The 72,089-nt window shown below is 36.3% G+C and overlaps 1 long non-coding RNA gene across 1 annotated transcript; it reads right to left on the bottom strand.

Moving 5' to 3' along the window:
- Nucleotides 1–15,329: 15,329 nt before the first annotated feature.
- Nucleotides 15,330–64,242, bottom strand: LOC132504416 (uncharacterized). The gene is made up of 3 exons (XR_009534878.1): nt 64,219–64,242; nt 40,645–40,721; nt 15,330–15,378 (listed from the first exon to the last, which is right to left on the bottom strand). It is a non-coding gene; the product is annotated as an uncharacterized LOC132504416 (long non-coding RNA).
- Between the last annotated feature and the right edge of the window lie 7,847 nt (nt 64,243–72,089).

The following is a 72,089-nucleotide window of genomic DNA, read 5'->3' as shown; positions in this document are numbered from 1 at the left end:
TTCCTTAATCAGTAGCTGAAAATGTTGAACCTTTTCACAGTGATCTTAAAATTGAGCTTATTAGAATAGGTTTTAATAACTTACCTTTTTTTTTGGTGGTATGCGGGCCTCTCACTGTTGTGGCCTCTCCCGTTGCGGAGCACAGGCTCCAGGCGCGCAGGCTCAGCGGCCATGGCTCATGGGTCCAGCTGCTCCGTGGCATGTGGGATCTTCCCGGACCGGGGCACGAACCCGTGTCCCCTGCATCAGCAGGCGGACTCTCAACCACTGCGCCACGAGGGAAGCCCCATAACTTACCATTTTTAAATAATTTGTGTGTGTGGTGGTGTGGGCAGCCCTATGAGTTTTATGACTGATGGTAAGAATTTAACTTGTCTTAAATGCATTCTTACTCTACTGTGAAATTTCTCTTCTATTTCACTTGATGGAAATATACTTATTGAGATTATAAAACCTAAGTAGCACAGAAAGGAATTTCTAATCTTTTTTTTCTTGCCTCCCTTTCACTTATTTTTTACACACTTAAAATATTTTAAGAAAAATAAGTATAAAGAAAATATGATCCTACTCTATTTTTAATGCATTTCTGAGAGGTACTGCTATTTTCCTCTTCTATCATAACACACACTGGGATCACGGTATTTAATTTCTCTGATCTCTCTGCTGTTTCAGTTTAGCATCACAGCTCCACATTGTGTTGGCTGAAGATCATTTGATCTTTTATTTTTTTCCATATTCACCCCTTCCACATTGTCCCATTTCTAAGTCTGTTGGCTGAAGATCATTTGATCTTTTATTTTTTTTCCATATTCACCGCTTCCACATTGTCCCATTTCTAAGTCATAAGTATTGAATTATTATTAACACTTTCAAGCTGTTTTTTAAAACAATAGGCATGGTGATTTGAGGGCTTTCTATCTTTGGAGAGAAAAGAAAAAAGCTAACTAGAAAATACAACTCTGTATCTCCAGGACCATATATAGAGAGTTAATGTAAGCAGTGAGTTAGTGAGAACTTGTGAACAAAGGAATAAGAGAAAAAAAAATGTAAAGATACCATGATTTTTTTTATTATGGGAACTATTTCAGTGTCCATAAATTGTATAGTACTTAATGGGAATGAAATAATTCACTTGGGACCATGTACATTTACCTGAAGAGAACAAAATATCCTTTACTGCAAGGTATCTGTGTGTCCAGCTGGAAAGCTCGAAGGAAAGAGGAGGTTACTTCTTGCTTATATACCAGTCTGGATTGGGTGCTGCTGGTTGAGAGAGTCTTCTCCATCTGGTCATTCAGGGACCCAGGCCCGTGGTGTGCAGTTGCCTTCAACTGGTTATTTCTAAGCCTTCTAGGGTCCTCAGAGTTCCAGCCTGCACAAGGCAGGAAAAGAGCTTGGCGGAAGGTGTTTGAGAAGTTGTGCGGGTTTTGTCTGGAAGTAATGATGTTCCCATTGTTGAAAACATAGTTACAAGGATGTTGATGCTTACATGCAAGGAAACCTGGGTGATGTGGTCTAGCCACGCACTTGGAAAGGGGAAAAAATTCTTACGTAGAGAGCTGGCCGTCTCCAGAGATGTTTCTGAGAGTACCTTATTAGCCTCTTTAATCATCTTCTTACATAACTAAAAGAATAAACCTGTTTAAAGAACAAAAAAGGTGCCAAATCACAATCAATACATTTTGTCTATATAGTTTTGCTATGTCTCTCTTTAGAGATTCACTGAATGAGTGAATATTGTGTTTTTAATATGTACTTTTTTGTTTATTTTGCCCAGAGACAAAGTAGTATAATTATGTTTCTTGAGTTTATGTCTTTTCTTCTTAATTCAATTATCAAGCCTTTGGAGGCAAGAGGATATTTTTCCTCTTTATATGCGTAATGGCAAAGATTGAGGCATGCAGTAATAATCTCTAAATGTAACTGAATTATTCAGAGCTTCTTATTTTATTTTTCAAAGAGAAAATCAAACTTAGGGCTATTTATAATCCTTCAGTGTGCTTATGAACTTAAGTGACATCTGCTGATATTAGAAGTTACCTTTAATCAGGGTGGGGTTCCATGATTAAAACACTAATTGTTGCTGATACACTGCTAATCAAGGATTAAATTACAATTCAGCAGAACAAATTTAGTCATCAAAAGAAACAGAAATGCCTGCAACATAAAAAGGAGACTATACCATTCAGCTGAACAGTTTATTTTGTAGCTTCATAATGGGTCCTTTGATCAGGTCTAGGGCAGAGATTCCCGTTCACTCTGCATCATGGCACACAGAGATAACGATAATGTAAAAGGCAAGGTTTTTCATGTCCACTTAAGTTTGGCCTAGCTGCTCTGTCGTGTGCATACCTAGTATTTTAGGAGTCTAGATGGGCATTTCTTGTGTTGACAACAATTCCAATTTCTTACCATTGAGATGCTGAATAGATACCATGACAGAAATGTTTGGGTGCTATGTCGTAATTTTAGGAAAGAAAAGAAAAAATCTTATACTGACATACATGTCTTGTTTTTGTTGAATAGGTGATAGTAATGGAGAAACATACTCAAAATTCTCCAGCCGTTGCTATACAGTAAACAGTAAAATTAAATAGTAAGTTTAAAATTTAACCTAAACTTGTTGAGACTCATTGTCACAGATGGCACGATTACCTTGTAAAGTTGTTTTCCTGTCTTAGCATGACTTATTTGATAGAGACCCAGGCATAATAAAGATTAGAAAAAGTTTTCTGTGCTGTTGGCTCAGCAGAAATGGAGAGGTGATTTGTCATTATAAACCATATTGTTGATATTCAGAAAATTTTTTTTCCTTACTGAGAATATGAGTTGCCTAATGGTAGCATCTGTTGTTGGCCCAGTAGGCAGGCAATGGGCTGGAAGTGATGCCAGCTTGGATGCATGAACCCCTGGCAGCTCTTGAGTGGAGAGCTGGCCCAGGCACCCTCAGGGGGTTAATAGTTCAGGCTCTCCAGGACCAGAACATGAAAACAGTGGATTTCTTGTGTGTGTGTGTGTGTGTGTGTGTATGTAGCTTGTGGGATGCATGGACAGCAGGCGCAGCTGTTCAGAAGCTACAAAGTACCTGCTGCCATGAACTTCATGATGGTTTATAAGGAGGGAGTTACTGAAAGATTTGAGCATTGCTCTATGTCACTTCAGGTCTCAGAAAGGGACTCCATTTATTTACTGACAGTAATGATACCAACAATTCCTGAAATTCAGTAAATTATATAACAAATATTAGAATGAATTATTTACATTAAAATGTATGCCTAACAAGCAATTTTGTAATGTATCTTTTTGTTTATATTGAGACTAAAAGAGAGCATATTTACTCATATGTTAATCTATTTTAGCATGCAAGGTGATAAATATAACATTGTCCCTTTGTATAAGCATGTGTAGATGAAATAGGATTATTCTATTCACATAAATATGACCATCGTTTTGTAAATTAAAATACCGCCTGTTTACCTCATGAATCAAAAAGTACAGGCTTAATTAATTTTTGTTAGTCCTGTGTGATGTTCCATTGTATAGCGTTGTGTATTTAGTCATTTCTCTATTGAAAAATATTTTTCAATTTTTAAACAATTGTTGCTTGCTTTTTGTCACCTTCAATATAATCAGTTTTCAATATACACTCTTAAGCTTATATTTTATATTCTAGCATTTTTATATCTTTTGGAAAGTTTTCCCAAATAGAATTTCCTGATTATTTTCTGTTTTTGCACATCCTTGTCAAGACTAGTTATCAATTTGTGTTTTGTTTTCTTTTTTAATTTTGGCAAGCTGGTAAGTAAAATTATAATATCACTGTTACTTTAATTAACGTTTCTGTATTATCTAATGGAGTTAAACCTATATTCGTATAGGTATTATCTATATAAATCAACTCTTCTGAGAGTTTCCTCGTCATGGGCTTTTTTAAAAAATTTCATTTTAGCCCTTTTTAAAAAAAATAAATTTATTTTTTTATTTATTTTTGACTGCGTTGGGTCTTCATTGCTGCCCACGGGCTTTCTCTAGTTGTGGAGAGCGGGGGCTACTCTTCGTTACTTTATTTTATACAAACTATTTCTAAAGAATAATGTATACCATTTACTAGTTTAATGTATTACATATCTATTTTTTCTTTTGCTTTGTTTATGGTATATTTCTCCATGCAAATATATTATGTGTAATTTGTAGTTAAACTACTATTCCCCTTTATGACAACTCTATTCTCTGAATAGCTTAGAAACCCCCAGCCCCCCAATGTTATAGAAATATTCTCCTAAACATTTTTTGTTACTTATTTTAAAGATGTTTATATCTAATCTACAATTGACATGAAACTTATTTTTCTATATTTTTACAAGGTGAAGGGCTAATTTTCTTATTTCTCTTTGAGCAGCTACTCTTAACCACATCCTATATTTAATAACTTTTTATGTACCAAACTGAAATGATACCTTATCTTACACAATGCTATATACTATATTTGGATCATTTCCTAGACTCTCTATCCTGTTCAACTAATCCATCCATTTTTTTCTTAATACCATATCATTTAATACAGTCACTCATATTATAATTTAGTATCCTTTAAAGTAAGCACTTTCCATTTTTATTTTAATTTAAATTATCTTATAATATTCTGATTAGAATTATAATAAGTTTACATGAACATTTAAATAATTAAATCATGACTGATTTCTCTGTTAAGGACCTCTTACTTTATATTCATTCAATAAGATTTGATAACTATCTTTGTCTTCATATATATCCTATACTTTTCCGATTTAATTTATTCAGGGATATTTTACACATATTTTTCCATTTTTATTAAAATGTAATTTCCATTTGAAATTCAAAAAGATTCTTGCTAATGTATTAAAACTGTTGATTTCTGTATATGCAGCTAGTCTTCAGCCACATTAAAAATATCTAGTTCATCATGTTTGCAGAGAAGTCTTTTCTAAATTTATAATCATAGGGTCTTCCCTGGTGGCACAGTGGTTGAGAGTCCACCTGCCGATGCAGGGGACACGAGTTCGTGCCCTGGTCCGGGAAGATCCCACATGCCGTGGAGCTGCTAGGCCCATGAGCCATCGCCACTGAGCCTACACATCTAGAGCCTGTGCTCTGCAACGGGAGAGGCCACAATAGTGAGAGGCCTGTGTACCCCAAAAAGAAAAAAAAAATTATAATCATAAAATGCAGTTAAATTTATTTTGCTAAACATTAATTTTCTTACCTTATTGCAACTGGCTAGAACCCCCAAAATAATACCAAAAATCTCTGGTGAGTTTTATTCTTGATTTTACTGAACCTGGATTTAGCAATTTATTATTTGGTATGCTATCTTTTGGAGAACTTTAGCTAATATTCTTTATAATATTTCATTGTTTTATCTATATTCTGATGCTACTGAGTTTTTAAGCTGGGAATAACTTGTATTTTTTTCTCTTCTATTGGTGTAAATATATTGAATAAACATTAGTATGTTTATAGATAATATTGTTACATGTGAAGTTTAGAAGTTACATGGATACTGCATGTATAGAATACTAATGTAAAGAAAGCACTAAGATGAGCAGGAATTTATATACAATTTAAAACAAAGATGTTTTGATTTTATCTCAGAATGATAAATCTCAAACAATTTAAGTTCTATAAAGCTTTTAGCCTTGTCAGATGGTCTATGTGTTGAGGAACAAAAGTACTTAGTTTGGAGTTATTTAAAACATTAAAAGCCACTATACGATTTAAAATAAATAAAGGTTTATAACCTCATCCCACAAAATAACTTTTAGGTTTTAAGTAATTTTACGAATTATTCTAGCTTCAACAAGTATTAGAAGATTCTCCATTATATTAAAGAATGTTGGAGAATTTTGTTAAGATTCTTAAACTTTGTTTCAGATTTGCTTCAAATTCTGAAAAGGTATTTTTGCATCAAATCTTCTTAAAAGGAATTCAATATTGCTGTCTCACTCTCTGTGACAAAATATTCATATATATATGTACATTAATATATTTTTTAAGTTTTAATTACCAACTCCACATTCTTTTAAAACTTTTAGTTTAAAACTTAAGTACTATGGAAGAATTTTCTCAGCAGAATGGAGATTTTCTCCATTAGTTATTTGACACCCAGTGTTCTGTCCTGTTTCAAAAATCCTTTCTTGAATTTTATATAACTCTTTTAAAAAATGAAGCTTCTAAAAGGCTACATTTTAAGACATTCTTCAATACAGCAGACATATATTAAAGTGTGAGCAATTTCTTTGAAAAAAATCAGACTCATTCAAACCATTCTGGTGATTCAAATGGATTGATACTCAGAGAATATAACTGTGTGGAGGATGTAGAATAGTTTTTGAACCAGTTATAAATATTTATAAATGAATTGTGAGGGAGATCTTTACGAAGAAAATGAAATGTGTTGCCATTGGCTAAATACCATTTTCTTTGTTAATTATAAATATTGAGGGTTCTGTAGGTTCATTCATGTTTAACCTAATCCCTGGATAAGCAAAATATATGACAAATCGTAGTTCTGAAATATTGAAAACACTGTGACATTTTTATTTTCCCTTAAGCATGAATTGTACATTAATAGGTAATTTTAAGAAAGAAATAATACAATTAAGCATTTAAATCATCTTTTCCTAAATCACGTTTGGAATTTGGAATTAAAAAAACAAAAACGAGCAAAACCAAAATCATGGTTAGTCATGTTGTTGAAGTTTGCAATTACCCAAAGCAAAGAATTGTTTACTTTAAATCTTAACCTCCACATCCTGGTAGGCAGAGCAAAGTCAGTGTCTCACAGTCTGTCTTCACATTATTTTGTCTTTGCTCCCAAAAATCTTAACTCTGATTATGTGCTGTAGAAATAAAACAGATATAAAATCAGTTCAAAAACAACGCCCCAAGCCAGTGAAAACAAGTGGAACATTTTTTTTTCAGAGAGAACATTTAAAATGTTGCACTAAATCAACTAAATAATGTAAAGATAATAGCATATTGCTACTCTCATTTGCTACTCTAATTGTTCCACATTTATGGAGTTCTGCCCTGGGTAGTTTTAATAGCAGTTGTTAACCACTGTCATTAATCAGCAACCTTATTACAGTTCAAAATGGAATTGTAATTGAAACACTTGAACAAGTTAAAATTGACAATAAACTTACAGTCGGATAGGATTTGCTTAATGAACTTGCTGTAATAAAATTTTAATTGTTGTTGAGCATTTACAGGATATATTGCCTAAAAGTTTTAAAATTTATAATTAACCCATAACAATTCAAGGGAGTAAGTTCATACCAGAAAGCAAAAGGCAAGTTACAATTAAACATAACGTTATTCCTAATTTTATGGAAATAGTAATGATTTTCCTCTTCCTGCAGTCTTCTACTCTTCTATTTTTTTTCTTCTTTTCTTGATAGGTGAATTTTTTTTTTTTTTTTTTTTTTTTTGCTGCCTGTGAGATGTAATTTGTGTGGCAAGAAGAAATCTTGCTTAACTCCACATATCTTATTCACTGGCCACAATGTCTGAATATTTATGAGAATACATTATATCCAAATTTTTAGATCTTAGAGTCAAATGTATGGGATCTGTTTCTCCACACACCACATTCATGTTTAATACCTGTGGGCACCAGTATCTGTATCTATAAAATAGCAATGGCTATCTGTTTGTTGTGAGAATCAGAGTAGATGGTAAACATATAATAAATGTTACTTTATTATTATTTAAAGTTTGGAATTTCCACTTAAGTGATCTCATTTAATCTTTAAAATAAATTAAATCCGAGTAGGTATTTTCAGGTGATTGTCAAGAAACTAGCTGATTAACTGAATAGGACCCATATTAGGTACCTGGTGACCTAGCAGGATTGAGATGTAAGTTGTGAATAAAAAACCCAATCTTTAGAGTATGAAACACAAGGTCTGACCATGCAGAGCACTGCAGAATTATTCTTGGTTAGCAGGGTGGAAAGTGAGGTTTGTAGTCCACAAAAGAATATAGAGTTGGGGGCTTCCCTGGTGGCGCAGTGTTTGAGAGTCCGCCTGCCGATGCAGGGGACGCGGGTTCGTGCCCTGGTCTGGGAAGATCCCACATGCCGCGGAGCGGCTGGGGCCGTGAGTCATGGCCGCTGAGCCTGCGCCTCCGGAGCCTGTGCTCCGCAACGGGAGAGGCCACAACAGTGAGAGGCCCGCGTACCGCAAAAAAAAAAAAAAAAAGAATATAGAGTTGCTGAAAGTGAATCCAAAATGTCTGAAAAGAAGGTAGATATTGAAAGCTGTTCATTCATTCCTTATTTAGCAATGTCCCCCACCCCTTTCCTAGAAACTCAGCTGACTTTAAAAATGTGGGAAACATGCCTTGTTTGCCTGAGGGAAGAAAGTTTAAACAGATAAGCTTTTGATCAAATATTTATGATTATGTTTCTTAAATATCTTTCTGAAACTCTCCATAGTCTAGAAAATAGACTTCACTAGAACACTGTACTTAATATGTCATTTTTCTTTTTAATTTACAAAAGTATTACATGAACCATTTTCTTTAAAGTTGTTTCAAGCAATGTTTAGTCACCTACATGCAGTAAATGCAATTGATTCTCTTTACAGAGATATACACTCCTCCTACTTCTGTGCCCCTTTCCAGATAAAACTCCTAACAGTTTGTTCGAGAGAACTTCCTTGTCTCTTGGGAAGCTCTCTCTACCTCTGATTTTGCTTACATCGTTATAAATAAATAATATGTAAACAAATACTTGGTAATACATTTTGTAAACAAATTTGCTGAGTTTGGTGATTTGACCCTCTCCTTTAAATATATATCTTGGGAAGCTTTCATGTCAATACAGTATTTTTTTAATGTGATATATGTGTGTGTGTGTGTGTGAGTATTTATATATAATGCTCTGTAACATAATTTATTTAAGCACTCCCATAAAGATGGCACTAAGTTTGCTTCCATTTTTCAGGTGCTGCTCATCCACATCCTTACCTTTGAGCATAAGCATAAGCCTTTCTGTAGTGTATACTTCAGAAGCAAAATTACTCATCTTAATGGTGTTTATATCATAATTCTGACAGTTGTAGCCATATTCTCTAAAAAAGTAATTAACAGTCCACAACCCCATGAAAGTATATCATTATGTATTTCACTAACAATGGATATTATTCATGTATTTTAATATTTGCCAATCCAATAGAAAATTATTTTAATTGATGCTTCAGTTTGTGTTTTCTCAATTATTAGTGATCTGAAGCATATTTTTACACTTGATTATTTGTATTTTTATATTTTGTGCAATACTATTAAAACCTGAATTATATTGTTTTGTCTTTTTATTGATATTTAGCCTTTTTTATGTATCTACATATATTCTGAAAATCTTTTTCTTTATATGCTATGATTTTTATGTCTTTAACAGGAAAAGTTCTTCAACTTGATGATTATGAAAACACTGTCCAATAATTTTTATTTTCATAAACTTAAACCTTTTTTCTTTTTTTTTCTTTCTTTTTGCGGTACGCGGGCCTCTCACTGTTGTGGCCTCTCCCGTTGCGGAGCACTAGCTCCGGATGCGCAGGCTCAGCGGCCATGGCTCACAGGCCCAGCCGCTCCGCGGCATGTGGGATCTTCCCAGACCGGGTCACGAGCCCGTGTCCCCTGCATCGGCAGGCGGACTTTCAACCACTGCACCACCAGGGAAGCCCCCTTTTAAATATAGGCATTTAATCCATCTAGAAATTATATCTTTGGTTGCTGAAGATAGAGAGTACATTATTAGCCAGTTGTCTGAGATACAATTATTGAATATATCATTTTATCAGTAAAATGAAAGGACATTTCATCACATACTAAGAATCCTATGGACCCTATGTTGTGTCATATTGATTTACTTAAATATTTATGAACAAAACAATGTTTTAATTAGGAAAGATTTGTGGTTACCTCATAGGTAACAACTCATTCATTTTGTTCAAAGTTTTCATAGTTATTCATGCTCATTATATCTTCCCAGTGAATTTTAGTATAAGCTGAGTTATTCATAAAATATTTTTGGCTTGTTTATTTTGGTTAGCTTATTTTGAGAAAACTGACTTCTTTACATTAAGAATCTTCCCATCCAGAAACATACATGTCTCTCCATTTGGTTACATTGTCTCTCATGCATTTCGATAGCATTTAATATATAATTCCCATGGGTATGACAGCTCTTATGAGGTATCTTCCAAAGTACTTGAGTGATCTGTGTGCTCTAGTAAGTCTTTCCTTGTTTGTTGGTTCTTTCAGTTGTCTATATTTGCACCTCACTTTATGGTGTTTGATTTTTCTCAAAAAATGTGACAGATTTTGGATGTTTGCTCATCTTTTCATTTTACTCTGCATGAAAATCATGATGTTCTATTAAATGAAGTGTCCATAATTTGGTTACTTGGTATCAGATATCTCTTTTATTACTGAAAATATTTATTTGGACATAGATTTTAAATCTTCTTAAAGTGTGTCTTAATGGATAGCTTCATTTTACTTTCATCTGTTTTCTATTCATTTCAATTTTGAATCACATATGATCAAGCACTTTTCATTTACTTTGGAGCTCCTAAAAATACTATAGACAATTTATTATTTTCTCAGGAATAAGTATATTTTTAGAAAGAAGCTCTTTATATTTAATGCTATTTTTGTCTCTTTTGTACTTTGCAGATTCTTTTAGGCTTCATATTCCTGTTGATTATTTTGAAGTGCTGCAAATACGTTTCAGCTTACACTTTCTCATAAATATTGTGGGTGGCTTTTATTTAGATTACTTCAGTTTTTACAGCTGGTATAAGAATCTTATTCCTTTGAGCTGAGATATGAGGATACATTAAATGAATTTTTATTGTCAGTTTAAACAATTAGTATCAAGAAGAGGACTAACCTGGATTCATGAGATATTTTGTAAAGCAATTTTCTCTACATTGAAACTTCATGAGCAGAGGCAGATGTTTCCATATTTGATTATTTTAATGTCTCTTCTATATTCAAAGTATAGGCTAAGATTTTGAGATTCCATTTCTGCTTCTTTTATTGCAGATTCAGGAAAGTGACTAGTTCTCTTAAGATGTACCCCTCTCACAGCAAATGTACGTCTGTGTAAGGGTGGATGTGAGACAGCAGTTGGAAGCTGCATAGATGGGAATTTGCCAAAAAGTTTTATCTTTGGTGGACTTAGCAACACCCCTACAGAGCACATCTGCTGCTGTTTTACAAAGTTAACATGATCACAAATGTGCTTTGTTTATCCTAAAGTCTTGTCTTCATCTGTCACATCTAAAAGTAAGTCAGAATGCTCAGCTTTTCAGGAAAGTAGTGTCCTTGATTGGAATAAAGTCACGTGCCAGGACTACATTGTTTAGCGCTTAGCCCTGCTGTTCATTGGCTTAATATTTGTTGTGTTTATGGTTAATTTTTCATTCTTGGTAAGTACCTTGGAAGTTTTCTGATCCACATAAAATTGTCTTCAAGTGGATTCAGGCTATATTTCCTAAGATTCACCTTTTCCTCTACCCCAGCTCTCCAAATAGCAGTCGTTTAAGTTATTTTGCATCAGTTTACTTATTTCCATAGCACACACTTAGGTGTACACACATTCTTTCTTGATTAACACTACCTGATCCCATCTATAATATATTTAGAATATATCAATATGTGTGTGTGTGTGTGTGTGTGTGTATTCACATATAGAACAAGATTAAATACAGGGAGATCATGTTAAAAGGACAATAAGTCAACAATGAGATATTGAGTACCTTTTACATACTATGTGCACAGTAAAATAAAGAAGGAAAGAAGGGAGGGAGGGAGGAGAAAGAAAGAAAGAGAGAAAGAAAAAGAAGAAAGAAAGAAAGGGAGAAAAATAAAACAAGAGAGAGAGGGAGGGAGGCAGGGAGTAAGAAAGCGTGTAAAGACATAGATATATAGGTATATAGGCAGATAGAGAAATAGTTGATATCAGGCTGACTGCAAATGGGTATGAAGGATCTTTTAAAGTGATAGAAATGAACAGAATAATTCATTTTGGTGGTATTTTGCACAGCTCTGTAAAGTAGCAAAATAAGCTTAGTGTATAATTTAAATGGGTGACTTTTATGGTATGCAAATTATTTCTTAATAAATCTGTTATTAAAAGATCACTTGAAATCTTGCAATAAATATATTAAAAATTAATAAATCTATTCAGTAAACAGAACTTTATTGAGTACACACCTCACACCAAGCATTGTGATAACGATTTTAGACTTGATCAGGAATAAAAGTGGTTATTAAAAGTTTTCAGTCCAGGGCTTCTCTGGTGGCACAGTGGTTGAGAGTCTGCCTGCTGATGCAGGGGACACAGGTTCTTGCCCCGGTCCGGGAAGATCCCACGTGCCGCGGAGCGGCTGGGCCCGTGAGCCACGGCCGCTGAGCCTGCGCTCTGCAACGGGAGAGGCCACAACAGTGAGAGGCCCACATACCGCAAAAAAAAAAAATCAGTCCAGTAGAAGCCTACTATTGAGCCTGTCAAAGGTTTTCCTCATTTCTTTTAGCAATTTGTCTTAATCTAGTACTTCCATTTATCTTTTTCCATCTCACTGGTGAAATCCTTCATATGGTCAGAAAGTTTTGCACCTTTTCCACTAGTGCCTTAACCTATTAGTCACAGTTATTTTAAATTCCCTGGCTGACAGTTCCAGCATCTGGGTCATATCTGAGTCAGGTCCTATTGAATTTTTGTCTATTGATACTAGATTTTTTTTTTTCTCCTTGATTTTTTGTCTTTCTGAAAAAGTTTGGCTGAAACACAGATAGTGTGTCTATTTATTCCTTGAAATGAACCTGTATTTTCTTTGCTATGCTTTTGAAGAGTATGAGAGTGGGGATTTGCGTCCATCTCATCAGGAGTTGAGCTGGGTTTGAGTTCTGTTGTTATAATGGCTTCCTACAATGAATCACTGGCTTCAAATTCTTCTAGCATTACCTTGCCCATAGGGTGGGGTCTAATTATCACAGGATTTTTCTTATTGTCCCCTTCACTCTCAGGGTTAGGCTAGTCCTTTGTGTCGGCAGCTCGAGAGGGTCTTTCTTTAACCTCTGACCCCTCTCCTGCAGTAGGGTGCTGTTGCCTGTTTCTGCTTCTAGTCTGGTGGAGGTGGGCAAAGAGGCAGTCTGTTGTCATGGTTCAGCCTCAGGCTTAGGAGGGTCCTGAGTCTCGAAAGAGGGACTTTTTCAGTAATCCTGACCTTCCCTGGTGCTTGGGTATCTCTATGTGCTCAATATGTTGTCCTTTTCTCCACTCAGGGGTAGAGATTATTTTCTTCCTATTCTCTGCTCTATTCCTGGGAGTGATGTTTCTCTTCCCCATGAAAATTAAGACTTTTGACCCATATGCAAGAAGAATACAAATGAGATGTATTACTTTTTTCACTATGGTGTCTATTCTTTTCTTCTAGATTTTCCCATTTGAGAAGCTTTCTCCAATCTTTTATTGTGAATATTCTGTCAGCGTCCGTGAATAGGTGCCAATACCACTTTTGCCCGCAGTTTGCTGAGGTTCTATACTCTCATGGTCACCTACACTCAGCTTTTTGGAATTTGTTTTTAAAAATTAGCTGAATTATTACTTGTTGCTTAAATAATAGTCCCTCTCCCTCCCAAGTTCATCTCCATGTGAATCAGTGTTTATGTCTCCAGAGAGATGGAAAAAAAAATAAATGTAAAGGAATAAAAAGATAGTAAACAATGTCAGTAAACTGAAGTCTATTCAGCAAAGAATGATGAGGATAAAAAGATAACTAAAAATCAAGGTATAAAAGAAACCACAAATTAACTGGGGATGTGTGATATGTGAGAAAATAATTTCAAGAGATGATAGAGAACTCATGTGAATGTAAGGGTACATTTTGCCCTTGTAGTTCAATGGAACAGAACAAAATATATAAATTTGAAATTGTGAGAATATATATTTTAATTAAATATAAAGAACATTTTTCTAAAAGTGAATTGCACAGTAATTCAAAGGAATGTTTTAGAATTTCATCACAGCATATTAATCAAGATTGGAAAAGTGCTTGTTACTGTTAACCTATGGAAAGGAAAGCAGGACTTGAATTTGCTGAGACAATTTTCAAACAAAATAAAAAGTATTAAAGTCTTTATGATTACATGACCAATTAATAGTCTGTGTGTCTCTAATAAAACACTATTTTTTAATAGACCTTATTATATTGTGCAAGTATATTAAAGATAGAGCCTTATCTCCTAAGACAAATCATCTGTGAGTAGTGTTTTTTCCTGTCATTTTAATATACTAGAAGCACAGTGGAATTTCCTGCTGTGGTTTCTTGCAATGCAATTTTAGGATAACCTTTGGTCACCGGAACATCCATCAAAAATAGGACAGACAGTAATTTCTCTCAACTCCAACTCATTAAGTCATCAGTTCTGACTACTCGGATTCTTAAAAAATAGTTTTCTAATGAACATTATATTGACCATGATAGAATATTTATGTAATTACTATTTAATCTAACATGTCACTCATAATTTTCTGTAGCATAATCTATTCTTCTCTTGAATAATGCAACACTTTGAAAACTAAAGATTCAACTAAATACTATGATTCAGGACATTATTTACCCTTGAATCTTTTTAGTCAGTGACTGACAGACTCTAGCCCTATGCAATTCAGCATGTACTCTCACAGTGACTTCTGTATTATAAAATCAATATTTTCTATTCAGAATAAGAGTGGTTAACAAAGTTTAGCTTGAACAAATTCTCAAATCATACTAGGTAAATTTACTGATAATTTATGGAAGCGCAAATAGCAAACCTAAGTATTCTAGAGCAATGTAAACAATGTGTTAAATTTCCCTTGTAAAATGGACATAGTGCAGATAAAGGACAGAAATCCAGGACATTTGGGTTTAACAAACATAGGCTCATTAAGTTTTACTATCAGAAGTTTATTGACATCCAGGATAATTTTGCCAAAATAAATAACACATTCAATTGCCCAAATAGGGGTGAAATGACAAATAGTGCCTACATCGGTTCTGGAAATTTTCTTGTGTCAATGTATAATTAGAATTTTTTAAATGGTTACTTATACTAAAAGAGGAGTATCTGAAGTAGCAATCACATACTATAGCCAGACATAGAAATCATAAAACAATTTAAGTCTAAACAATTAACTGCATACAGATACTTTATGATTTTGTGGGGGGAAGAGTTGGGTAGATTGTTTTTACATTCTAAGTTTTTGTATGTGATTAAAAAAAAAAGAAACTTACTAGAATGATGCTAAGATGGTTCACGGAATCCAAGCAAGAGCTGACAAACCTGAATAGGGCAAAGGTGAAACCCAAGGTCACATCTTTCATTTTACTAATGGGAGTCAATGCACCTCCCCTATTGGACAGGTATCTGGTGTTAACAGGATGTTAACATCTTACGACTCATGACTCAATGTGGATCAGCTTGAAACAATAACCCAGAGCTGACCACCCTGTGTAGAAGGAGAGCAGTCACAAGAGTCAAGGAACTCGGCATAGATACAGATAATATCAATAGATCCTGAGATGGATCAATTGATTGAAAGATTTTTATTAATGTAAATTTTTATAGAAAGAAGTGCCTAAATACAAGTAATGTATACATAATTTTATACATATTATCATTAATTAAATATTATTAAAGTGAATACCAGTAATCCACCATGCAGGTAAGAGATTTGATTGTGGCTAGATTCTCCTTTTATTATTGGGGTGTTAAACAGAATCCAAAATAAAGGCCATGCTTTGAATAGACCTCTAGACTATACACTCACAACCAGGTAACTGAAACATAAACTCTCTTGGTTTCCCTGAAATGCTGACTCTGACATTAACCAAAACTTAAGCTTTCTTCATGTCACCGTGACCTTCCAGCTTCCTAGTCAATCCAATACAGACAAGTAAGCTGAGTGCTGCCACCCTAAAAGGAACATAAGTTTCTAGTAACCAAACACAAAACTATGTACTCCCTCATTCATGTCTGTAAACTGAGCAGTAACTGCTAAGAGCTAAGCTTCGTAACCACTTTTGGTTTTGAAATCCCCCTGTTTGGGAACAATCTTGTTTCTCGCTCAACAGAATATTCATGTCAAGTGAAGCTCTCTGGATTTTCCTTAGAGAGAGGCAACCCTATCCTTAACTGCTTACATAGAGGTTTGCTTGATTTTCCTTTTTTAATTTGCTTCACCGACTACGCATATAACACTAAACAATATACATGTCTGCAGTTTTCATTTTTCTTTTTCTCATCATATGTTCCTCGGTTCATCAGTATTGGTGTAATAGCTATAGTTCTTTATAATTACTTTTTCCTGTGGCTTTACTAATTTTCACTCCAGCAGAGATATTCTTGTTGCTCTATATCCTGACCAACACTAGATATTATTGGACTTCTTCCTTTTCAACTATTTTCCCTTCTTTTTGCAGAAATGTTAAAATCAAACCCAGGTTTGTTTGAATTAACTATTTCCCTCAGGGCAAAGCAGTTTCAGAATCCCGGTCCCTCACTTAGCCCTTTTGATTCTCATTCTCCATTGTATTTTTGTTTTCTTTCTTAGCTTAATAGTTTCTTAGTATTTTGTCAATTCTTCAATGATTTTAAGTACCTGATATTTCGGAACACCCACTGTCAGGTTTTTTAAATTGTATTCATTTGAGGGTTCAGCCGAATTAGTTACCTTGCCATTGCTAGGAATAGAAGTCTGGGCCTTTGTTTTTCACCTTTGAACTTGATATAATTGTCAAGTCATATAAGTAACTGTATACTTTTTTTGAATCTTCTATTTCATATGTATGGCAAGTGTCTTATAAATCCCTCCTACATTATTTTTTGTAAGAGCCTTGTTGGGATACAATTCACACACCATAAAATTCACCAATTTAAAGCAGGTAATTCAATTGTTTTTATATATTCATAGAATTGTGCCATTTTTACCACTATTTCAAATATTTGAGAATATTTTCATCAAACCCCTCCCCCCATATTTTTAAATCTTCATGGCCATTTACAATCCTAATTCCCCTCTGCCCTTAGCCCCTGGCAACCACTAATATAACTGCTATTTCTACAGATTTGCCTATACTGGATATTTAATATAAAAGGAATAATACATTATGTGATCTTTTGTTACTGGTTTCTTTCATTTTGCAAAATGACTTCAAGATTTATCCGTGTTGTAGCATGTGTCAGTACTTCTTTTTACTGCTGAGTAATACTTCAGTGTATGGCTGTAACATGTTGCATTTAAACATTCATCAGTTGATGGCCATTGTCTTTCCCCCACTGTTTGGGTATTTTAAATAATGGTGCTATAAATATCATGCACTAGATTCTTAACACATTCTGACATTGTTTCTTAAACTCTGATACCATAGAAGTCTATAGACGTTTACAATTTAATATTCGATAATTTCCCTTTCTTAGGCACTCTTTGAACCAAAAATACTCTTTCACATCTTTACATTTCCAAACACATAATTTTCCAGGCAAATGATGTGATTTTAGTAACTGTTTAAAAATGCTCTATTAAGATAAGTTGCCCTCTCTTACTGTCTGCTACACTCTTTTTCTTTCTTCGTGTTTTTTAATTTAATTTTATTTAGTTTTTATACTGCAGGTTCTTATTACTCATCAATTTTATACACATCAGTTTATACATGTCAACCCCAATCGCCCAATTCATCACACCACCACCCCCCACCCTCCCACAGCTTTCCCCCCTTGGTGTCCATACATTTGCTCCCTACATCTGTGTCTCTATTTATGCCCTGAAAACCAGTTCATCTGTACCATTTTTCTAGGTTCCACATATATGTGTTAATATACGGTATTTGTTTTTCTCTTTCTGACTTACTTCACTCAGTATGACAGTCTCTAGGTCCATCCACGTCTCTACAAATGACCCAATTTCCTTCCCTTTTATGGCTGAGTAATATTCCATTGTATATATGTACCCCATCTTCTTTATCTTTTCATCTGTCGATGGGCATTTGGGTTGCTTCCATGACCTGGTTGTTGTAAACAGTGCTGCAATGAACATTGGGGTGCATGTATATTTTTGAATTATGGTATTCTCTGGGTATATGCCCAGTAGTGGGAATGCTAGGTCATATGGCAATTCTATTTTTAGTTTTTTAAGGAACCAGCATACTCTTCTCCATAGTGGCTGTATCAATTTACATTCCCACCAAGAGTGCAAGAGGGTTCCCTTTTCTCCACACCTTCTGCAGCATTTGTTGTTTGTAGATTTTCTGATGATGCCCATTCTAACTGGTGTGAGGTGATACCGCATTGTAGGTTTGATTTGCATTTCTCTAATAATTAGTGATGTTGAGCAGCTTTTCATGTGCTTCGTGGCCATCTGTATGTCTTCTTTGGAGAAATGGCTATTTAGGTCTTCTGCCCATTTTTGGATTGGGTTGTTTGTTTTTTTTAATATTGAGCTGCATGAGCTGTTTATATATTTTGGAGATAAATCCTTTGTACGTTGATCATTTGCAAATATTTTCTGCCATTCCAAAGGTTATCTTTTCGTCTTGTTTGTAGTTTCCTTTCCTTTGCAAAAGCTTTTAAGTTTCATTAGGTCCCATTTGTTTATTTTTCTTTTTATTTCCATTTCTCTAGGAGGTGGGTCAAAAACAATCTTGCTGTGATTTATGTCAGAGTGTCCTTCCTATGTTTCCCTCTAAGAGTTTTATAGTTTTATAGTGTCCGGTCTTACATTTAGGTCTCTAATACATTTTGAGTTTATTTTTGGTTAGGGAGGGTTCTAATTTCATTCTTTTACATGTAGCTGCCCAGTTTTCCCAGCACCATTTATTGAAGAGACTCTTTTCTCCATTGCATATCCTTGCCTCCTTTGTCATAGATTAGTTGACCAGAGGTGCTTGGGTTTATCTCTGGGCTTTCTATCCTGTTCCATTGATCTATATTTCTGTATTTGTACTAGGGGCATACTGTATTGATTACTGTAGCTTTGTCGTATAGTCTGAAGTCAGGAAACCTGACTCCTCCAGCTCTATTTTTTTCCCTCAAGACTCCTTTGGCTATTCCAGGTCTTTTGTGGCTCCATACAAATTTTATGATTTTTTGTTCTAGTTCTGTAAAAAGTGCTACTGGTAATTTGACAGGGATTGCATTGAATCTGTAGATTGCTTTGGGTAGTACAGTCATTTTCACAATATTGATTTTACAAACTAAGAACATGGTATATCTCTCCATCTCTTGGTATCATCTTTAATTTGTTTCAACAGTGTCTTGCAGTTTTCGGCATACAGGTCTTTTTTCTCCCTAGGTAGGTTAATTCCTGGGTATTTTATTCTTTCTGTTGCAATGGTAAATTGGAGTGTTTCCTTAATTTCTCTTTCAGATTTTTCATCATTACTGTATAGAAATGCAAGAGATTTCTGTGCACTAACTTTGTATCCTGCAACTTTACCAAGTTTATTGATTAGCTATAGTAGTTTTCTGGTGGCATCTTTAGGATTCTCTATGTATAGTATCATGTCATCTGCAAACAGTGACAGTTTTACTTCTTCTTTTCCAATTTGTATTTCTTTTATTTCTTTTTCTTCTCTGATTGCCATGGCTAGGACTCCCAAAACTATGTTGAATAATAGTGGAGAGAGTGGACATCCTTGTCTTGCTCCTGATCTTAGAGAGAATGCTTTCAGTTTTTCACCATTGAGAATGATGTTTGTTGTGGGTTTGTCATATATGGCCTTTATTATGTTGAGGTAGGTTCCCTCTGTGCCCCGTTTCTGGAGAGCTTTTATTGTAAACGGGTGTTGAATTTTGTCAAAAGCTTTTTCTGCATCTATTGAGATCATCTGGTTTTTCTTCTTCAATTTGTTAATGTGGTGTATCACATTGATTGATTTGCGTGAATGGAAGAATCCTTGCATCCCTGGGATAAATCCCACTTGATCATGGTGTATGACCCTTTTAAAGTGTTTTTGGATTCTATTTGCTACTATTTTGTTGAGGATTTTTTGCATCTATATTCATCAGTGATATTGATCTGTGATTTTCTTTTTTTGTAGTATCTTTGTCTCATTTTGATATCAGGGTGATGGTGGCCTCATAGAATGAGTTTGGGAGTGTTCCTTCCTCTGCCATTCTTTGGAAGACTTTGAGAAGGATGGGTGTTAGCTCGTCTCTAAATGTTTGATAGAATTCACCTGTGAAGCCATCTGGTCCTGGACTTTTGCTTGTGGGAAGATTTTTAATCACAATTTCCATTTCATGACTTGTGATTGTTCTGTTCATATTTTCTATTTCTTCCTGGTTCAGTCTTGGAATGTTATACCTTTCTAAGAATTTGTCCATTTCTTCCAGGTTGTCCATTTTATTGGCATAGAGTTGTCTGTAGTAGTCTCTTAGGATGCTTTGTATTTCTGCGGTGTCTTTTGTATCTTCCCTTTTTCATTTCTAATTTTAGTGACGAGTCCTCTTCCTCTTTTTCTTGGTGAGTCTGGCTAATGGTTTATCAATTTTGTTTATCTTCTCAAAGAACCAGCTTTTAGTTTTATTGATCTCTCTGCCATTGTTTTGTTTCTATTTCATTTATTTCTGCTCTGATCTTTATGATTTCTTTCCTTCTGCTAACTTTGGGTTTTGTTTGTTCTTCTTTCTGTAGTTCCTTTAGGTGTAAGGTTAGATTGTTTGTTTCAGATTTCTGTTTCTTCAGGTAGGCTTGTGTTGCTATAAACTTACCCCCGAAAACTGCTTTTGCTGCATCCCATTGGTTTTGAATTGTCGTGTTTTCATTGTAATTTCTCTCTAGGTATTTTTTGGTTTCCTCTTTGATTTCTTCAGCAGTCTCTTTGTTATTTAGTAACATTGTTTAGCCTCCACGTGTTTGTGGGTTTTTCTTTTTTTAAACATCTTTATTGGAGTATAATTGCTTTACAATGCTGTATTAGTTTCCACTTTACAACAAACTGAATCAGTTATATATATATACATATGTTCCCATATCTCTTCCATCTTACATGTCCCTCCCACCCTCCCTATCCCACCCCTCCAGGCGATCACAAAGCACCGAGCTGATATCCCTGTGCTATGCGGCTGCTTCCCATTAGCTATCTACTTTACATATGGTAGTGTATATATGTCCACGCCTCTCTCTCGCTTTGTCACAACTTACCCTTCCCCCTCCCCATATCCTAAAAGTCCATTTTCTAGTAGGTCTGTGTCTTTATTCCTGTCTTACCCCTAGGTTCTTCATGACATTTTTTTTTCTTAAATTCCATATATATGTGTTAGCATACGATATTTATCTCTCTCTTTCTGACTTCACTCTGTATGACAGACTCTGGTCCATCCACCTCATTACAAATAGCTCAATTTCGTTTCTTTTTATGGCTGAGTAATATTCCATTCTATATATGTGCCACATCTTCTTTACCATTCATCCAATGATGGACACTTAGGTTGTTTCCATCTCCGGGCTATTGTAAATAGAGCTGCAATGAACATTTTGGTATATGACCCTTTGAATTATGGTTTTCTCAGGGTATATGCCCAGTAGTGGGATTGTTGGGTCATACGGTAGTTCTATTTGTAGTTTTTTAAGGAACCTCCATACCGTTCTCCACAGTGGCTGTATCAATTTACATTCCTACCAATAATGCAAGAGGGTTCCCTTTTCTCCACACCCTCTCCAGCATTTATTGTTTCTAGATATTTTGATGATGGCCATTCTGACTGGTGTGAGATGATATCTCATTGTAGTTTTGATTTCAATTTCTCTAATGATTAGTGATGTTGAGCATTCTTTCATGTGTTTGTTGGCAGTCTGTATATCTTCTTTGGTGAAATGTCTATTTAGGTCTTCTGCCCATTTTTGGATTGCATTATTTGTTTTTTTGTTATTAAGCTACATGAGCTGCTTATAAATTGTGGAGATTAATCCTTTGTCAGTTGCTTCATTTGCAAATGTTTTTTCCCATTCTGATGGTTGTCTTCTGGTCTTGTTTATGGTTTCCTTTGCTGTGCAAAAGCTTTGAAGTTTCATTAGGTCCCATTTGTTTATTTTTGTTTTTATTTCCATTTCTCTAGGAGGTGGGTCAAAAAGGATATTGCTGTGATTTATGTCATAGAGTGTCCTGCCTATGTTTTCCTCTAAGAATTTGATAGTTTCTGGCCTTACATTTAGGTCTATAATCCATTTTGAGCTTATTTTTGTGTATGGTGTTTGGGGGTGATCTAATTTCATACTTTCACATGTACCTGTCCAGTTTTCCCAGCACCACTTATTGAAGAGGCTGTCCTTTCTCCACTGTACATTCCTTCCTCCTTTATCAAAGATGAGGTGACCATATGTGCATGGGTTTATCTCTGGGTTTTCTATCCTGTACCATTGATCTATCTTTCTGATTTTGTGTGAGTACCATACTGTCTTGATTACTGTAGCTTTGTAGTATAGTCTGAAGGCAGGGAGCCTGATTCCTCCGGCTCCGTTTTTCGTTCTCAAGATTGCTTTGGCTATTCGAGGTCTCTTGTGTTTCCAAACAAATTGTGAAATTTTTTGTTCTAGTTCTGTGAAAAATGCCAGTGGTAGTTTGATAGGGATTCCATTGAATCTGTAGATTTCTTTGGGTAGTAGAGTCATTTTCACAATGTTGATTCTTCTAATCCAAGAACATGGTATATCTCTCCATCTATCTGTATCATCTTTAATTTCTTTCATCAGTGTCTTATAATTTTCTGCATACAGGTCTTTTGTCTCCTTAGGTAGGTTTATGCCTAGATATTTTATTCTTTTTGTTGCAATGGTAAATGGGAGTGTTTTCTTGATTTCACTTTCAGATTTTTCATCATTAGTGTATAGGAATGCCAGAGATTTCTGTACATTAATTTTGTATCCTGCTGCTTTACCAAATTCATTAATTAGCTCTAGTACTTTTCTGGTAGCATCTTTAGGATTCTCTATGTATAGTATCATGTCATCTGCAAAGAGTGACAGCTTTACTTCTTCTTTTCCGATTTGGATTCCTTTTATTTCCTTTTCTTCTCTGATTGCTGTGGCTAAAACTTCCAAAACTATGTTGAATAAGAGTGGTGAGAGTGGGCAACCTTGTCTTGTTCCTGATCTTAGTGGAAATGCTTTCAGTTTTTCACCATTGAGGACGATGTTGGCTGTGGGTTTGTCATATATGGCCTTTATTATGTTGAGGAAAGTTCCCTCTATGCCTACTTTCTGCAGGGTTTTTATCATAAATCGATGCTGAAATTTCTCAAAAGCTTTCTCTGCATCTATTGAGATGATCATATGGTTTTTCTCCTTCAGTTTATTAATATGGTGTATGACGTTGCTTGCTTTGCGTATATTGTAGAATCCTTGCATTCCTGGAATAAACCCCACTTGGTCATGGTGTATGATCCATTTAATGTGCTGTTGCATTCTGTTTGCTAGTATTTTTTTGAGAATTTTTACATCTATGTTCATCAGTGACATTGGCCTGTAGTTTTCTTTCTTTGTGACATCCTTGTCTGGTTTTGGTATCAGGGTGTTGGTGGCCTCGTAGAATGAGTTTGGGAGTGTTCCTCCCTCTGCTATATTTTGGAAGATTTTGAGAAGAAGAGGTGTTAACTCTTCTCTAAATGTTTGATAGAATTCACCTGTGAAGCTATCTGGTCCTGGGCTTTTGTTTGCTGGAAGATTTTTAATCACAGTTTCAATTTCAGTGCTTTTGATTGGTGTGTTCATATTTTCTATTTCTTCCTGATTCAGTCTTGGCTGGTTGTGCATTTCTAAGAACTTGTCCATTTCTTTCAGGTTATCCATTTTATTGGCATAGAGTTGCTTGTAGTAATCTCTCATGATCTTTTTTATTTCTGCAGTGACAGTTGTTACTTCTCCTTTTTCATTTCTAATTCTATTGAGTCTTCTCCCTTTTTTTCTTGATGAGTCTGGTTAATGGTTTATCAATTTTGTTTATCTTCTCAAAGAACCGGTTTTAGTTTTATTGATCTTTGCTATTGTTTCCTTCATTTCTTTTTCATTTATTTCTGATCTGATTGTTATGATTTCTTTCCTTCTTAATTTCGGGGTTTTTTGTTTTTTTTGTCTAATTGCTTTAGGTGCAAGGTTAGGTTGTTTATTAGAGATGCTTCCTGTTTCTTAAGGTAGGATTGTATTGCTATAAACTTCCCTCTTAGAACTGCTTTTGCTGCATCCCATAGGTTTTGGGTCGTCGTGTCTCCATTTCCATTTGTTTCTAGGTATTTTTTAATTTCTTCTTGATTTCTTCAGTGATCACTTCGTTATTAAGGAGTGTATTGTTTAGCCTCCATGTGTTTGTATTTTTTACAGATCTTTTCCTGTAATTGATATCTAGTCTCATAGCGTTGTGGTCGGAAAAGATACTTGATACAATTTCGATTTTCTTAAATTTTCCAAGGCTTGATTTGTGACTCAAGATATGATCTATCCTGTAGAATGTTTCATGAGCACTAGAGAAAAATGTGTATTCTGTCGTTTTTGGATGGAATGTCCTATAAATATCAATTAAGTACATGTTGTTTAATGTATAATTTAAAGCTTGGGTTTCCTTATTTATTTTCATTTTGGATGATCTGTCCATTGGTGAAAATGGGGTGTTAAAGTCCCCTACTATGAATGTTTTACTGTCAATTTCCCCTTTTATGGCTGTTAGTATTTGCCTTATGTATTGAGGTGCTCCTATATTGGGTGCATAAATATTTACAATTGTTATATGTTCTTCTTGGATTTATCCCTTGATCATTATGTAGTGTAACTATCGATAAGATCATTATTAATATGTATGTTCCTATTCCCATTTTCTTAATTGTTTTGGGTTTGTTTTGTAGGTCTTTTCCTTCTCTTGTGTTTCTTGCCTAGACAAGTTCCTTTAGCATTTGTTGTAAAGCTGGTTTGGTAGTGCTGAACTCTCTCAGCTTTTGTTTGTCTGTATTGCTGGGTAGAGTAATCCTGGTTGCAGGTTCTTCTCCTTCATCACTTTAAATATGTCCTGCCACTTGCTTCTGGCTTGCAGAGTTTCTGCTGAAAGATCAGCTGTTAACCTTATGGGCATTCCCTTGTGTGTTATTTTTCCCTTACTGCTTTTAATATGTTTTCTTTGTATTTAATTTTTGACAGTTTGATTAGTATGTGTCTTGGCGTATTTCCCCTTGGAGTTATCCTGTATGGGAGTCTCTGTGCTTCCTGGACTTGATTAACTATTTCCTTTCCCATATTAGGGAAGTTTTCAACTATAATCTCTTCAAATATTTTCTCAGTCCCTTTCTTTTTCTCTTCTTCTTCTGGAACTCCTATAATTCAAATACTGGTGTGTTTAATGTTGTCCCAGAGGTCTCTGAGACTGTCCTCAGTTCTTTTCATTCTTTTTTCTTTATTCTGCTCTGCAGTAGTTATTTCCACTATTTTATTTTCCAGGTCACTTATCCGTTCTTCTGCCTTAGTTATTCTGCTATTGATCCCATCTATAGTCTTTTTCATTTCATTTATTGTGTTGTTCATCATTGTTTGTTTCATCTTTAGTTCTTCTAGGTCCTTGTTAAATGTTTCTTGCATTTTGTCCATTCTATTTGCAAGATTTTGGATCATCTTCACTATCATTATTCTGAATTCTTTTTCAGGTAGACTGCCTATTTCCTCTTCATTTGTTAGGTCTAATGCGTGTTTATCTTGCTCCTTCATCTGCTGTGTGTTTTTCTGTCTTCTCATTTTGCTTATCTTACTGTGTTTAGGGTCTCCTTTTTGCAGGCTGCAGGTTCATAGTTCCTGTTGTTTTGATGTCTGTCCCCAGTGGCTAAGGTTGGTTCAGTGGGTTGTGTAGGCTTCCTGGTGGAGGGGACTAGTGCCTGTATTCTGGTGGATGAGGCTGGATCTTGTCTTTCTGGTAGGCAGGTCCACATCTGGTGGTGTGTTTTGGGGTGTCTGTGGACTTCTTATGATTTTAGGCAGCCTCTCTGCTAATGGGTGGGGTTGCGTTCCTATCTTGCTAGTTGTTGGCATAGCATGTTCAGCACTGTAGCTTGCTGGTCATTGAGTGAAGCTTGTTGCTGGTGTTGAGATGGAGATCTCTGGGAGATTTTCGCTGTTTGATATTATGTGGAGCTGGGAGGTCTCTTGTGGACCAGTGTCCTGAAGTTGGCTCTTCCACCTCAGAGGCACAGCACTGACTCCTGGCTGCAGCACCAAGAGCATTTCATCCACACGGCTCAGAAAATGCAGAATCTCCGGGGGAAGAGTGGAGACGGTTCCTGCTCTCTGGAACGCTACCTGCTGGAATATGTGTTTTTTACGGTTTTTTTCCCTGTAATTGTTTTCTAATCTCATAGTGTTTTGGTCAGAAAATATGCTTGATATGATTTCAGTTTTCTTAAATTTACCAAGGCTTGATTTGTGACCTGGAGGGTGTTCCGTGTGCACTTGAGAAGAGAGTGTAATCTGTTGTTTTTGGATGGAATGTCCTATAAATATCAATGAAATCTATCTGGTGTAATTTTTCATTTAAAGCTTGTGTTTCCTTAGTAATTTTATGTCTAGATGATCTGTCCATTGGTGTAAGTGAGGTGTTAAAGTCCCCCCACTATTATTGGGTTACTGTCAATTTCCTCTTTTATAGCTGTTAGTATTTGCCTTATGTATTGTGGTGCTCTTATGTTGGGTGCATATATATTTATAATTGTTATATTTTCTTCTTGGACTGATCCCTTGATCATTATATAGTGTCCTTCCTTGTGTCTTACAACATTCTTTAAAGTCTACTTTATCTTATGAGAATTGCTACTCCAGCTTTCTTTTGATATCCATTTGCATGGAATATCTTTTTCCATCCCCTCACTTTCAGTCTGTATGTGTCCCTAGGTGTGAAGTAGGTCTGTTGTAGACAGTATATATATGGGTCTTGCTTTTGTACCCATTCAGTGAGCCTGTGTCTTTTGGTTACAGCATTTAATCCATTCACATTTAATATAACTATCAACATGTACATTCCTATTACCATTTTTCAATTGCTATGGGTTTGTTTTTCTAGGTACTTTTTTACTATTGTGTTTCCCACTTAGAGAAGTTCCATTAGCATTTGTTGTAGAGCTGGTTTGGTGGTGATGAATTCTCTTAGCTTTTGCTTGTCTGTAATGCTTTTGATTTCTTTTTTGAATCTGAATGAGATCCTTGCTGGGTAGAGTACTCTTGGTTGTAGGTTCTTCCATCACTTTAAGTATATCGTGCCACTCCCTTCTGGGTTGTAGAGTTTCTGCTGAGAAATCAGCTGATAACCTTATGGGAGTTCCCTTGTATATTATTTGTCATTTTCCCCTTGTTGTTTTCAATAATTTTTTTTTGTCTTTAATTTTTGACAGACAGTGTGATTACTATGTGTCTCAGTGTGTTTCTCCTTGGGTTCATCCTGTATGGGATTCTCTGCACTTCCTGGACTTGGGTAGCTATTTCCTTCCCCATATTAGGGAAGTTTTCGACTACAATCTCTTCAAGTATTTTTTCGGATCCTTTCTCTCTCTCTTTTCCTTCTGGGACCCCTATAATGTGAAAGTTTTTGCGTTTAATGTTGTCTCAGAGGTCTCTTAGGTTGTCTTCATTTCTTTTCGTTCTTTTGTCTTTATTCTGGTCCATGGCAGTGAATTCCACCATTCTGTCTTTCAGCTCACTTATTTTTGTTGTTTCATTGTTTTTGTTTAGGAAGATATTGATATTCAAATGAAATCCAACCATGAATATTAATTTTTGCATTTTATTAACATTTAACAAAAGGATATATATCCTTTCAATAAGTGTACATCTATGTATTTTTCCAAATTGATGTCACCTGTGTAACCAGCTCCTAGGTTAAGAAATAGAATATTATTGGTACCACAAAGGCTTCTTTCATGCTTCCTTGTAGTCTTCCTTTCCCCCCCAAAAAAACACCATTTAGATTTCTAACAGATTAAGTTACATTTTCCTATTTTTATCCCGTATTTGGATACAATATACTGTATACCTTTTTTTTTTTTTTTTTGTGGTACGCGGGCCTCTCACTGTTGTGGCCTCTCCTGCTGCGGAGCACAGGCTCCGGACGCACAGGCTCAGCAGCCATGACTCATGGGCCCAGCGCTCCACGGCATTTGGCATTTTCCTGGACTGGGGCATGAACCCGCGTTCCCTGCATCGGCAGGCGGACTCTCAACCACTGCGCCACCAGGGAAGCCCCACTGTATACCTTTTTTGATTTACCTTATTCAAAATTATATTTTGTGACATTTATTCATGTTGTGAAGCATTTTAGATTATTTACATCATTGCTGTTCAATGTTATTTTGTGTCATTGCATGACAGCTTATCCATTCTTCTGTTGATGGACATGTGTATAGTGTCTAGTTTGGGACCATTACAAATCATGCTGCTATGAACAGTTTAGTATATTTTTTGTAAGCATATGGACATATTTCTTTCAGATTTGTATCTAGAAATAACATTGCTTGGTAACAGTGTAAGTGTATTTTTAACTTGAGTTGATGCTGACAAGCAGTTTTAAAAATATCAATTTATACTCCCACCAGCAATTTGTGAGTGTGGTTGCTCAACAGCATCCTCCCTGATACTTGGTATGTTCTGATGCTTTATTTCAGTAAATCTGATACATGTATATTGCATTGTGGTTTTCGTATTTATTTTATTTTATTTTTTCCTAAATGTCCATCGACAGATGAATGGATAAAGATGTGGCACATATATACAATGGAATATTACTCAGCCATAAAAAGAAATGAAACTGAGTTATTGGTAGTGAGGTGGATGGACCTAGAGCCTGTCATATAGAGTGAAGTAAGTCAGAAAGAGAAAAAAAAATACCGTATGCTAACATATATATGGAATCTAAAAAAAATGGTACTGATGAACCTAGTGGGAAGACAGGAATAAAGACGGAGACAGACATAGAGAATGGACTTGAGAACATGGGCCAGGTGGGGAATGGGAATGTATTTTTAACTTGCATTTCCCTGATCGCCAATGAAGGTGAGGACTTTTTAATATAGTTATTAGACATTTGGGTATTTTTTGTGAAAATGTTCAAATCTATGAACGTTTTGCGGGGGGATGATATTTTTAATTTTTTTTAAAGAAGGTCCTTTATGTGTAGTGAAGTCTGGGACAATTTGGTGGATACATGTATTGCAAGTATCTTCTTCACTGTTGACGATGGCTCTTTTAGTGCCTAGCGAATGACATCAAAACTTACAGTTAAAAAATAAAAAATCATCAGTTTAGCCAGGTGGTCCCATCTGGTCTGCGGCAGGCTCCGGTGACCTTGGTTGGTCCCACGTGTCAGTTGTAGGTGCCAAGCTTACTGATTCTGGTCTGTGACCTTGGTTCTTCTTTACACGGCCTCTCATTTTCCAGATGACTAACTTCAGCCCCTTCACATGGCAGCCAAAAGGTTCCAAGTGCAGTAAGAAAGGGCGAGCCCTGATGCACAAGAATGGCTCTTCAGTTTTCTCTTGCTTCATGTTTCCCAGCGCCCTATTTGGCCAGATAAAGTCATGTGGCCAACGCAAATTCAAGGGGAGGGAAAACAATTGATGAGAGAATCTGCAGTGTCAGGATAAGGATGCAGAGAGAGAAAGAATATATCCCATTTTTACAAGCTACCACTGTCTCTGGTTGCAGATATTTACATTCTAGGCTCATGCAAAATATACTCGCTTTTATGCATGATCCCAAAGTTATCAAATTCTGGCATAAAGCTCAATGTCTAGAATTTCACAATTTGTATTAAATTTGACCGTATCTCCTCAGAGATGGCTGCTGTTGATCTAAGGAATATGAACTATTAAACAAGCTATCTGACCCCATCACACCCACCATGCAGTGGTAATAAAGCAACACGATGACTGTAATAGACTCTTCCATTCCTAAACGGGAGGAACAAGAAGCACATAACAGTCTGTAGCTCCATAGGAGTGCTGAAATTCCACAAGGTAAAAAGGTGACAAGACCCCCATCTCTAGGGACAAGAAACATTCCTGATTAGACCCTGCTTCTAAGTTCGGGAAGTAGAAGCAGGATATAATAGTAAAAATAAAAGCAAAAGTGAAAAAAAGATAAACTATCAACAGAGAAAATAAGCAGGCACATACTTGCAGATGACTTGGCGTTTTCTGCTTGCTTTCAGCCTCCACCAATTTGGGGGCTTGGAGTCTTCTTGAAATTTGATAAATCTTGTTCCTTTTTGGTCCAAATTGGTGGTCCAGTTGCTTTACAAGTCTTTTAAAATTATCTATCAAGACTTCAGCTTTTGTGAAGAAGGAGTAGATATAATTTTTGCTTTTTCTCTTTCTAAGTACAATTAAAAACCCTGGACATTATATATAAGACAAACATTAGACTCTGAAAAGTGGAGAAAAAGCAAACTGTCTATGGACATTGGGACTCCAAAATGGTGGGGCAGGGATTTCACTGGATTTTCTTTTAGTCTTGTATAATTTGAACAAGGAGCTAAAGAAGGCAGGAATTTTGAAATATCAGAAGGGTCAGACTCAAAAATCTCCCCAAAGGCCTTCTCTTTCTCACCATAGAACCAGGAAATAGGCAGCCTAGCAAGATGGTAAACTTTTAAAAAATAAGCACTGTAGTTAAACAGTCCTCCAAAGACAAGACTGTGACCCTGTCCAATTGAGCAAAGGCCAAGGGACCACTCTACCTTCCCCAGACAGTAACAAGCTGTGGGAAAACTCCTGCCAAGGTGGTGTCAGAAAAGGCCAAATAGGGAGGCAAAGCTTCTTTAGCTTATGGTCATTATTATTCAACCTAAATCTTAACAATATTCACCGCTTAATAAGGAAACAGTCTTCATCAACATTTATCATGAATATTATTACGCTAGGGCTTTCTTGTGACCTTCTTATAAGTTTTATCAGTAGTATATTTTCTGTTTTTAAAATTTATCAAATGTATTTTTCTTTCATTTTGTGGAATTGTTGTTTTCATGTCATTATTTTTATCTTGAAGGTTGCATGTAACAGATTATTATTTTTTTTACTTTCTGTAACGGTTTACCGAGAATAATTAACCTTTTCTCTCAATTTTAAGGATCACATGGAACTCTATTTATAAATACACATATGCACACATAAACGCAACTACAAACAAAAGTAGAGGGTGTATATGTGTTTGTGCATCTTTGTGTGTCTGTATCATACATAAGAGTAGGAGATGAGAGGAAGTCATAAGACTGGGAAATAGAAGTTCAGATTGGTCATATTTGCTGATTATAAATATGGTTGATACGACTTGCCCATACAATGTTTCTCTAATGGAGGGGAGGTATCAATTGTTAGTACCTTTAAACACCAATAACAATATATCCTAATAAATATGCATAAGACATGCATGACTAATATCAGTAGTTCACAAATACAGAAGATTATCTATATGCAGATTTGGGAGATAATATGAAATTCTAATATTTTACCTTCCAAAAAAAATTCTTGATAAACATTGGAAATTTGTAAAAGCATTTTTATGTTATTTTATTTTTAGAGTGTGCATAACCTAATCCAGTCCTTTTTTTCATAGTAATTATATTTAAACTTCTTAATTAGCAGATTATAACTCTTGTAAATAACATTATGCTAGTGTTTTAAATAAAATTAAGAAAATATGATTTTACAACGTATAAATATTTATGCACTTTAAATAAATAATTTATATTAATATACTCAGAGAAAATAGTGCTTTAAATTGATTATGTAAAGTATATGCTTTAGGGCTTCCCTGGTGGCGCAGTGGTTGAGAGTCCACCTGCTGATGCAGGGGACACGGGTTCGTGCCCGGTCCAGGAAGATCCCACATGCCGCGGAGTGGCTGGGCCCGTGAGCCATGGCCGCTGAGCCCGCGCGTCCGGAGCCTGTGCTCCGCAACGGGAGAGGCCACAACGAGAGGCCCACGTAAAGTATATGCTTTATTACACAGTAAAATTATGACCATGTAAACATAACTAAACCCCCCAAAATGCAACCTTGAAGAAGATATAGCACAATAAGATTTCCTAAAGTATATAGGCAATAATAATCTGTTGGTTTCTCCTTGCTATTTCTAAATATTTTTAAAAGATCAATTTTTCAGGGTCTCCATGAGATTTCATGGAATTTGATGTTTCACAGATTTGATAGCATTTTTTCTTATTGAGTATAGCTGTGTGAAATCTAAATTGTCCTCAGGTATTCTGTCTTCAAATGAAGTTATTGCAAGTACTTTTCTCATTTTTGACATTTCTCTGACAGAAAAATCCTCTCTACAGAAGTAATGGAGAAAAGCATTGCTTCAAGAAAAATAATTATAAGCTGTGGTTTAAACATTAAACACCAGGTTTGAGTTTAAAAAGAAATCTGAAGTTGACCTTTAAGATAAGGTTTAATGTCTTTTATTAAAACTAAAACACAGAGGCTGAGGGGAAGATGGCAGAAGAGTAAGACGCGGAGATCACCTTGCTCCCCACAGATACATCAGAAATACATCTACACGTGGAACAACTCCTACAGAACACCTACTGGATGCTGGCAGAAGACCTCAGACCTCCCAAAAGGCAAGAAACCCCACACGTACCTGGGTAGGGCAAAAGAAAAAACAGAGACAAAAGAATAGGGATGGGACCTGCACCAGTGGGAGGGACCTGTGAAAGAGGAAAGGTTTCCATATACTAGGAAGCCCCTTCGTGGGCGGAGACTGTGGGAGGCAGAGGGGGGAGTTTCGGAGCCGCGAAGGAGATCACAGCAACAGGGGTGCGGAGGGCAAAGCGGGGAGATCCCTGCACAGAGGGTCGGTGCCGACCAGCACTCACCAGCCCGAGAGGCTTGTCTGCTCACCCGCCAGGGCGGACGGGGCTGCGAGCTGAGGCTTGGGCTTTGGTCGGAGCGCAGGGAGAGGACTGGGGTTGGCTGCGTAAACACAGCCTGAAGGGGTTAGTGCACCATGGCTGGCCGGGAGGGAGTCCGGGGAAAAGTCTGGACCTGCCGAAGAGGCAAGATATTTTTTCTTCCCTCTTTGTTTCCTGGTGCGCAAGGAGAGGGGTTTAAGAGTGCTGCTTAAAGGAGCTCCAGATACGGGCGCGAGCCACGGCTAAAAGCGCGGACCCCAGAGACGGGCGGGAGATGCTAATGCTGCTGCTGCCACCACCAAGAAGCCTGTGTGCGAGCACAGGTCACTCTCCACACCCCTCTTCCGCGGAGCCTGTGCAGCCCGCCACTGCCAGGTTCCCGGGATCCAGGGACAACTTCCCCGGGAGAACGCACGGCGGGCCTCAGGCTGGTGCAACGTCATGCCGGCCTCTGCTGCCGCAGGCTCGCCCTGCACTCCACGCCCCTCCCTCCCCCTGGCCTGAGCCAGAGTCCCCAAATCAGCGGCTCCTTTAAACCCGTCCTGTCTGAGCAAAAAAGACGCCCTCCAGTAACCTACACGCAGAGGCGGGGCCAAATCCAAAGCTGAGCCCTTGGGAGCTGTGCGAACAAAGAAGAGAAAGGGAAATCTCTCCCAGCAGCCTCAGAAGCAGCAGATTAAAGCTCCACAATCAACTTGATGTACCCTGCATCTGTGGAATACATGAATAGACGCGAATCATCCCAAATTGAGGAGGTGGACTCTGAGAGCAAGTTTATGATTTTTTCCCCTTTTCCTCTTTTTGTGAGTGTATGCTTCTGTGTGAGAATTTGTATAGCTTTGATTCCACCATTTGTCCTAGAATTCTGTTTTTGTTTTTAATTTTTTAATTTTAATTTTAATAACTTTATTATATCTTACCTTCTTTCCTTCTTTCCTTCCTTCCTTCCTTCCCTCCCTCCCTCCTTTAGACAACGAATCATCCCAAATTGAGGAGGTGGATTTTGAGAGCAAGATTTATGATTTTTTCCCCTTTACCTCTTTTTGTGAGGGTGTATGTGTATGCTTCTATGTAACATTTTGTCTGTATAGCTTTGCTTCCACCATTTGTCCTAAGGTTCTATCCATCCCTCTGTTTCTAAATAATTATTTTTTAATTTAATAACTTTATTATACTTTATTTTACTGTATCTGCTTTCTTTCTTTTTTCCTTCCTTCCCTCTTTCCTTCCTTCCTCCCTTTCTTTCCTCCTTTTCTTCTTTCTTCCTTCCTTCCTTCCCTTTTTCCTTCCTTCCTACTTCTACTAATTCTCTCTCTCTACTTTTTCTCCCTTTTATTGTGAGCCATGTGGATGAAAGGCTCTTGGAGCTGCAGCCAGGAGTCAGTGCTGTGCCTCTGAGGTGGGAGAGCCAACTTCAGGACACTGGTCCACAAGAGACCTCCCAGCTCCACATAATATCAAACGGCGAAAATCTCCCAGAGATCTCCATCTCAACACCAGCACCCAGCTTCACTCAACGACCAGCAAGCTACAGTGCTGGACAACCTATGCCAAACAACTAGCAAAACAGGAACACAACCCCACCCATTAGCAGAGAGGCTGCCTAAAATCATAGTAAGTCCCAAAACACCACCACCACACGTGGACCTGCCCACTAGAGAGACAAGATCCAGCCTCATCCACCAGAACACAGGCACTAGTCCCCTCCACCAGGAAGCCTACACAACCCACTGAACCAACCTTAGCCACTGGGGACAGACATCAAAACAACAGGAACTATGAACCTGCAGCCTGCAAAAAGGAGACCCCAAACACAGTAAGATAAGCAAAATGAGAAGACAGAAAAACACACAGCAGATGAAGAAGCAAGATAAACACGTACTAGACCTAACAAATGAAGAGGAAATAGGCAGTCTACCTGAAAAAGAATTCAGAATAATGATAGTGAAGATGATCCAAAATCTTGCAAATAGAATGGACAAAATGCAAGAAACATTTAACAAGGACCTAGAAGAACTAAAGATGAAACAAACAATGATGAACAACACAATAAATGAAATGAAAAAGACTCTAGATGGGATCAATAGCAGAATTACTGAGGCAGAAGAACGGATAAGTGACCTGGAAAATAAAATAGTGGAAATAACTATTGCAGAGCAGAATAAAGAAAAAAGAATGAAAAGAACTGAGGACAGTCTCAAGAGACCTCTGGGACAACATTAAACACACCAACATTCGAATTATAGGGGTTCCAGAAGAAGAAGAGAAAAAGAAAGGGACTGAGAAAATATTTGAAGAGATTGTAGTTGAAAACATCCCTAATATGGGCAAGGAAATAGTTAATCAAGTCCAAGAAGCACAGAGAGTCCCATACAGGATAAACCCAAGGAGAAATATGCCAAGACACATATTACTCAAACTGTCAAAAATTAAATACAAAGAAAGCATATTAAAAGCAGCAAGGGAAAAACAACAAATAACACACAGGGAATCCCCATAAGGTTAACTGCTGATCTCTCAGCAGAAACTCTGCAAGCCAGAAGCGAGTGGCAGGACATACTGAAAGTGATGAAGGAGAAAAACCTGCAACCAAGATTACTCAACCCAGCAAGGATCTTATTCAGATTTGCTGGAGAAATTAAAACCTTTACAGACAAGCAAAAGCTGAGAGACTTCAGCACCACCAAAACAGCTTTACAACAAATGCTAAATGAACTTCTCTAGGCAAGAAACACAAGAGAAGGAAAAGACCTATAATAACGAACCCAAAACAATTTAGAAAATGGGAATAGGAACATACATATTGATATTTACCTTAAATGTAAATGGAATAAATGCTCCCACCAAAAGACACAGATTGGCTGAATGGATACAAAAACAAGATGCATATATATGCTGTGTACAAGAGACCCACTTCAGACCTAGAGACACATACAGACTGAAAGTAAGGGGATGGAAAAAGATATTCCATGCAAATGGAAACCAAAAGAAAGCTGGAGTAGCAATACTCATATCAGACAAAATAGACTTTAAAATAAAGACTATTACAAGAGACAAAGAAGGACACTACATAATGATCAAGGGATCGATCCAAGAAGACGATGTAACAATTGTAAATATTTATGCACCCAACATAGGAGCACCTCAATACATAAGGCAAATACTAACAGCCATAAAAGGGGAAATTGACAGTAACACATTCATAGTAGGGGACTTTAACACCCCACTTTCACCCATGGACAGATCATCCAAAATGAAAATAAATAAGGAAACCCAAGCTTTAAATTATACATTAAACAAGATGGACTTAGTTGATATTTATAGGACATTCCATCCAAAAACAACAGAATACACATTTTTCTCAAGTGCTCATGGAACATTCTACAGGATAGATCATATCTTGGGTCACAAATCAAGCCTTGGTAAATTTAAGAAAATTGAAATTGTATCAAGTATCTTTTCCGACGACAACGCCATGAGACTAGATATCAATTACAGGAAAAGATCTGTAAAAAATACAAACACATGGAGGCTAAACAATACACTACTTAATAACAAAGTGATCACTGAAGAAATCAAAGAGGAAATTTAAAAATACCTAGAAACAAATGACAATGGAGACACGACAACCCAAAACCTATGGGATGCAGCAAAAGCAGTTCTAAGAGGGAAGTTTATAGCAATACAAGCCCATCTTAAGAAGCAGGAAACATCTCAAATAAACAACCTAAACTTGCACCTAAAGCAATTAGAGAAAGAAGAACAAAAAACCCCAAAGTTAGCAGAAAGAAAGAAATCATAACAATCAGATCAGAAATAAATGAAAAAAAATGAAGGAAACAATAGCAAAGATCAATAAAACTAAAAGCTGGTTCTTTGAGAAGATAAACAAAATAGATAAACCATTAGCCAGACTCATCAAGAAAAAAAGGGAGAAGACTCAAGTCAATAAAATTAGAAATGAAAAAGGAGAAGTAACAATTTTCACTGCAGAAATAAAAAAGATCATGAGAGATTACTACAAGCAACTCTATGCCAATAAAATGGACAACCTGGAAGAAATGGACAAATTCTTATAAATGCACAGTGTGCCAAGACTGAATCAGGAGGAAATAGAAAATATGAACAGACCAATCACAAGCACTGAAATTGAACTGTGATTAAATATCTTCCAGCAAACAAAAGCCCAGGACCAGATAGCTTCACAGGTGAATTCTATCAAACATTTAGAGAAGAGCTAACACCTATCCTTCTCAAAATCTTCCAAAATATAGCAGAGGGAGGAACACTCCCAAATTCCTTCTACGAGGACACGATCACTTTCATACCAAAACCAGACAAGGATGTCACAAAGAAAGAAAACTACAGGCCAATATCACTGATGAATATAGATCCAAAAATCCTCAACAAAATGCTAGCAAACAGAATGCAACAGCACGTTAAAAGGATCATACACCATGATCAAGTGGGGTTTATTCCAGGAATGCAAGGATTCTTCAATATACGCAAATCTATCAATGTGATAAACCATATTAACAAATTGAAGGAGAAAAACCATATGATCATCTCAATAGATGCAGAGAAAGCTTTTGACAAAATTCAACACCCATTTATGATAAAAACTCTCCAGAAAGTAGGCATAGAGGGAACTTTCCTCAACATAATAAAGGCCATATATGACAAGCCCACAGCCAACATCATCCTCAATGGTGAAAAACTGAAACCATTTCCAATAAGATCAAGAACAAGGCAAGGTTGCCCACTCTTACCACTCTTATTCAACATAGTTTTGGAAGTTTTAGCCACAGCAATCAGAGAAGAAAAGGAAATAAAAGGAATCCAAATCGGAAAAGAAGAAGTAAAGCTGTCACTCTTTGCAGATGACATGATACTATACATAGAGAATCCTAAAGATGCTACCAGAAAACTACTAGAGCTAATCAATGAATTTGGTAAAGTAGCAGGATACAAAATTAATGCACAGAAATCTCTGGCATTCCTATACACTAATGATGAAAAATCTGAAAGTGAAATCAAGAAAACACTCCCATTTACCATTGCAACAAAAAGAATAAAATATCTAGGCATAAACCTACCTAAGGAGACAAAAGACCTGTATGCAGAAAACTGTAAGACACTGAAGAAAGAAATTAAAGATGATACAAATAGATGTAGAGATATACCATGTTCTTGGATTAGAAGAATCAACATTGTGAAAATGACTCTACTACCCAAAGAAATCTACAGATTCAATGCAATCCCTATCAAACTACCACTGGTATTTTTCACAGAACTAGAACAAAAAGTTTCAAAATTTGTATGGAAACACAAAAGACCCTGTATAGCCAAAGCAATCTTGAGAACGAAAAATGGAGCCGGAGGAATCAGGCTCCCTGCCTTCAGACTATACTACAAAGCTACAGTAATCAAGACAGCATGGTACTGGCACAAAAACAGAAAGACAGATCAATGGAACAGGATAGAAAGCCCAGAGATAAACCCACGCACATATGGTCACCTTATCTTTGATAAAGGAGGCAGGAATGTACAGTGGAGAAAGGACAGCCTCTTCAATAAGTGGTGCTGGGAAAACTGGACAGGTACATGTAAAAGTATGAGATTAGATCACTCCCTAACCCCATACACAAAAATAAGCTCAAAATGGAGTAAAGACCTAAATATAAGGCCAGAAACTATCAAACTCTTAGAAGAGGAAACATATGCAGAACACTCTATGACATAAATCACAGCAAGATCCTTTTTGACCCACCTCCTAGAGAAATGGAAATAAAAACACAAATAAACAAATGGGACCTAATGAAACTTCAAATCTTTTCCACAGCAAAGGAAACCATAAACAAGACCAAAAGACAACCCTCAGAATGGGAGAAAATATTTGCACATGAAGCAACTGACAAAGGATTAATCTCCAAAATTTACAAGCAGCTTATGCAGCTCAATAACAAAAAAACAACCCAATCCAAAAATGGGCAGAAGACCTAAATAGACATTTCACCAAAGAAGATATATAGACTGCCAACAAACACATGAAAGAATGCTTGACATCATTAATCATTAGAGAAATTGAAATCAAAACTACAATGAGATATCATCTCACAAGAGTCAGAATGGCCATCATCAAAAAATCTAGAAACAATAAATGCTGGAGAGGGTGTGGAGAAAAGGGAACCCTCTTGCACTGTTGGTGGGAATGTAAATTGATACAGCCTTCTGTGGAGAACCATATGGAGGTTCCTTAAAAAACCACAAATAGAACTACCAAATGACCCAGCAATCCCACTACTGGGCATATACCCTGAGGAAACCAAAATTCAAAAAGAGTCATGTACCAAAATGTTCATTGCAGCTCTATTTACAATAGCCTGGAGATGGAAACAACCTAAGTGCCCATCATCGGATGAATGGATAAAGAAGATGTGGCACATATATACAATGGAATATTACTCAGCCATAAAAAGAAACGAAATTGAGCTATTTGTAATGAAGTAGATAGATCTAGAGTCTGTCATGCAGAGTGATTAAGTCAGAAAGAGAAAGACAAATACCGTATGCTAACATATATAAATGGAATTTAAGAAAAAAAAAGTCATGAAGAACCTAGGGGTAAACAGGAATAAAGACACAGACCTACTGGAGAACGGACTTGAGGATATGGGGAGGGGGAAGGGTGAGCTGTGACAAAGCGAGAGAGAGGCATGGACATATACACACTACCAAACGTAAGGCAGATAGCTAGTGGGAAGCAGCCGCATAGCACAGGGATATCAGCTCGGTGCTTTGTGACCGCCTGGAGGGGTGGGATAGGGAGGGTGGGAGGGAGGGAGACATAAGAGGGAAGAGCTATGGGAACATATGTATATGTATAACCGATTCACTTTGTTATAAAGCAGAAACTAACACACCATTGTAAAGCAATTATACCCCAATAAAGATGTTAATAAAAAAAAAACCAACAACTAAAACACAGACAAAATACTTTTCTGTCTAATTTAAATAAAATTTCAACGTGCTGACAGTTTAATAAAAGGAGATTATTTAAGAAATGCAGACTTTTCATTTACTCAAAGGACATAATAAGGGAGTTAGAGATCTTTAAAGGATATAAAAAGGTTCCTGAATATTTAGTTTTGGGATTTTTTGGTCAGATCTATAAAGGGAAAGTGAGAAGTAAACTTACAGAGAATAGCTGTGAAATCTACATTTATGCATAATATTCATCTCATAAAATAAAATCCTCTAATTTATCCCAGTTCCTGTTGGAGTTGAAGAAATTATATATTGGTTTTAGAGTGAAAATGTTAGTAAGAGGCAAAGCAAAATTTTAATGATTGCATATAAATTTGGATAATTTACATAACTAATATTTTCAATTAAACCAAAAAATGTTTAAAAAATCACTATAGCTATAGCTTTATACCATGTTCCTTCAGAGAATGCCAAAGCATGACTTTTCATCAAAGTCACATTTAGATTCATATAAGTTCTGGCATTAGGAGTTTAGTCACTCTTTTGAAACTGATGGAAAAAATATAGCATTTTTTTGTTTTCTGGAGCATCTCTGCCCTTCATGCTGAGGAGTGCTGCATGAAAACCAGCTCTCTCTTTTTACCAGATCATTTGCCCAATTCTGTGGTTTAGAGCAAGAGTCCAGTTATTATATTACTTGAATGTGGTTTATCTCTTGTCTTACCGTCTTTACTTCCTCTTGAAATTAGAGCTGCAGAAACTGCAGGCTGAGCCCTGGGGAGAAAGGGACAGTGCAACTTATTTAGTAAAATGCCCTTTTGTCCTTCAAAAGGGTAGGCTTTAAAGTGCTGTGGGCAATGTTATCAAGTATATTTTAACTTCTTTTCAACAGAGGACATAGGACAGTGATCAGCCTTTTTCTTCCCTTTGCTACTGTGTTTTCACACACTAGTGGAGAGGGTTTTGGGGGGTCACTGCCCCCCACGCCCCAATGGACCCGTCCTCCAGCCTCACGCCTGACTGGACATGTCCTCTCTCAGAACTGGCCCATGCAGGTGTGACCTCCGCTGCTGCCCTTACCTCTCCAAGGTGTCCAACAGAAGCCCCAGATTCTCCATATTAATCACAATGCTTCTTTCACAGAACAGCTTAAGAAGCTTCCATTATTCTTTACAACAAAACGTACCTCACTGTGTTTTGAGGGGGGAGATGAAGTTCATGACCCAGAGATTAAGAAATGAATATTTAACTAAATCTACAGCTAGAGTGACTCACAACACTCTCCTGTAACATGTAGCTGCTAGAAACACATGTATTATACTCGCTGACATGGCATCCAGAAAAATAGGCACAGGGAATGATTTTTTAAAAATTCTCTGCGTTACACAACGCTAATTTTTTCTGAACCTTCTGCTTTTTCATTCTCCAACTTCTATTACGTGAACCATCAATGCCTTCTCTAATCACTGTGTCCCCTCTGCACTCATCCCTTAATCCTTTGTTCTCTGTCACCCACCTCCAGCACCCTTGGATGTTCTGGCCACCAAGACACTAAAGGCTTTCCTGACTTGTCACTTCATTTTTGCAGGGAGCAGTTAACTGCAGTGCACTCAGCCTCCCTTGAAAAGCTGTTTCCTTGCCAGTTTCTTCCATGATTCTTCAGTTCCAGCTTCCTTCCTATCAGACTCTTCTAAGATTCTTTTGTTGGGTTGAATTACCATTGCCAGTTCCTAATTACAAAATTACTTTAAAACTTTATACTTAGTTGTATATTTTCCCTCACTTTTATTCCCTCTTCCACAGAACATCCAAACTATGATTTTTAAATTTTTCAGCTCTTCATAAACAAATATCTAAAACACTTTTCTAAAGCTTAATTCTCTCACAGTGTTTAGCCGTGTCTAAGTGGCGTCTCCATCAAGAATAGAGTTGTTATTTATTTATTTATATTTAATTTTTTATTTTTTGCGGTACGCGAGCCTCTCACTGTTGTGGCCTCTCCCGTTGCGGAGCACAGGCTCCGGACGCGCAGGCTCAGCGGCCATGGCTCACGGGCCCAGCCGCTCCGCGGCATGTGGGATCTTCCCAGACCGGGACACAAACCCGTGTCCCCTGCATCGGCAGGCGGACTCTCAACCACTGCGCCACCAGGGAAGCCCAGAGTTGTTATTTTTAAATGGAGGTAGTAGCTTGATAAGGAATGTGGTCGAAAATATGTTAAAATCACCTGTGGAACTTTTGAAATCAAATTTGAAACTAGTGAAAATGAGCTGCAGGCATTTTTGTGAGATTCAGCATGAACCCATCACCTCAGGTTACCCCAAATACTCAAAGAAGTAAAAATGCCTTTATGACAAGAACAGAGAGGTTTCAGGGATCCCCATAGCAAATCTCACTAAACGCATTAAAACACCACCTGCTAAAAGTACTATTTCTCTTTTGAGAACAGTCCTCAAAACGGAATTCTTCCATTATAGTTTCTCCTTTTATCTAAAAAAATGCACTTTCTATATACCTTCAGAGTATGATCCATGTTGCTAATCAAGAGTATGACCATTCTAGGGCTTCCCTGGGGGCGCAGTGGTTAAGAGTCCGCCTGCTGATGCAGGGGACGTGGGTTCGTGCCCCGGTCCGGGAAGATCCCGCATGCCGCGGAGCGGCTGGGCCCGTGAGCCATGGCCGCTAAGCCTGTGCATCCGGAGCCTGTGCTCTGCAACGGGAGAGGCCACAACAGTGAGAGGCCTGCGTACCACAAAAAAAAAAAAAAAAAAAAAAAAAAGAGTATGACCATTCTAAATGATTCACACATTTCCATGAACGTCTCATGTCATTGCCTATATAACCAACCATTTATTTTTACTGAATGAAGATTTCCCATTACCACAGGCATTTGACTTCACTATCTTTAAACTCAAGAATTTTCCTGCACATGTCAGAACCTTGGAAATCATGTCTACATGTAAAATATTTTTTCATTTGTTTCCTTATGCCTGTTGCTTTTCATTAAGTATGATTATAATTAGATAACTCATAGAATATACCTCACAGGCAGGCTGTCTCCTTTACCTTTTTTATGTTTCAATATGTTTTCATTCTTACTTTTATAATTCCATGCCTTTAAATCTCCCAACATCAGGGTTCCAGAAAGCTCTGGACTGATTACTCTTACTTGAAAAAGTGAAATCGTTTTCTATCTCCTTAGGTGAATATAAATCAAACGGTGCTCTGGTTTTAAAGCTTTCTTGACTTTTTTTCTTTCTCCCTTTTTTATGCCTCCCTTGTTGGATGTCACCTCCTGTAATCAGATGTTTCATTTTTTGGAAATTCATTCTTTATTATTCAAATACTGACAGATTTTCACTCTTTTAATCTTTCTGTCTGAATTCTTTCTTATCAATTATTTTTCTGAGTCGCAATGTGATTCTTTACAGTAGCTTTCAAACCTGGATATATACCAGAATCACCTAGGAATCTTTAAAAATATAGATTTCTGGATAATACCCTAAGATTGGATTGAAACATAACAATCTGTGTGTTTAAAAAGCTCTGCTGGTGACAACAAAGGAGATAGTCTGTCACAGTTCCAGGAACTTGAATTTAAGAATTAAAACTGAAGAAGAAACCTGGTTTTCAGAGTATTATTGATTTGGAAACAGACAAACATATAATAAATAACATGCAATATTCAGTAATCTCCACAAATGAAAACTAGCTTATTTAGAAAAATGCCTTTGCTCAATTAACCAATGACAACGGAGGCAAGACTATAAAGTGGAGGAAAGACAGCCTCTTCAGTAAGTGGTGCTAAAAAAACTGGACAGGTACATGTAAAAGAATGAAATTAGAACACTCCCTAACACCATACACAAAAATAAACTCAAAATGGATTAAAGACCTAAATGTGAGACCGGACACTATAAAACTCTTAGAGCAAAACATAGGTAGAACACTCTCTGACGTAAATCTCAGCAATATCTTTTTTGATCCGCCTCCCAGAGTAATGGAAAATAAAACCAAAAATAAACAAATGGGACCTAACTAAACTCAAAAGCTTTTGCACAGCAAAGGAGACCATAAACAAGAGGAAAAGACAACCCGCGGAATAGAAGAAAATATTTGCAAATGATGTAACTGACAAGGGATTAATCTCCAAAATTTACAACCAGCTCATGCAGCTTAATATCAAAAAAAAAAAAAATCAAAAAATGGGCAGAAGACCTAAATAGACATTTCTCCAAAGAAGACATACAGATGGGCAAGAAGCACATGAAAAGCTCCTCAACGTCACTAATTATTAGAGAAATGCAAATCAAACTACAATGAGGTATCACCTCGCACCAGTCAAAAATGGCCATCATCAAAAAATCCACAAACAATAAATGCTGAAGAGGGTGTGGAGAGAAGGGAATCCTCGTACGCTGTTGATGGGAATGTAAATTGACACAGCCACTATGGGGAACAGTATGGAGGTTCCTTAAAAAACAAAAAATAGAGCTACCATATGATCCTTCAATCCCACAACTGGGCATATATCTAGAGAAAAACATGGTCTGAAAAGAAATATGCATCCCAATGCTCATTGCAGTGCTATTTACAATAGCCAGGACATGGAAGCAACCTAAATGTCCATCAATAGAGGAATGGATAGAGAAGATGTGGTACATATATACAATGGAATATTAGTCATTAAAAATAATGAAATAATGCCATTTGCATCCAACATGGATGGACCTAGAGACTGTCATACTGAGTGAAGTAAGTCAGGCAGAGAAAGAGAATTATCATATGATATCGCTTATATGCAGAATCTTAAAAAAGTGATACAAATGAACTTATTTACAAAACAGAAACAGATTCACAGACTTAGAGGATGAAGTTATGGTTACCAGAGGGGAAGGGTGGCAGGGAGGGATAGTTAGGGAGTGTGGGGTTGACATGTACACACTGCTGTGTACATTTAAAATGATAACCAACAAGGACCTACTGTACAGCACAGGGAACTCTGCTCAATATTATATAACAACCTAAATGTGAAAAGAATTTGAAAAAGAACAGATACATGTATATGTATAACTGAATCACTGCTGCACACCTGAAACTAACACAACATTGTTAATCGACTATACTGCAATATAAAAGAAAAAGTTAAAAAAAATTAATCACCACAGATGAAACTAACACATTTAGAACGATGCCTTTGCTCATTCCCCAGCCTTTGCTTTTGCAACAACATTGCCAGGCCCATAACTGACATCCCTGACACTCAGCTCTGCCCTCCGTACATGACCCATGCAGGTGCCAGGACGGTGATAACTTTGGGAGTTTCTTCACTCACTCTGCCCTTGACTTGGAGGGCTCTGCAGATACTTGGTAATCCTCTCTGTTGAACTGCTGTAAGATTCTGCATTCTAGTGCCAACACTGAGATTTTATGTTAGTTTCCCAATTTTCAGTTCATTCTCCTGGAAACTTACATGCCAATAATAAAAACCTCACTGCCTGAATTGAATTTGCAAAGCCTTATTTCAAACCCATGTGCTCCAGTTTGAAAAATTTTGGTTTCAACTTTAGTCTGCATTCTGCGTTTCTTGTCTAATATATAGCTTTGATTTAGTCCTGCCATTTTCCATCCTTAGTCCTTATTTCTAATAATAACTGTTACCAGTTACTACATTTTTGTCTGTAAATAGCCTGTCTACTTAGGCTTATAAAACTATTCCTTAACTTTAGTTCCCATCATCATTTGCAATGTTTATTTGAGACACTGAGTATTTTGGACTGGACTGCAATAAACACTGCCTAAATTGCTCTTAGTTTAGGTGAACTCTTGGGCATTCTTCCTTGACTACTCGGGATAACTTCTATTGTGAGTTAGTCTTACTCAGGAAATCCTGCCCTTGGCCAGAAGGTGAGGGTACTACTATCTCTCACTATCTTTCCATGAGAGTAAACTATGATGCATCACAGAAATCTATGAATATATTAAGAAAAGTTTAAGGCAATATATAGTATTTGCCCTTCATATTGTCATGGCCTTATGAATATCACGTCCCTATGTACTCCAAGTTAAGCAGTTCTTTATACTATGAAATCAATTAGGGGATGCAAATTGAGTCATTAGATCAATGGCAATACAGAGGAATCAGTTATATACAAAACACACATCCATGAGACAGAAAGGTACAATCCAAAAATAGTTTAGTTACAGATGTAAATGGCAACAATTTGCTGCCTCATGAAATTACTAACAAAGGTTTTGCTTAGCTATCACATACACATCCTCATTTTTAATGAGCAAAGTTTGCAACAGTTACACACTGTGATAATGTAGGGTTTAAACTGTGAACAGCCTTCTAAGGGGTTGTGTGACTGCATAGCTAATGACTTCAGTATCTGATTGCTGTGTACTTCACATGCACATGTTCAATTTTTATCTGGAATTTAAAAGAACACTGAGTTGAAGCAATTACATCCTGCATAAAGGAATTTTAAATGCTTTTTTTTGGTAAAGTCATGAAGGCAAATTGGCTTGCTGCTCAGCAACAAAGATTTAATACGTGAAATAACAGATGGCGGGCAATCATTTCAAAGGAGAAAGTCATGACTAACAGCATAAAGATACTTGATTGCATGGATCTGAGCCTTTGAAACTGTCATGGCGAGCACCGATCACCCTGGAATCTTCATAAAATATATTTTCTGTTCAGGTTCTATGTTGTGTTATAAAGCTAATGGGAACTGAACAAGTAAACAGAACTTATATGGGAGTAAAACACTTTTAAAACCATGGCTCAGAGATACAGTAAAACGTAGAGCAAGGATGTATGTAACATTAGCTGAGCAATGATTTCTTATATAAATATAGGTCAGCCTTTGAGTGCTAGTGTCACTATTCCCAGGTAAGGATTTCCTGACCCCAATACGGCAGGTGATAGTCCTTGTTATAAGATAAAGAAGAATATGAGTGAAGGATGACATTTTTGTTCACCGTCTCCAAGATTCCACACTACATGCTAAGATAGCCCCTGGGGAGCTGAAAAGAAGCCTGAGGATTGTGAGCTGTGCTGTCATTTGTTGCTGTCTTGAATACAGTGCTACAGGGAGCTCTGTTCCTGTCCCAGCCAGCACACCTGAACACGTATAAGACACGTGCAGCAAGTATATAACTTCGCTAGGAAAAGTCTTTTCTGTATCCAAGTAGCTGGAAAAAGTATAGATCAGACAATCATGTATCCTGCTGAACTGCAGATGCTAAATCTCATCCTAAAGGCAGTAAACTAACTATCAAAATGTTGGACCCTAGATGTTAGAATCAGATATTAAAATACAGAACACCAGGGGTTCAAGGGAAATCTGGGAATCCTACCCAACCTCCAAAGCAACAAATGTATTGTAATGAAAGGGCTGTAGTGTACTGAAGATAGAAATGACTCTTAAATCACCATGGCTGATTTTATCAATTATTTTCTTGAAGTAGTGGAATGAAAAGTTGGTGCAGTTCTGATTTAAGAGCAAAGCTGGATATAATTTCTTGCATTAGTACATGTCCAAAAAGTTCCTCAAAGTGAAACTGGCAGCCAGTTGGCTCAGTTTGAAGAGGCACATATTGGCAAGGAAGCTCAAGACCAGGGACATATGAAACAAGGTATTTCAACCACTATGGCCTTGTTTGAGTCAGTATTTCGCCTAATACAAAGTAGGGTGCTAAGAAGGTGAAGGACAAAATCTAAATATTGCCATTCAAGTCTCTGTCAAAGGCAACTAATTAGAAACATTTTATTGAAAAAGGGCCTTTCAGGTTACTCAGCTCATGCAATGCCCTAGGACTTATTCTTCATGTTAGTATTTTCAGACACTGGTGACCTTCCTTTCAATCTTCCTCTTTTCTCATCTATTGCTCTGTACCCACTATTATGTTCCAGAGTGGATCTTCTGTTCCTTTCATCAAGCAGCTTGCTGTTAAAAAATTTCTTATAAAGACTTCCACTAAGATCAGGAACAAGACAAGGTTGCCCACTCTCACCCCTATTATTCAACATAGTTTTGGAATTTTTAGCCACAGCAATCAGAGAAGAAAAGGAAATAAAAGGAATCCAGATTGGAAAACAAGAAGTAAAGCTGTCACTGTTTGCAGATGACATGACACTATACACAGAGAATCCTAAAGATGCTACCAGAAAACTACTAGAGCTAATCAATGAATTTGGTAAAACAGCAGGATACAAAATTAATGCACAGAAATCTCTGGCATTCCTATACACTAATGATGAAAAATCTGAAAGTGAAATCAAGAAAACACTCCCATTTTCCACTGCAACAAAAAGAATAAAATATCTAGGAATAAACCTACCTAAGGAGACAAAAGACCTGTATGCAGAAAACTATAAGACACCGATGAAGGAAATTAAAGGTGATACAAATAGATGTAGAGATATACCATGTTCTTGGATTGGAAGAATCAACATTGTGAAAATGACGCTACTACTCAAAGCAATCTACAGATTCAACGCAATCCCTATCAAACTACCACTGGCATTTTTCACAGAACTAGAACAAAAAACTCCACAATTTGTATGGAAACACAAAACACCCCGAATAGCCAAAGCAATCTTGAGAACGAAAAACGGAGCTGGAGAAATCAGGCTCCCTGCCTTCAGACTATACTACAAAGCTACAGTAATCAAGACAGTATGGTACTGGCACAAAAACAGAAAGATCAAACCCAGAGATAAACCCATGCACATATGGTCACCTTATCTTTGATAAAGGAGGTAGGAATGTACAGTGGAGAAAGGACAGCCTCTTCAATAAGTGGTGCTGGGAAAACTGGACAGGTACATGTAAAAGTATGAGATTAGATCACTCCCTAACACCATACACAAAAATAAGCTCAAAATGGAGTAAAGACCTAAATATAAGGCCAGAAACTATCAAACTCTTAGAGGAAAACATAGGCAGAACACTCTATGACATAAATCACAGCAAGATCCTTTTTGACCCACCTCCTAGAGAAATGGAAATAAAAACACAAATAAACAAATGGGACCTAATGAAACTTCAAAGCTTTTGCACAGCAAAGGAAACCATAAAGAAGGCCAAAAGACAACCCTCAGAATGGGAGAAAACATTTGCAAATGAAGCAACTGACAAAGGATTAATCTCCAAAATTTATAAGCAGCTCATGAAGCTCAATAACAAAAAAACAAACAACCCAATCCAAAAATGGGCAGAAGACCTAAATAGACATTTCTCCAAAGAAGATATACAGACTGCCAACAAACACATGAAAGAATGCTCAACATCACTAATCATTAGAGACATGCAAATCAAAACTGCAATGAGATATCATCTCACAGCAGTCAGAATGGCCATCATCAAAAAATCTAGAAACAATAAATGCTGGAGAGGGTGTGGAGGAAAGGGAACCCTCTTGCACTGTTGGTGGGAATGTAAATTGATATAGCCACTGTGGAGAACCGTATGGAGGTTGCTTAAAAAACTACAAATAGAACTACCATATGACCCAGCAATCCCACTACTGGGCATATACACTGAGAAAACCATAATTCAAAAAGAGTCATGTACCAAAATGTTCATTGCAGCTCTACTTACAATAGCCTAGAGATGGAAACAACCTAAGTGCCCATCATCGGATGAATGGATAAAGAAAATGTGGCGCATATATACAATGGAATATTACTCAGCCATAAAAAGAAACGAAATTGAGCTATTTGTAATGAGGTGGATAGACCTAGAGTCTGTCATACAGAGTGAAGTCAGTCAGAAAGAGAGAGACAAGTACCGTATGCTAACACATATATATGGAATTTAAGAAAAAAAAATGTCATGAAGAGCCTAGGGGTAAGACAGGAATAAAGACACAGACCTACTAGAGAATGGACTTGAGGATATGGGGAGAGGGAAGGGTAAGCTGTGACAAAGCGAGAGAGAGGCATGGACTCTACCAATCTCTATACACTACCAAACGTAAGGTAGATAGCTAGTGGGAAGGGGCCGCATAGCACAGGGAGATCAGCTCGGTGGTTTGTGACCACCTAGAGGGGTGGGATAGGGAGGGTAGGAGGGAGGGAGACGCAAGAGGGAAGAGATATGGGAACATATGTATATATATAACATTCATTTTTTTGCAAAGCAGAAACTAACACACCATTGTAAAGGAATTATACTCCAATAAAAATGTTAAAAAAAACTTAGGCTAAAAAGATAATTATTCCTTGAAAAATACAAAAGTTTAAAACCTTATAGAAGACCTTTCATTTCATTAACAGTGACTAAAATTGAGGAAAGTCTTGCCTACCAGAAATTGTTGAAACGATTTCCAGTTTGTCAATTCATAATCTCATCTTGTGCTTATTCATAGAGCTGTTTGCTCAGTTTCGATGATTACATTTTAATTGTTCCCTTATAAGTAACTGAAAAAGTAAATATTTTTTTCTTTTTTTAAAATCAATGAATGAGCCTAAATATAGTGACACTATTCGCAAAGAACGTTCACAGAAGTCTCCTACTGTGTGATTCTGTCTGGGCATTTAAAAGTTAATAACCCTGGGTCAGTTTGGATCTTCTCAAGGTTCATTGCTTTTAGAATTCAATGAGTTCCTTTTCTAAATCTAATTGAGTGACAAATGGGTGAGTGTTCTGTGTATTCTTTCAGCATCTTGTTGGCTCTCTTTATGCAGGATACAATATTTAATGAAAGATCAATATTTCCTGGCCACATTTCCTTTTACTTCTGTCATGTAGGAGTTGGTGGCTAGCAAGTCACTAATATCATCATTACCATGATCTCCATCATCACTCAACCAAAGGATTAAATTATATAATGCATTTAGTACGTAAAGTGGTGCCTGATATATTGTATGTACATGCTATGGTCAGACAATAATCAATATTGATGCAAATATATAATGTAAAGATCATTGAATGGGGAGAGAAAAACATGGTTCCTATGTTTGAACCTACCACTTATAAGCTTTCTTATTGTGATCATGGGCCAGAGTCACCTGGCTTCTTGGATTCCCAATATCATCATCTCTAAAATCAGAAGGGTGAATAATTAGTTGACTACTGATGTTCCTTCCAGTTCTGTTAGTCCATGATTCTATGCATGTTCCATGCTGCTAAAGAATATCTATGGGCATTAAAAACTTTCAGGTATGTGTGTGTCTGATAATCTCTTTTGCGTTTCTATTCTGAACTGTGGATTTATCTCCAGAATGCACAAATGAACATCTGCACAGGTTTTGCATTCAATTTCAGACAGTCCATCTCTCTAGAAAAGACTTTTTGGTCCATCTGCAACCATGGGTCCCCAGGGGGATCCCCTGTTCTCTGTGCTTTAAGTGCCCAGAGGTGAAGGACATCGCTGATGGCTGTTTAGAAATCTGCATGTCTTTTCAAATTAAGTGCCAAGGCAGCTGCTCAGTCCAAGGGAGGTCCTGGCCCCCCTTGCTCTACTTCCTTTTTTCAGAACAGAGACACAAAGTGCTCTATCTTTTTTCTCCTTAATAATGCTCTGATGCATTCCAACACGTATCTGTCCACCACTGCATCTCACAGCTGAAATAGGAGAAATAATCCCTCCAGTTCACCCCTCCTGATGCCCTAGAAGACCTTATCTCTTTCTTTCTTTCTCTTTCTTCTTTCTCTTTCTTTTCTTTCTTTCTTTTTTTGTTTCTTTCTTTTTTGTGGTACGCAGGCCTCTCACTGTTGTGGCCTCTCCCATTGCGGAGCACATGCTCCGGACACGCAGGGTCAGCGGCCATGGCTCACGGGCCCAGGCACTCCGCGGCATGTGGGATCTTCCTGGACTGGGGCATGAACCCGTGTCCCCTGCATTGGCAGGAGGACTCTCAACCACTGCGCCACCAGGGAAGCCCTTTCTGTTTCTTTATTTTGATGTGATTAATAATAGTTGAGAAAGCAGGAGATGAAAATGACCACAGAGTGAAATTGTAAAGCCTGAGTTGCTAACTTCTGGAAGTTGACTTATGTTGCTCCCAAGAGGGTCATTGGAAATCTTTGGATTCAGCGTGTTTCCACTGAGGATGGGGCTCACTAAGCATTCAATATTCACTTCCTTCCCTGACTTTCTCTGAATTACACTAACCTTTTCTATCATTTACTTACAAAGTACTGAAGGGAAGGTCTTTGCTTAGAAAGATTTAGTGTGTGAAAGGGTGTTTTTTAAAAAATTCATAATTACTTTTTTTGGCTATGGAAAAAACTTTTTATTATTCACTTTTCAAAATGTTTCTAGGATATATATTCTGGACTCATATAACATTAATATCCTTTTTATTACTTGTTTAATTAGTTGCTTATTTACTACTACTAAAACCATTATTAATAATGAGCATTTATTAATGCATACAAAGCTCTAGGGTAAGTATTTTGTGTTCTCTCATTTAATTTTCAAAACATCCCTGTAGGTCATGTACTATTATTATTTCACTTTGTTGTCTTGTAAAAGGAGATAGAGAAAGGTTAGACAACGCCAAAAGATCATAAAGTAGCAAAGGATGAATTGGAAACAATCCATCTCTGTCTCCCCAAATGCCCTGCTCTTAATTGCCACAGACAGTCACATGCGACCAAGAGACTGGTGTAGAGCAGGGTAATTGTTTGCATAAACCTGTATTCCATGTGCTCTTTTCTTTCTTTCTTTTATTTTTTTGAGCTGTAAATTGACTTCATTCAGAAAATAAAGTTTTTAAACTGACATTTTGACTGCCCCCCACCAATTTTAGGGTTTTGATGGTAATTTTTTCCTCTCTAAATAAAGTAAAAATCAAATACTTTGTGGGGAAAACAAAACATGGATCATAATGAAATGAGCATTAAAATAACATAGGTCCAATGAAAATAGATGAGTATTACTCAAGGTATCCAGTCTTCATTTGTGTTTATTTTCACCATGCCCCCTTTGGTTTATGTTCAAGTTTAGATTTCTTTGTTTTCATGATCAAATTTGAATTAAACATTTTGCTTAGACTGCCCAGTTAATGAGTATAGGGATGTTTGCAGATCAAACAATTATTAGTAGGCTATAGGCTATATGGGAGGAAATCAAAAATGCTCTATAGAGATTCATCTGATGTGATGTTTCTGGTGATTTTTCCACCAGCTTATCTAAGAATCAGTGTATCCTGTAAATAGAAACAATTTGTTATAAACAAATATATAAACTGAATAGATTCAAAAGAGAAAATATAATAAATCTACATGAAATAAATTGATTCAGCTAATAAGCATATCATCAGAGATGCTTCTAAGAATCCTTAACATTCTTCTTTCCTTTAGAACGCCAGCTTTATTAGAAATTAATATGAAAACATGAGGCGAACACTGCTGCCAACAATAGTAAAGCTGGTATGGCTTTCAGTTAAACATCCATGATTTGCTTCATTAAACATATTTCGTTGTACTCTCAGGTTTTTAAATATGTCTCCAAGAACATCTCATAATTTTTAAAAGATATTATAAGCTTATTTGCTTCATAGAAAGCATAATTTCTACGCATATTAAGAATGATGCTGCATTTTCAGTAACCGTATGTATCGATCAAGAGCTTCCTTAAGACGAGAATCTCCCTGTTCCCAATTCAGCTTCTCATACGCTATGAGGATGATAATTTGAAGTCAGCTTTTGAACATTCACTTTAAATGAAAGTCTCTTAACTGCATAAATAGATTAGCAATCCTTGGGTATCTTATAAGAAGAACTAATTATATGAAACGTAATAAAATGTTAAATGTTTAAAAAGTCCTTTAAACGTTAAAAAGGAAAAATCACACGTGTTCTAGGAAGATGAGAGAGAAAACATTCCAGATATCATACTGTAGGTTATATTTGGATACAATCACACCATTCAGATAAGACTTCCTGAGTGAATTTGCATATTTGTGGAGATTCTACCTAAAAATCAGAACATATATTTTTTAAAATTTTATAACAACTTAATTTTTTTGTGTGCATGTATCTTTTTTTTAAAAACTTTTTATTTTATATTGGAGTATAGCCAATTAACAATGTTGTGATAGTTTCAGGTGCACAGCAAAGGGACTCAGACATACATATGTATGTATCCATTCTCCCCCAAACTCCCCTACCATCCAGGCTGCCACATAATATTGAGCAGAGGTCCCTGTGCTATACAGTAGGTCCTTGTTCATTATCCATTTTAAATATAGCAGTGTGTACATGTCGATCCCCAAATCCCTGACTATCCCTTCCCCCCAGCCTTCCCTCCTGGTAACCATAAGTTCCTTCTCTAAGTCTGTGAGCCTGTGTCTGTTTTGTAAATAGGTTCATATGTATCATTTCTTTTTAGATTCCGCATATAAGGGATATCATACAGTACTTCTCTTTCTCTGTCTGACTTCACTCAGTGTGACAATCTAGAATGGATAAAGAAAATGTGGTACATATATGCAATGGAATATTACTCAGAATGAAATAATGCCATCTGCAGCAACATGGATGGACCCAGAGATTGTCATACTGAGTGAAGTACGTCAGAACATATATTTTTAATTACACATTATACTTTCTGATCCATTTTACCTACAGTCGTTAAAACCGTATACATTTATAGGAGGGAGGTGCACAAATGTTAAAGCCCTGTTCAGGAGACGTGTGTGAGCTGGTCAGAACTGTTACTAACTTATCCCTTCCTCCTTACTGTGAGCTAGGAGCTTTGAGAACAATTCTGTTGTTTATCTTCTCTTCCTAAACCCACAGGAGGTTTGAGAAAACAAAGCAACTAAAGTCTTTAGAGTCACAAAGGTTTGGAAAATCAAATACAGTCAATTTCAATTGTGATTTAAGCAATTTCAAATGTATCCCCTTCTCCTGCACCTGGTATTGTTTGTTTACCCAACGAATATGATTATCATCTGTCTCATAGTCAGTAACACCAAATTCACTGAGGCCGGAGCCTCAGAGCCATAAGCGAGCAAGTGTGTGAAAAGTAATCAGAGGAAAGAATAAGATTATACGATTTTAGCTCCAGGACCATGGTAAGTAAACAGAATTAGATGCTTTCATTTATCTAGCATCTACGTTTTACACCAAAATATCTCTCTGAGTTTTGTAATACAGTATAAATAAATGAGACATTCTCACACCATTCCAAAACAAAACAGACAGGCAAACAAAGAAACAAAAACCTAAGTCACTCTGAAATGTAGGAAGCATTTTTATACCATTTTTAGGACAAGATGGAGACTATTTTGTGAGTTTAGGCTATTGAATGAGAGCTGCTTAGAAAATTATTCCTCCATTTCAATAATTTTTTATTCCTATTTTTAAATCAATGATTTCTTTTTTTTTGCATTTAGACAAAGGCAATTGCTGTAAAACAAACTCTTTTTAAAAACAACACAACAGCATTATAGTTATTTCTTTTCACTCAAAAAATTCAGTCAATTTAACTGTTTACAGAACAGTTTATATGTTCAACTTCAGTCATTTAAATATAATTTAAAAAGTGACGTAAGAAAGAACATTGAAATAGTCCTGCTTGGGAAGAAACGAATGGCAATTTTAGCTCTAGCAACAAATCCCCAAGAAATCAGTATTCACACGGTGTTATTTTTTGAGCTATATAATAGTTACTAGATTTTGTTTTCCTGTTGTTTACATGTACAGGTTTCCAAAGTAGTTTTCCACATTGCAAATATCTAGGTAATATAATTCATTATTTACCATGGGTTTTTAGAGAGCAATAGATTTTATTCCTAGATGTCCCTAAGGACGATTCTGATATGCTCTGAGCTCATTTGTTAAAAATATGGCAGGGAACTGGCAGGTAAAATCTTAAAATCGTTATGGCAATGCCTGTCCTCCATCTTTCAAAGTCCCTATTTCCCAAATGAAGCAAATACCAAGAGTGACATGAACCATGAACGTGGCTTTCCAATTGCTGGACTTAGTATTTGTGAAGAAGACTGATTTACATTGTTTGAGCAGTCTTTTCTTATTTTCACCATGATAAACTCTTGAAAAGTGGGGTAGGTATTTTGTAGCACCATCCAGCCAAGTTTGAGTGAATGGCTTCCTTCAGCATATTTACTGCGGGAAGCAGACACATCCACTTTGCAGAGTGCTTTCAGAACACCTCCTGCTCTGCTCTGTATAAGGATTAGGAAGCCCAGGTTCTAGTTACGGTGCTGTGTGATTGTGGTCAGAACAGTCTCCATGTGCTTTAGCTTCTCATTAGTAAAAGCAGTGGAAAGGAAGATAGCTCTAAGCCACTAGTTCATTTTGAGACTTTTAACTGGAAGGGTTTGAAAATCAGAAACTTCTTTTTTATCTTATTCACAACTTTGTGTTGACTTGAATAGGATAAAGAAAACCATGAAGGATTGATGTCAAAGAGGTATGCGGTAGGCTTCTCCTTTGCTTTGATGTTGCTGGTTGCTGGTAAGGGAAGCAAAAGCATATCAGGGTTTGTAACCACCAATGGATGGATATCAGCTGCTTGATTCCTCTCTCACTGTCTCTGTGAGTTGCTGCCCAGATTAGAATCTGATGCAAAAATTAGTCATGGTGTGACATTCAGAGGCAAATATAGATGTTAGAAGATATAAATACACTGAGCACTGACAGAGGAATATATACATAACATTGTATTTCCTTTATACATTCAAATTAATTAATTGATAGTAGTTGGAATACATGAAAAAAGAAGGATTTAGGCCTGGGGTGTCAATGTATATCATTTTACAATAAGTCCCTGAATTCAAGATGAACCCTTTATGTAATTATTTACATATTTTAGCAATCAAACTGATCAGAAGTCTTGGTAATCTCCAAATTGCATTTTTCAAGTCTAAGCTCTACCTACGACTATTATGTCTAAATCTTAAAGTTGAAGTATGGGGAGGGAGAAGATGCAAGACTATTTTACTTGCAGACAGAATTGAGGATAGAAAGTCCAAGGTGACTCTAAAGGCAGGAGTGAGAGGAAGATGAATGTGTTTGAACACATTCATTGTAAGAGAGGGAAAAAAATGGGAAGGAGAAAAAACGCAGGAGAGACAAGAGGGTGAGAAGTAATGCATCTTAGTAAATTATCAAAAGTGCTAAAGGCAAAGTAATCTTGAGCCGTGACCTACTCGCAAGAAGCTATTATTTAAGTTTTTCCTTCTACTCTAAAGTGAATTTTCCTGCAGGGTCAATTTATTATGTATTTTATCTTCTCAGTTTTTAATCTAGTTATTCTAATTGTGATGATGCTTTATGTCTCTCCCTACCTCTCCAATAAATATTCAGAGATAAAGGTACTACATTCTTAACCAAATGTTGTTCAGTTATTTCCTTGATTAATCTAAGTACAAATTTAGAACATATATTATGGTTGTCAGTTTTACATTATGTAAAAATAAAAATGTGTCAAATTCAGTAGGCACAGCAATAAATGTTTGAGTGATTTGATGAATAAAAAAACATCTGCCTGACGTCAGTAAATATAGAAAAATTAACAGTGAGAATCTTCATATTAACTGTTCACATTTTACTGTGACTTTGTGTAAACATCTTACTAAGAAATGATGAAACACAGTATCAGCATTTATCACCTGTCCATAATTCATTAGTCTAACTCAGAGTTTGGCAAACAGCCTGCTGGCTAAATCTATCCTACTGTCTGTTTTTATAAAGTTTTATTGGAATACAGCCATGCTTATTCATGGGGCCTTTCGCACTACTACAGCAGAATAAGGTGGCTGAGACCACTTTTATGGCCAGCAAAGCCTAAAAGATTTAGAGACATACCTCTAAGATGCTATGAGTTTGGTTCCAGACCATGGCAATAAAGTGAATATTGCAATAAAGCGAGTCACACAATTTTTTTGGTTCCAGAGAGCATATAAAAGTTATGTGTATACTATATTGTACTCTATAAAATGTGCAGTGCATTATGTCTAAAAAGACCAATGTTCATACCTTATGTCTAAAAAATACTTTTTTTGCTAAAAAAGTGTTAACCATCATCAGAGCCTTCAGTGAATCATAGTAGTGACATCAAAGATCACTGATCACAGGTCACCATAACAAATATGACAATAAAAAACTTTGACATATTGTAAGAATTACCAAAATGTGACACAGAGACATGAAGTGAGCAAATACTGTTGGAAAAATGGAGCCCATAGACTTTCTTGATGCAGGGGTGCCACGAACCTACAATTTGAAAACATGGAAAATCTGGAAAGCACAATAAAATGAAGCACAATAGGGGCTTCCCTGGTGGTGCAGTGGTTGAGAGTCCGCCTGCCGATGCAGGGGACACGGGTTCGTGCCCCGGTCCGGGAAGATCCCACATGCCGCAGAGCGGCTGGGCCCGTGAGCCATGGCCGCTGAGCCTGCGCGTCCGGAGCCTGTGCTCCGCAACGGGAGAGGCCACAGCAGTGAGAGGCCCACGTACCGCAAAAAAAAAAAAAAAAAAAATAGAAGCACAATAAAATAAGGTATGCCTGTACTGTCTGATCCTTTACAGAAAAGGTTTGTTGACCTCTGACAGCTACTATGCACAGGAGGGTTCTCTTTGTCCTGACTGTGGCTCTAACTGATTCAGGCCAGAAAATATGCCAAGGGGTTTGGCAGTGGCATTTTTACCACATAACAGCAACATTATTGATAGCTTACTGTGAGCCGGAATGGTCTAAGCAGTGTACATAAACAATAACACTGAATCCTTGTAATAATGAGATAAATATTATCACTATGGCCATTTTAGAGGTGAGGCAACCAGAGAGATTTTGTGACTCACCGTCAGTGTGTTGAAGCCAGGAATGGACCCTGAGTAATTTGATGCTGAACTTAAAAAAAAAAAATAACAGAGAGATTTGAGTAAAAAAGTTATTTTGGGGACTTCCCTGGTGGTGCAGTGGATAAGACTCTGCCCTCCCAAGGCAGGAGGCCCGGGTTCGATCCTTGGTCAGGGAACTAGATCCCACATGCATGCCACAACTAAGAGTTCATATGCCACAACTAAGGAGCCTTCCTGCCACAACTAAGACCTGATGCAACCAAATAAATATATATTTTTAAAAAAGTTACTTTGTATCCTCATGTTTTTCCTATTTTGCTGTCTTACAACACTTGCAGCTGGGACTAGACAACACAGAAAACACAGTCAAGAGTCTTTTTGAGAAAGGATTATGGGAGGGCGAAGACTAGGCTGCTGTGACAGAGATGACCCAGAGAAAAGTGAAGTTCATTCCCTCACTTCTAACAGTCCCAAGGTGAGTGGTGCGGGTGGATCGATGGCTCTTTTCCACACTGCCCTTCAGAGAATCAGAACTACTCCCATCCATGGCTCTGCCATGTTCTAGGGGGCTGATGTGTCTGCATGGCAGAAGCTGAGTGACAGTCATGCCCCTTCTGTCTGCAGATGTTGAAGAGTGTGTAAGAGCACACATCTGCTGTCCCAGAACCCATACCTAGTTGTGGTACATGTGACTTCAGCTCACAGACACTCAGGAGAATTTAGTCATCTGGTATCCTCCTGCCTGCAAAGAAGACTGGAATATTTAGGCTCCAGCTGAGCAGCCATGTGACCAGCCATGACCCTATTTCTGTGGGAGAGAGATGGATTTGGGGTTGACAAATGGCAATTTTCTTAAGAGCAAAAGAGTAAAAATTTTATCTTTTTAAGGTTTTTCAGTGGCATAACTGGTCCATCTGACTTTTGGTTCAGTTGTTCTTGAGCAGGAAAACTTTCATGATAGTTTATGAGGGGGAGAAAAAGCAAATGGACTGTTGAGTTTTAACTGAAAGAGGATCAGAGTGTGGGCCTTTCCTTGGGTCATCTCCAGAGAACATCCTTGGGTTATCCATCCGCTGTTCTACTTTGATTTTCAAAGCTCTATTATTATTACCTTTTTCCATCTCTCTGTGATCTCAATTTTTTTTCAAAATACTTAATCTTATTAGACTACAGTAATGTGAAGTATACAAATATGTATTTTTAGCAAGTGTATATCAATATATTTATAGTCTTCATATCTAACTTGTTTACTAAAATTATATTAAGTGATATTTATAGTTTATATTTCTTATGTGTCAGGAAGTTTTAAGATACTGATGGTGACTTTTCTTCTTATTTTCAATCTAATTCTTATTGTTCTACTGTATTTTAATTCTTACTGTGCATTAGCAAAACAGATTATTAGAACTGAGTATTTGGGAGCTGGAAAAGTGTGATAAAGCTTCACAGAGATCAAAACAGAAATGAGTTGAGTCTTGAAGGGAAAATAAAACTAACAACTAAATATATGTGCAATATACACACATATGCACACATTTTCTAAGGGAAATTAAAAAGCTCTATAGTAATGAATATTACAGAGTACCAGTGACTTTGTATCTGAATTTCATTTTCCTCTGATTAAAGTGACACTTTCCTTTGCCTAAGTAAGCTTAACCTGAAACTGTCTACATGAAATCATATAACTATGGATCTCTCCTCCAAAACAGTGGAAGCTGCTTGACTATCTTGCTTTTCCAGGCATTGCATCTCTCCCATTTACCTCTGCAGGCTCTTGGAGAAGTCAATGAAAATAAATGTGTGAGTTGATACTTTCTTTTCTTCCTTTCATGTATACAGTGAGATACTCACAATGTAGCAACCCTTATACTTTTAAAAGAGAGAATCCTGGTGGGAATAAAACCCTGAGGTATGCATCCCTGTAAAGCTAACTGTGCTTTAATTTGTTTCTTTGTTTTCTTTTTTAACATCTTTATTGGGGTATAATTGCTTTACAATGGTGTGTTAGTTTCTGCTTTATAACAAAGTGAATCAGCTATACATACATTCCCAAATCTCTTCCCTCTTGCGTCTCCTGTTTTCTAACTGTTGAGAGGCATTTGAAAATACGTGGAGTGCTTTAGATTTCTATGCCTGGTAATTATTTCCCGGGTCAGGGTCAGATATGACAAAGTCCTGCAACAGAGAAAGAGGCTCGCAGGTGCACATCCCAGGATGCCGGAAGCACTGGTGTGGACGCTTGAGTAGAGTTAAGCTCTCCGGCCCAGGATGCCTCATGGGTCGGGTGGGAAAGAGCCGGGTATGGAAGTCAAGGAATTCAGTGAAATGATCCATGCAGAGTGCTTCGTGTTTGGCTCAGAATAAGCAGTGCATACTCTTAACCCTTGGAGTAAATTTCTAACATATTTTTGTAAAGCAGCAACGATCATACTTACTTCATAGGTTCCTTCTAAGGCTTTAAAGATTATTATTGCTATAAAGTATCTCACCCTTGGTAGGTTGCAGATATTCTTATTCTCACCAGTCTCCACAGTTTTAATATTTTAGTTCTATATTTTTAAAAGTGCCTTCGATTTCTGAAAACAAAGTACACGTTTATGGTTTTGCATTTCTGACTTCTGGTTAATACTACATTAGTGTGTTCTCCTCATCACCTGCTGGAATTTCTTCAACCCATCAGAATCTTCTTTGTAGTTCTCCTGCCACCTAGTAATGCTCAGTCCCTATATTCTGGGTTGGGAGCTGTGATATTACTTACTAAACCATCCTCTCTGTTCCCCAGTTATTCTCCTAAAAAATATCCTTTAGGGTTTTTTTTTCCCCCCTTTTAATCTGTCCTCTTACCTCCTCTCTTTAGATAACATGTCATATGTCTTGGGAAAGTTTCCTTTTACTGACTCAAAATTTGTGATTTTACTTTTTTAAAGATTTTGTATTTCACCCTCTCTCAAAAATCCATTTTAACTCAGATTTCTAACTCCCAAATTCACAATTGCTTAATTTTCAAAGGCTTTCTTGTGACATCTTAATAGAAAGAAAATAAGATGGAAGAGGTAACATTCAAAATGTATTATTTGGATTCTCAAGATTAGACCCATTATTCTAGAATTTCCTGAAATATGCATAGAAGTTCTTTGGAGAACCCATTCCTTTATGATTTTGTGAAACAGTTTTCATTGCTTTTTGGTATCTGTTGATCTAGAAATTACTCAAATATAGTGTGGACTTTTATATTTATGATAATATACAATTCAACTGAATATCTGAATAAATACATCACAATTTACTCAGAATTTTAAAAATTTACTATGCCTCAATGGCAATTACAGCCAAGGTCCTTCCTCAATTGACTGTGATATTTTTCAAGAAAATAATTTTGCAGTTTTACATACAATGATGTATAGTATCTTTATGCAGTACTGGTTTTAAGTGTGATTATTTAAACTATTTTTAATATCATTACTTTCTAAGTATTCCAAGTGTTTTACTACATATATCAAAATATTTGAATTATTTTTTGATATTTAAGTATTTTTCTTTCTCATTCTGCTTGATTAAATATTCTTACATTCCAACCAATGCCAAAACTTAGCCCAGTTTTTCTTCCCTTTATCTTAACTACTTTTCTGTAAATGGGAATAATAATAATATAAACCTCAAATGTTGAATTCAGTATTAAAACTAATGCATATAAGTTGCATAGCATAGTGACTTGTATAAACCAGGCAATCTGTAACGATTTTGATGTATAAAGTATAATCAATTCTATCAGTTTTATTCATGAGGGTTACAGAGTCATGACCCAAGCACCTCCCAAAGGCCTCACTTCCTAAATACCATCATGTGGGGCATTAGGATTTCAACATATAAGTTTGGGGAGGATGCAAACACTCAGACCGTAGCAGATTCCTTACTCTGTTGTTGGAAATATAAAGTCTAAGTTGCACTAATCTACTAAAAAACACCTAAATCGATGATTTTCTAAATTTTTACACTTTATAGGTTTTGAAATCTGCTTCCTTCACATTTGTAGTTTCATCATTTTTAAAGTGTACAGTTAGTATCTGAACTCTTTATTTTGCTTTATATTTTTTTCTTAGAAAATAGCAGAGAACCATCTGAATGAAACATAAAATTAATAATAAACTGTTCCAAAAATTCAAATGGAGAAAAATGTCTGCTACGTAGGCCTCAAGAATAGTCGGAACTTTAAAAAATATCTATTTATTCTTTTTGGCCAGGGGAAGCAGTAATGGTAACAGAACATCTATATGGTTAATGATAAAACACATAAATAGAAACTAGAATCACCTTGTAGTATTCAAATCCCTGTATACCCACCACTTATATTGTTTTTGGCTTTTGTTTCTTCAACTATAAAATAGTGGCTACAATATTATTTCCCTCATAAATTCTTGTGCAAATTAAATAAATTAATATAAACAAGGTGCTTAAAATAGTATCTAGCACATAATAAGCACTCAGCAATGTTACATATTATCCATGATATTGAAAATAAAATATAAAATTTGATAATGATATTTGGACATTTTTGAAAAATGAAAATCAACCATGATCTGCCATCAATATTTAAAGGGACAGAAATAAAATAATGATATTATTGGAATTATTTTGCTTTTCTAACACTTAACAGTGATTTTCTGTCTTTCATTCCTTGCTTGGACAAGAAAATCAGTTAATTTTTCAGCTTAGCCGTTTCCTTCTCTCCTTAAATAAATATATTCGATGAAATTAAGTTATGAAAAAGGAAGTAAAATTCCAACAGACTGGTATTGAACTTAATTCTCTAAACAAACAAACAAGAAAAAAAACAAATACATAAGGGTAATAACTTTCTAAGTAAATACTGAAACTTTCTGCTCTGGTTAAAATATAATTATATTCAGGAAGTAAAAATTATACTGCCTTTCAATACACAGTATTTTTTCTTTAAACATCTTTATTGGAGTATAAATTGCTTTAAAATGGTGTGTTAGTTTCTGTTCTCTAACACAGTGAATCAGCTATACATATACATATATCCCCATATCTCCTCCCTCTTGTGTCTCCCTCTCACTCTCCCTATCCCACCCCTCTAGGTGGTCACAAAGCGCGAAGCTGATCTCCCTGTGCTATGTGGCTGCTTCCCACTAGTTATCGATTTTACATTTCAATACAGTATTTTGATAGTATTATTTTATCTCCAAAACACGTAAGTGCACTGTCCAACTCTCCAGAACGAAAAAGAGAAATACATACTGAGAGCAGAAATATTGGTATAAAAGTTCAAACTGGTAGACCATTTATTCAGTACTGAAAGCAAGTGAGTTGTAATAGCCTCCAGTCTTGGCAGTGCGAGCACTAAAGGAAAACGCAGCGGAACCAGAGGAAATGAGGTCATGCAAGAGGGCAAAGGACAAAGATTAACAGTCACCGTTGCTGGGTAACAACAGGAGGGATTCGCAAAGACACTTACAATTCCATCAGTCTGGTCTTGTTTTCTTTCATCATGTACTCATTCTGGATAAACACAGTGCTCATTCTGGGAGAACATGAAAAACAAAAGAATACAAATGAATATATTGTGTCCATTATATAAAACACTTTATAATTCACCAAAGCAACAGTTGTTCCTTCTTTGTGAAAGTACTGAAAATATACTAAACTATTAATAAAAATCATTTTTCTTTAGCTTAAGTTCTGTTTTTTATCTAGAATATACAGAATCAAGAGTGAAAGATTTAACATGATAAACCACGTCATTTGAATGCAACTCCAGTTTATTACTGTACACTATGAAAAAATAACAAAGCTTAATGCTAAAATATAGATACTCCTGTGAAATAAAAGAAAAATCCATTTTATATGTATGAAAAACAATATTTACCTAATAAAATCCTGGAATGGAATAGGTGCAAAAACAGTAAAATAGGCACTGAAGAGAATGAGTTTTGAATACAGAAAGTGTACTGAATATAGAAATATTCAGCATATATATAGATTTTCTTGAACGATTAGCATATAAAGCTGTATGCTTATATGTATGTGAACTGTATCACTGATTTAGTTTTTGATAATGACCAGGAAAAAAAATCACATTTCCCCACATTTCCTAAATTCTTCTCACATCTTTCTACTCCATCGTTTACACGTTTTAGATAATACAAGCCACATGGCATTGTTTTTAAATGAGAGAAATAAAAAGGGAATAGTAAAAACTTAATCTCACAAAGTATCTCTAAAACACACTTCAGCAGTTTTCTGACAATGTGAAATGTGAAGAGAATTTCTGCCTCATACGAAGCGTGTATCACGATTACCCACTAATTTAATGCTAAACTAATTTAGTAGCTATGTTTTCAGATCAGAGCAACTTTGCACAGTATCATGTAGGTATTACATTTTCCTTCTAAGCGTGACTCAATGAGTTCTTTTAATAATGAAATATTATTTTAAAGGTAAACAATGGGTACAAATATCATTTGTAAAAACAAATAAGGCAATTAAAAATAATGGTTCCTAACAGACTGAAGTATTAGTAGAGTGCAGTTGGTCACAAGAGAAGAGGGAAGAAGCTGTTGGTGCTCAAAGGAAGGTAAATGTGAGCAACAGTGAGCTAGTACAGGAAGGAGTGCAAGTAAAGTCTTGCCATGTGTCCTCGTCTGAGCACAGAGGGATGTGAACTTTGGTCTCTCCTGGGCACTAGAGGCTCAGAGAGTGGATGGCTGTGAATTTTCATTTGAAGCCAGACACGAAGCCACAGAACGATGACAAAAGAAAGTCAAAGTGACTATTGCCTCAAATTCATTGTGCTTGCAATTACGCAACTCTTGAAAACATGAGACTGCTTGATATTTTTTAAAACTCTGTATTTTACAATGCTTTTCCCCCCCAATTTTTATCATGGCTATTTTAAACACACGGAAAAATAGAATGATAAAATGAATGCCCCTGTTAACTCTATTTGATAATTGTTAACATTTTACCATATTTGCTTCATCCTTTCTGACTCGATTTCATCTAGAATCAGAACAGCCTTATTTGTCAGTTTTTCCTTCTCTGTGTATTTAATAAATGGTAATTGCTCACTTATCACACAATTATTGACTAATATCTTTATCATTGCAAGTTTTATGATTCAAGGAGCTGTAAGTAAAAAGCTTCAGGATTTTTAGAGAGATTTTCCAACAAAAGTGTTAGTATAACATAATTGCAATCTCCATCTAAAGTAGTATTGGCCTCTCTTTGAATGTTTTATGAACTGGAGCTTTTTATTTTCTTCTCTGAAAATGTTCATTCATAGAAAAAATTAAGCATACCTTCCATGATTGGATCTTTCATGGATTGCTATATCTCAACACACTATCATTTGCTCATTTATCTCAACTGTATGCCCTTAGCTAGGCCTATTAGACTCCTTTAATTTTTTCACAAGCTTTTCATCTTTCTTAGAAAGATATTATTCAAATAGTCTCCTATCAATAGACATTTGTGTTGTTTTCATTATTTTTCTGTTACAGATAGGGCTACAATTATTAATCTTGTTCATATGTAATTTTATTCTCATGAAGGTATATCCTTGGAATTGATTTCCAGAAATGCACTGACTGGGTCCAAAGCTAAATGTACTATAATTTGTAAGATATTGACAAAATTCCCTCCCTGAAGTTGTACCGTTTGCCTGTTTCCTCAACACTTGCCAACAGAAAGAGAAATGTTATCTAAAATTAATGCTAGTTTTAATTTGCATTTTTAATTTGCATTTACCTTTTCATGAGGGGAGGGTGGCAAGAGCCTTGGTCCAAAGACGTCAATAATACCATGGTACTGGGAGGTGAAATGACTACTCACAAATTCTCTACACAATAGACCAACAATAGAATGCTCTCCAAGAGCATCCTCTGGCATCAGAAGAGCTGTGTGTTTTACTATCACTATATTTAGAATTTATACTTATTGTTTATTAAGTGATTTATGAATTTTGTTAGATGTTATTTAATATTATATAAATAAGATAGATTTTCAAATCATTTAGCAGCTTTTTCTTTAAGGTGGTTTTGAGTTGACAGCCATATAACAGGTACTCTTCAGTATTCCCTCATGGATCTTTTCATTTTCGGAGTGATTCACCAAATAAAGTTTTATATAACCTCACCTTCCATCTGAAAGCACTGTTAGCCCATCTTTGAATGCTTTATTGCCAAAGACTTCTTGCTTCTCATCCTAAAGTTTCTCATGCATGAAAAAATCAAGCATGTTCTTTATGCTCAAGTCACTCATCTTTCACATATTTCAATTCACTATCATTTGTCCCAATTTTTATTTATAATATAAGCACTTTTCTAGGCTGTGAGACTTACATTTTCTTCACAAGTTTTTTCTCTTTCACAGATGATATTTTCACTGCATATTGTGGGAAAATGATGGTGATTATACATAATATTTTAAAGAATGCAATCCAATTCAGAGTACAGCCGATTATCTATTTGGATGATGAATTTTTAGGAAAACTGGTGTTGTCATTATAACAAATAATAACTTCATGTAAATTCAACTAGCAAAGGATATCTTTATTATCTCAATAATATCGACCAAAATTTCATTATTTTAAATTGTTTTTAACATCTTATTTGATTTTAAAATTGTCTAGAATATATTCGCTGCATGACAAATTACCCCACAACTTAGCAGCTTAAAAATTCGTTTTATTTTACTCATGCTTTTGTGTACTAGGTATTTGAAGGTTCTAGCTGAGCACACTTCAGGTGTCTCATATAGCTGTAATCAGATGTCGTCTGGGACAGCAGTGATCTGAAGGTTTGGCTCAGCTAGATATTCCAGAATGGGTCATTGCAATGCTGGCAATCGATGCTGGCTGTCTGCTGGAAGCTCAGCTGGGCTGTTGACCGGATCACCTGCACATGGCTTATTAACCATGGCAGTAGGGGGAGATACCGTTTCAACCATCTTTGGAAAGGACCATCTGCCACGTTAAGCTCCTATCGGTATGTATTTAATATTATCACATTAAACCAACACATTAGAAAGACAAAGACATGTGTGTGTGTGTGTGTGTATATATATACATATCTTGATTTACACCTTCCTTAGGGCTGAGGAACATGGGTACACTGCTTTGCTGTATCTCCTGACTGCTGCAGTGATTAGTCAGTTCATTTCTAACTTGATCATGATTTTTTCCCATGTAACTGATGACTTGAACTACTGTTGTATCTTTCTATCCCTTCCTGAAGTTTGAACCTAACAGGCAAATACATGTAACTGTCAACATAAATGTAAATGATTAGTTTTCCTATAAAATAATGGCATAGTTATCAATATTGCAAAGCATAGAAAGGATTTATACTTAATTCAGATGAGTCATTGCATCTAGAGGAGTTTTGGGATAAGAGTGGATGGGGCAAAATGTTATCCAGTCTCTTCTGTAATGTATATTGTTTTTGGAAATTCTGGGTTATGAGAACACATTTTAGTTTAGCTACTCTCTCTCTTTGTATGTACTTTCAAAAATTTTCAATATAACATGGAACGTTTACAGTTGTAATAGTAATAACTGTGTATAATATTCTTTTCTTTAACACATACAATTTCACTTTTTAAATACAAGGTATAATTTAAATTATATATTACCTTATTTTCATTTTGCTTGTTTTTTAAATAAATATGTATTTTGTTTTCAATTACTATTTCCATGTATTAGAAATATAATTACCAAATATTTCAATAAAATAATTGGCATTATATTTTAAATTTAATCCTGTAAAAATATTATACATATATTTTGCAGACGATTTCTATCAAAACAACTGCAAGTAGAATGATATTATTTTTCCACTTTTATCATTTCAACCTTAGCAGTCATGGCTCCTTGAGTTTGAGTACATTTCTTCCCTCTAATCTGCAAAACTTCCAGAATCAGAAGAGAGTCAGACTAATGACAATAATGAGACTCATGTCTGGAAAGCACTGATAATGCTGCATGTGCATTAATGACATCCATGTAACTGAACACTGTGAGACTTAAATGGATCTTGGAACCATAAAACTGTAGCAAGCAATTTCCCATTTTTCTGCCGTGTGGAATGGTGTTTCTTAGCAGTGTTTACCTCCTATGAGCTTCTGAATTCAATATGCATGGAAAAGCAGATATTTAATAGGGTCACTTTATTAGTTTAAGAGCTAAAATGTTATCCTAACTGAATACTGATTTGTTCTCAAATATATAAATATAAATAACTTCCTCTAGAGGGGTCATTTTGATCAATATTGAGTCTGACATGGGCTCTTTTCATAGAGGTAATGGAATAATGGTGAAAGGTGCTATAAGCCCAGAATTTTAACTGAGTTAATGGTAGCTAGTTCTCCAGAACCCAGAGGAAAATAGAAAATGACCTAGAAAGGCAGGGCAAAGTAAAGTTTAATTCCACAAATGGTAGTAATTTAGTAAATAGTTTGTAGCATTATTTAGGATGTGTCCAAATACATTTTAGCCTTTAAACATGAATGTCCAACGGATTTTTTACATTCTTTGTATACCTTTCCAAATGAGTTATTTTGGTAATACCATCTCCTCATCTATAACCCACTGCATATTTTAGACCAAGTATTAAGAGTAATTCTTAATTAGAGAAAAGGGCTGGTGTTGACATTGCACTGTCCAGGTCCTCCATCATCTAATAATAACAGTGGACATTTATAGAGTGCTTATTAGGTGCCATATTTGATCCACAGTTCAACGCATTTTATATACATTCTTATCCACCCAAATTTTAAAACAGATTAGGCAACTGTAATATTTGGCAAGGTACACAGCTGCGATTTTTGCCATGCAAATTCAAACTGAAATCCAAGTCTGAACTATTGCTTCACACTATCCCTCTAGTTTCTTTATTAATTCCCAAGTCCCAGAATTATATTTCCCACAACTAGACAATTAACCGTCTGCCCTTCTCTTTCTACTTGAATTTCTGAAGAGTCTACCCCTGCCATTATCTTCAAATTTCACCCAAAGTCTTTGGACCCCTTATCTTCAGTTCTAGTGCAGGTCTTTCACCCTTGGTCTGCTCTTATAGTCATGCATCCAAATCGTACCATCACTTGGCTAACTGGCCATTGTCTCAAAGTGAACACACTTCAGATCAAATACATTTTCTAATTTCTGCAGTACTATTTTTTCTATTCATTAACATTTTTTAATCAACACCACACAGTTTCAAAAATCTCTGTATTATTTCTAAATAGCTTAAGGTGGAAAGAGACTTGGAGAATAATCCTGGGTTTAATGCATGACTCTAGCCATGATTGGGTTTATAATATCTACCAGGCAAAGTTCATGCTCTCATGGAGCTTAGTATACTATAATTGGAGAAATAGATTTGAAACATGTTTATATACAAATATCTGTAAAATTAAAACATAATACTTGCTATATATGAAAATTTCACAATTCTGTTATATAGCACAACAAGCGGACTTTAAAATGAAAATAGTGCAACAAGGGAAGATATTAAGAGGATTTAATATTTAGTATGGGGAGGTATCATATAACATATCTCAAGGCAGTAACATCTAAACTGCGACTTGAGTGATGACTACAAATTCAGTGAATTCAGTAGATGGTCAGTGTGTGTTTGTGTGTGTGTGTCTTTAGTTGGATAAGTTGAAAAGAGAGCTGAAGAATGACTCCCTGGTATTTTCCTTGCACAATTCATTTCATGAATGGTGGTGCCTTTCACTCAGCACTGGAGAGGATACAATTTTAGAGTAAAATTGTGATATGAGGCAACAATAATTTTTTCCTAAAATGATTTTTTTCACATATATTCTACTGTTAAAATTCTTCTCCAGGCTATCATCTTGTGTCTAGATGACTTAACATAGCCAACTCACTTTTAATTTTAAGTTTTCTTCATCTGCCACTTCCATATCCCTAAACATACAATTTGATATGATATGACCTACAGAACCTATACAGATTTCTATTATTTTAGGGAAAGAATATATGTTTTCTTTCAGTGTCCTTGAACAATTAATCTTGAATGAACTGTGTCCTCAGGATCTTAGATCTTCTCTAAGCCACATGGCTGAAATAACACTGATATTTTCACTTCTTAATATATACTAAACTTATCCCTTTGCACCAGGAACTGACCCAGGCTTTTAATGTTGTGGAACGGCTCTCTTTCTTCTTTCTGTTCACTTGCCTCTTCTTTCCTTAGGGAAGACATATTCATCCCTCAGGTTTCAGGTTATATATCTTTGAGGCATTTTGATTCATTCTGCCCAATCTCAATTATACTCCCTTATCATACCTTGAGTTTTCTTTGATAGCAATCATTACTATAGTTTATAATTATGCATTTATTTGTATATTTATGTTTAAAGTCTATTTTCTCCAACTAGAATATAACTGAGCACCATGAGAAAAGAATCTCTGTCTAACTGTTGTGTTACCAGTGTCCAGCACATACCAGGGACTCAATAATAGTGGAAGAAGCTTGAGATAGGCATATTTTATGTTCCCTTCATGCATAACATGTGCTTCTTCATATTTCTGTGGGTTTGATTATATGAATTTTTTTGTCAGAAATATCCTCTCTTGTCCTTTTGCCCATTCTCCTATCCATGCTTTAAAATTCAAACCGAGATTAGAGGCTTCATAATATCTAACACAGATGTCTCAAGCATAGTTTCTTTCTACCAATTTCTATGGCGCTTGCAGTCCCTGTCATATAATTAAATAATTATCCATATGTTGTCCTCCAATTGTTTCCTTGCCAAAACTATGAACACGTGGTTGATGTCCTATGTATTCTACATACTTTTGCACGTCTCTCAATACCTGCAGAACTACTTTGGATAAATGGTGCTTTATAATAATCTTTATTTTAATTAAAAAATAAATTACTTTACTTGCCTTGATGTTTAAGTTATGAATAAGAACTGAGCAAGCCCAATGATTGTATCAATTCAACACTCTATGAGAAAATTTACATACTCAACAGAGTGAGGGGAGTGTAATGAGGGACAAATTACAAATGAAATCAACAAGGGTGATGAAATATACCCACGACCAGCCTGAGGGGTAAGGAGAAGAAACAGTTGCCAACATCTGGAGTGAGAGCTTTAGCTCTTGCTTCAGCAGTGGGAGAGGGCCCCCTCACGGGAGCTATCATCTCCAGGAGAGTAATGGAGCCATTGTCAACCCTTAGCCCAGCAAGCAATACACCAACAGAGTGAAGACACCATTCTCACTCCCCTTTCCCCCCAGTTTCCAGATAGTCTTTCTCATTGGCTGAACTCAACTGAGTAAAATGTCCATCATGG

Source organism: Lagenorhynchus albirostris, chromosome 14 (assembly GCF_949774975.1).
Source record: "Lagenorhynchus albirostris chromosome 14, mLagAlb1.1, whole genome shotgun sequence".
Taxonomy (NCBI): domain Eukaryota; kingdom Metazoa; phylum Chordata; class Mammalia; order Artiodactyla; family Delphinidae; genus Lagenorhynchus; species Lagenorhynchus albirostris.
This window is presented reverse-complemented; position numbering and strand designations above follow the sequence as displayed.